Genomic DNA, 69,290 nt, shown 5'->3' with positions numbered 1-69,290 from the left:
GACGGAGAAGTTGCTGTTCTACAGCTGGGAAAGCCAGGCCTTAAGAGAACGCCGGAGGATGTGGACTTGGTCACAGCCGATTGTTCAAAGAAGACAGTCGGTCATGGGACAGAAGGTAAGAAGCATTCCCACCCAACCCACACAGGAATTGGTGTGGGTGCCAGCCATGTGCCGCTAGGGCAGCCTCCGCCGCACCCAGCTGCTCCAGCACACGCCCCTGGGAGGCTGCCAGGCTCTGAGTCAGCGGCCTGGGGCAGCGGGAGGGGAGGAGGCCTCACGTGGCTGGGTCTGAGCCGCCTCGTGGGGCCTTCTGGCTGTCAGCCCTGCAGGAAGCGCGGCTGTTTGAAAGGACGAATCACACATGGCCACCTCCTCCTGGAGCCCAGCCAACATGACTTCCATGGGGCCTGGGGCTCCCCGAGGGTGGGATGGAGCTCCCAGGGTTGGGTTGTAGAAGGTAAGCAGGGCAGGGGTTGGAGGAGGCTTATGGTCTTCTGGAATTTGGAGCAGGGGCTGAGCCAGCCCCTGGGGCCATTGTGTGGGGACGGGGAGGAAGGGGGACACACAAGGGGGGAGGGGCAGGCTGAAATCTACTGACATGCACATCTCCCTTAGCACATGGGTAACACCAGGAAAGTTACTTGAGCTCAGTGTGCCTTAATTTCCTCATCTGTAAAATGGGGATTGTAGAGGCCCTCCTTCAAAGGATAGCGGATTGGATCAAATGAATTAGTGTATGTAAAGCACTCAGAACAGAACCTATCTACAGTGAGTGCAATACAAGAGTTGGCCATGGCTGTTACTACTTAGGGCCAGTGTGAGGATGAAAGAACGGACAGGTAAAAAGGATAAGCCTGAAAATCATATTTAAAAAATATTTTATTTATTTCTGAGAGAGAGACAGCATGAGCAGGGGAGGGTCAGAGAGAGGGAGACACAGCATCCAAAGCAGGCTCCAGGCTCCCAGCTAGCCATCAGCACAGAGTCGACGCGGGGCTCGAACCCACAAACTGAGATCATGACCTGGGCTGAAGTCGGACGCTCAACGGACTGAGCCACCCAGGCGTCCCTGAAAATCATTTTAAAGGGGGGTCCAGACAGGGTTTTGTCCGTTTTCTGCACATTGGCTAGCCCCTAGGTGATGTGTTGTAGGAGAAGAGCCCAGCTGCTGTAGGTAGGCTGGTGGCCTACTGCACCAGTCCAGGTAGCAATTAGGAAGCTGTGGAACGGGATGTGGTGGAGACAGAGGAGGAAACCATCTGTGTGGCTGGTGGAAAGCAGCCTGCGCAGGACAATGCCGTGTCTGAGATGACCCAGGGGGATGGAAGGATGAGGCTTGCCTGAATTTAGTCCCGTTTATTCTACAGCAGCCTTGTCCACTTAATCTCAGCCTGCCTGGATTCTCAAAAAAGCAGATCCCTTCTCCCTCTTAGTTTGCTGCTCTACTCTGTGAGAAATGGCTAGACATCCTTATCAGGGAGCCATTCAAAAAATCCACTGCCTGGAGCTGGCAGATTCCACCCAATTGCCCTCCCCACATCCAGAAGTAGGTGGTGGCTCAACTAGTCTGGCTTGAGGACTCAGGGTCTGTAAAGGTCATCAGTAAGGGTTTCCAGCTGTCAAAAACCAATGGGGCTGTCCCCAGGGAGTGAGTTCCCTGTCGCTGGAGGTGTGTAAGCAGGACCTGGGCGTTGGTTTCTTTTTTTTTTTTTTTTTTTATTATTTTTTTTAANTGTGAATCCCGAGATCATGACCTGAGCTGTAGTCAGACTCTCAACCGACTAAGCCACCCAGGTGCCCCCTGGGCGTTGGTTTCTAATATCTGGGAGAAGCAGCAGGGCTTCCCAAGCCAGGCTGCCCACCTGTGATTCAGGACACTGCTATGGCTTGGGTAGGTCCCGAACGGAATCTGCTTTCCAAGTTGAATCAGTTGAATCACTGTGCACACATCATAGTGGCAGGCACCAGGCTGCCTGCCATCATGGGGTAGGCCTCACCCTGACGTGGGCAGGGAGTGGTGGAGGATGGGAGTGTGGGGAAGCGGCCCAATGCAAGAGGGTGCAGGCAACCCTTGACCCTAATTCAGAGGACCACTGAGAAGAGCAGGGCTAGAGAGTAGAGTGATGGGCACCTCTGCACACAGCCAGAGGGAGGAGAGGGGAAATGACAGGAAGCTGTGATCCTGAGCCACTTCTAGACAGGCGGGCCAGGCCCTAAATCCAGCCACCTTCTTTGTTCAAGCTCCTCTAATTTTTTTTTGTAGTGCTTTATTTTACTTTTCTTCCTTCTCGCCTCAGTTTCTCTCTCTCTCTCTCTCTCTCTCTCTCACACACACACACACACACACACACACACACACACACATACACATCTATCCATACACCACAAACCTACATCTGCACCTATTGTATGCCTGGCCCAGCCGCAATCTGTAGGGTACCCACTATGAAAGCCTCACACACGTGAACATGCAATGTACGTTGCCTCCATCACACTCAGACTGTTCCATTTTGTCTAGAGGACTGGTTTTATAACTCTGGGAAGCACTGGAAAGTTCAACCTGTCGGTCCCTCTGCCTCTGCCTCTGCCTCCCATCAGACCAGAAGACCCCACTTGCTTTCCGGTGCTAACCAATGCCTCTCTGACACCTTCTCCTATGCTGCCTCTGTATTAAGGGTTGTCAACATATATTGATTTACCAAGTGCCTACTGTATGCCAGACCCCTTCACATGCTGCCTCACTTGGGCATGACTTAGACTGTATGTAACAGCAACCCCACACGGCTGTTTAACGAAATAAATGTGTGTGCTCCTCACTCAGCAAGAAGGCTCTACAGCATGTTGGGGGACCCAGGCTCCTTCCTGCCTCACTGTCCTCAGCTCCTGGCTTTAGACCTGGAGATCATAGGTTGGCTGAAGGCTGCAAAAAAGTCGGGAATGGCACTTGAGTTTGCTCTGCTACTTATCAGGACACCACCTCCGTCCGGGTCCTCCATAGCCCTCCACAGTATTGGCTCAGGCTAGATTTTCACTGCTGTCTCCTTCACATACCTCACACGACCAGCCCCTCGTGGCCTGGGACTTGGAGTGGACTCACTGCCTAAGGAATGGACAGAGGGGTGCCTGGGTGGCTCAGTTGGTTGAGTGTCTGACTCTTGATTTCAGCTCAGGTCATGATCCCAGGGGTGTGGGATTGAGCCCTGCATTGGCCTCCATGCTGAGTGTGGGGCCTGCTTAGGATTCTCTTTCTCCCTCTGCCCCTCTCCCCAACTTATACTCTCTTTCTAAAAAGTAAAAAATAAAAATACTTTTTAAAAAAAGGAATGGACAGAGGCTGGAATACCGTATTCCAGATGCCAGGTGGCCCCAAGCAACCACAGCCCTTGGCCAGCTCCCTGCTGTAATCAGCTGGCAGACACGGGTCCTGGCTGAGCGCGATAGGGACCAGCAACCAGGAACTGAGCCAACATGACTCCAGTCTTGTGACTGAGTTCTCACAAGGTCTCGGGGCCTGCCCCTCCATCTACAAATGTATTTTATGTTGTAACTGTGTTCAAAATGCCCATATGCCCTAGTCAGACCCTGGCCATTTCCTGTAGCCTTCCTTCGGTGCCACCCTGCCCTGGTCCTACAGCGAGTGCATGCCTTGCCCTTCGAGAGTCCTGGCTCCAGGGCCCCCACCTCAGCTGCCCCGCTCTTCATTTCTTCAGTCACCAGAGAGTGTGTTCTTGTTGGCTCCAGGCCTGCTTTGTGCATGGCCCTGGGGAGAGAGCATGTGTGCCATGGCCTGGGCATACCCCATGGAGACATCACCACCACAGGCTGACGTCAACAATGGGTGCATAGAGAGAAGCCGAATGCTAATGGGCGGTCCAGGCAAGAAGGCTTCCCCTAAGTTTTGGTCTGAGCACATTTTGAAGGGGAAAAAAAGGGGGAAAGAAAGGGCATTCTAGGCTGAGGGAAGAGCCAGCGTGGAGGCTCTGAGGCCCAGAACACTGGGAGGCTTGAGGGGTTCACTTGCCAAAAGGCAAAAGTACATACGTGAGTGGGGATGCCCAGGGTAGGCAGTGAGGCTAAGCCAAGACCTTGCAAGGACCCCAAACACCTTTGGGCCACGCCTCTAATTGGGGCCTAATTGAGGCTGATGGCTGGCAATGCCCCTTTCAGGCTGAAAGAATAAGTCTCTTCATTACACCTTTGACAGTTTTCCTCAAAGAGGGGTCAACCTGTTAAGAGGTGGAAGTGCAAAAGGAAACTGATCAGCCTACTAAACCCTTCACTGGGGTCCAACGAAGTGACTCACCCAGGTACACACAGCTAGTGACAGGGTGGGGTGGGGGTGGCGGACGGGCATAAATTTGAATCGTTCTACTCGAAACTGAACCCTAGTCTTAACTCACCTCAGGAACCCACAACCCTAAACCCTCACCGACGAACTGCCTAAATATGCATCTTTGTCCTGAAGCCACAATTTCCAAAAGTAAAGCCCAGGAACCTGCATTTTAACAAGCACCCCGGCGACTCCCACGCGTACTGGCCAGTTTGAGAACCAGCCCTGCACCGTTAGGCCCCGTGAGCTTCAGAAGGCTCGCAAGGGCCGCGGGAGTCCGAACCCCTCCCGCCGGCAACTACACGGCTGCCGTTTTTTCCGGAAGGTTCACACGCCGGGCCGCTGCGCCCCCTTGCGGTCGCTGGGGACTGTGGCCTGGAGCTCGGCTGATCCAGAGGCTCCAAGTGGCAACCCCCACACCCTGTCTGGGACTAACGGACATGGGCCTCGCTGGGAGCTCGAAGCAAGGGGTCTTTGGTAGGAGGGCAAAAGCAGCCCTCGCCGGGGTTCCGGGCGTCAGAACACTGTCCCTCCCCGCTCCGGCCGTCCGGGCTCCGCCCACCTTGAGCGCGTCATCTCGTGCGCGCTCTCGCGGCCGGCGTGCGCAGGCGCCCAGGGACCTTGCAGCCGCCATTGGTCTCTCGCTACCGGTTCGAGCGGCCGGTTAGCAGAGGTCCGCAGGCGGGGAAGGAAGGGTGAGTACGACACCTGGAGGACAGCGGCCCCGGGGCTCAGGGACAGCACACTCAGGGCGGGGTGCCCTGCTTAGGTCTGTCTGACTGGAGCAAGGAACTACAACCCCCCAAATGCACTGGGCCACGGGGTTGCGCGAGGCAGTGACGTGAGGGTTTTTGTCGCTACCATTTGTCTGTGGGTAGGGGGGACGTGGTGGCGGAGGCTGATGACGCACTTTTTGCCGCTGGAGGGTGACCGGAGGTCAGTGCCAGGTCAGCTGGTTCTCGCCCTCAGAGCGCCTTCGCGAACCTTCCTGCTTGGCCCCTTTAAACGATCTTTTTGCCCTTAATTAGAGATAACAGATACTTGCTTACTGTGTACCCGCTACCTTTCCATCCCTGGCCGGCCACTGAGCCAGCCAGACACCCTTGTTATTAGCATCATTATTATTTAGTAGTCTTTATTTTATATATATATATATATATTAACTTTTTAAATGTTTTTATTTTTATTTCTGAGAGAGAAAGACAGCGTGAGCAAGGGAGGGTCAGAGAGAGAGAGAGGGAGACACAGAATCTGAAACAGGCTCCAGGCTCTGAGCTGTCAGCACAGAGCCTGATGCGGGGCTGGAACCCACCAACCGTGAGATCATGACCCGAGCTGAAGTCGGTCGCTTAACCGACTGAGCCACCCAGGCGCCCCTAGTAGTCTTCTTTTTAAGTAATCTGAAACTTACAGAAAATTTCAAGAGTTTCTTATAAAGAACTACTTCATACCCTTGATAATTAAGTTAGCTGCAGACACGATGCTATTTTAGTTCTGTGTTTAGGGGAGGGTCAGTGTTTATTATCTGAAAAGGAGAACATTCTCCCACATTCAAAATTAGGTAACATTGGTCAAGACTATTACCTAAAATGTTTCCAGTTGTCCTAATAGTGCTGTATGTTGAAACTACTCTTTTATTGGCTGCTCCCCCCTCCATCCCTGCTCTGCATTCAGCTGACTCTCTTTAGTCTTCTTCAGTGTGGAGCAGCTCCCCAGGTTCCCTTGACTCTCATGCCTGACACTGAAGATTCCTGGCCATTTGTTTTGTAGAGCTGGGTTTGGGGTTGTCTAAGATTTCTTCACTCGATCTTAGCAAAAAGGCCAAGCAGCGATTGAGATTTCTTCACCATTTGACTCTGTTGCGGGCAGAAGTGCTGCTGACCGGACACCTTTATTCAGAGGTGGGAAGCGTCTCTTGAGTGGCTGAGGAGCACTAGTGACATGCTGCCCTGTGGCTGCCCTGTAACTTTAACACTCATCTCACCGAGGTCTCTGGCTTCCCCATAGTGCCCACCCTGGAGCCATGGTCCACGCCTTCCTCATCCACACCTTGCGGGCTCCACAGGCCCAGGACACAGGCCTTTGCCGAGTGCTGTACTCCTGCATCTTTGGTGCCGAGAATTCACCTGATGACCCACGGCCACATGGTGCTGAGAGGGACAGGCTCCTCCGAAAGGAGCAGATTTTGGCTGTGGCCAGGTAACACACGGGCCTTCATTGAACACATGTCTGATTATGATGGCTTTTCTGCAGGGCACAGAGAATCATACTAAGAAGCGGAGAGAATGTTTTAGAGTAGTGTTTCCACGAGCTGTCCTCAGTTGTTCACAAGTGTTATGTGAAAAAGGGTTAAAGAAATAATAGTGTGGTCATCATCGTTAATTGTTACAGTTACCATTTATTGAGCCTGTACATATGTGCTAAGAGTTTTATGTTCTGAGCATTTCATGTATATGAATTCGTTAATCCTTGTAACTGTCTATTGAGATAGGTACAGCTATTATTCCTACCTTACAGATGAATAAACTGAGGTACAGAGACTTTAAGGAACTTAATCTGCCCAAGGTTATGTAGCTAGAACATGGCAGAGCTGGGATCTGGGTGTAGGCAGATCCCGGAACAGCTTTGCAGTGCAGGACTTCTCAGGGCCGTTAGTATGCCTGTAGGCTTTATGAATCCCTGAGGAGGAGAGATAATGTGGTACATGGGAATTCTGAACCCAGAGCCTCCTGAAAACCACTGAAAGAGCAGTGTGTGGGAAATACTGTTCCAGATGTAGCGGCTGGCCTTAGACCTTCCCATCCCAGACCCAGACAGAGCCAGCAAATGCCAGAATCTCTTGACCTCTCTGCCTTTTGTGTTCGGGGATTAACATTCTCGGGCACCCCTTTGTTAGTCTCTTGCCATCCCCTTGTTCCTCTGGGCCTCCACCCGCCTCCTGTGGCACAGAAAATCAAATGCCTTTAAAACCAGCTTGCGCATGGCCCAAATTAGAAGATGATTCAGGAGGGATCAGAGAGTGATTTCAAAAGCCTCAGGGGTCAAGTGGAAGGTCTTTCTTTTTCATTTGAAGAGGGTTGCAGGATGGTGGTGGAGAGGTTGGACAGGCCAGCTGAACATGGCTTTTACTGCATTTCTCATGTTGTGTTTCTTTATGTTAAGGAAGCCTCTGTGAAGCTGATGAGGGCATCTTTTCCCCCTGGTGCCCTTTCCTGGCCCAAGGAGCTGTGTTCAAAACCTGCCTTCTCTTGAACACATGGAGTGAGATGGTTCAGGGCCTGGAGGCAGGAGCCTGGATTCCTGTCATGGCTCATGCTTCCTGCTCTGTGGTCCTGGGCAGGTCACTTAGTTTCTCTGGGCCTAAGTTTCTATATCTGAGATAGGAAGTTAATAGCAGCTCTCAGTTTTAGGGGTGGGCATGCAGATGACAGAAGGCAGTGACCCACCCACTCTTCCCAGGCAGGTGGAATCCATGTGCCAGCTGCAGCAGCAGGCATCTGGCCGGACCTCCGTGGACCTACAGCTTCAGTCCTCAGATGAGCCAGTGCCCCTTCAGGAGGCCCCGCTTGGGGCCTTCCGCCTGGCAGCCGGGGACCCTTTCCAGGAGCCTCGGACAGTGGTGTGGCTGGGTGTGCTCTCATTAGGCTTCGCCCTGGTGCTGGACACCCACGAGAACCTGCTGCTGGCTGAGGGCACTCTCCGGCTGCTGGCACGCCTCCTCCTGGACCACCTCCGGTTGCTTACCCCCAATACCAACCTCTTGCTTAGGGCCGATCGCATCGAGGGCATCCTCGCCCGCTTCCTGCCCCATGGTCAGCTGCTCTTCCTCAATGACCAGTTTGTCCAGGGTCTGGAGAAGGAACTCAGTGCTGCCTGGCCCCGCTGACCCCTCACTGGGATGGGGCTTCCTGGGAGGCAGGGAAGGAGGACGGGGAAGGATGGACACACAGCCAGGTGAAGCTTGGCATCGGCCTCCTTCTCAGCTGGCTCCCAGCTCTCCTGTGCTGCCGCATTCAGGACAAGTGGATGGGACAAACTGGCAGAAAAGAGGGCGGGCAGAGGGTGGTGAGGAGGAATCCCAGAACATCCTGTGCCTGGAGCTGCCTTGTGACGTGTTTCAGACTGCTCTAGAGGGCCAGCCCCCCCGTCCTTGACCCCAGTTTCTCCCATCCCCCGCAGCCAGCCCCCAAAACAGTCCACCAGTTGCTAGTGTTGGAGCATGAGGAGTGGAACTCCGCCCATTTTCTCCTTCCAAACCCACAGTCCTCGCAGTGCAGAAGGAACCTGAGACTCCCAGGGTGGAGGAGCTGGTTGCTGTATTTGTACCCACTTAGGCAGCATTCAACAAGGATTTTGTCAGTGAGGGCCTGCTCGAGGTCCAGCCCCACCACAGTTCACAAATGTGTCGTTCATTCAGCAGGGGGATTCTGTAGCACTCTTTATTCTGTAGCACTCTTTGGGGCCAGCCCTTGCCCACCAGGCAGCCTCAAGATAATCATAGGTTTCCCTTGTCTGCAGGGAGAGAAGGTACCATTAGGTGGGTGCAAGAAGTTTAGCCAGGATGAAGTTGTCTTTCTTGTTTTGAATTAAAAGCATTAATTGTGTGATTTCATTCTCTGTTTCATATTTGCATAATGCATATTTGCTCCTATGAGTATGTGCCACTTTGGCCCTGAGCTGGGTATCTAAGCTTTCATGATCAAAGATGCCCCTGAGAAGCATCTTGGGAGGTCTCCGCCTCTTGTGCCACATATCAACCCCTGTCTCCTAATGTGCCCCCTTTGGATGGTAGTACTTGTTTCTTTCACCAAAATGTAGTGGGTTGGTGTGGATCTCTGAGAAGCAGAGCTTAAGACAAGGATTAGTTACAAGCAGTTTACATGGGAGGTGATTCTAGGAAGTACTGGAAGGGGAGGCAGCCCATTCAAATACATTATCAAGGATGGGTAGGGAGCTTAGTGCCTCTGGGGGCCTGTAACAGCAATCACTTCTGAGTGACCTTGCTTGAGGGGTGAGGGACTGAGGATGTTTGTCTGCCATTCTCTTAAGTCAGTGGTTGTGAGTTGGTCCTAAGGCAAATTCCCTGGCTCTTTCTGCCCCCAGAAAAAAGTCAGTGTGGTGCTGGGCCTGGCTGCATGATGGTCAAACCCAAAAGGATACAGGTGGGGCAACAAACTCCTGTTTTGGGTCTTTAATCAGCAGCTGGTGATTAAAATGGTGGTTTAAAATGATTCAATTGGGGGTCTCTTAAGCCTCCAACACTTGGTTTCAGTTCAGATCATGATCTCTTGGTTTGTGAGCCCCAAGTCGGCCTGCTTGGGATTCTCTCTCCCACTCTCTGCCCCTCCCCTATTTGTGTGTATGCATGCGTTCTCTTTCTCTCTTTCTTTCTCATAAGTAAATGTTAAAAAAAAACAACAATTCAACTGGAAAAAAAACCCATTTCTTTATTCTTAACTGCCAATATCACACTGTGTTGATTACTGTTACTTTATATAGTCATAGGTCTTCAATGCAGATGGTGTCAGTTCTCCAACTTTGTTCTTCTTCAATAATGAGTTGGCTAGGGGCACTGGGGGGCCCAGTCAATTAAGCTTCCTGACTTTGGCTCAAGTCACGATCTCATGGTTCGTGGATTCGAGCCCCACATCTGGATCTCTGCTGTCAGCGCTGAGCCCACTTTGGACCCTCAGTCTGTCTCTCTCTCTCTCTCTCTCTCTCTCTCTTTCTCTTTCTTTCTCTGCCCCTCCTATGCACGCGTGCTCTCTGTCTCTCTCAAAAATAAAAAATAAAAGTATTTAAAATTTTTTACAGGGCGCCTGGGTGGCTCAGTCGGTTAAGCGTCCGACTTTTGCTCAGGTCATGATCTCGTGGTTTGTGGGTTCGAGCCCCGGGTCGGGCTCTGTGCTGACAGCCAGGTCAGAGCCTGGAGCCTGCTTCAGATTCTGTGTCTCCCTCTCTCTCTGACCCTCCCCTGCTCACGCTGTCTCTCCCTCTCTCTCCTAGAAATAAATAAAACATTAAAAAATGTTTTTAAAGCTTCTCTTTTCTTGCCATTGACTATGATGTTGGCTGTAGATTTTTGTAGATCATTCTGTATTAAATTGAGGAAGTTTCCCTCTATTCCTAGTTTGCTGGGAGTTTTTTTGTTTTTTATCATGAAGGGATGTTAGATTTTGTCAAATGCTTTTTCTGCATGTTTTTATGACCGTATGACTTTTCTTTTTTAGTCTGATGGATTGATTACATTAACTGATTTTCAAATGTTGAACCAGCCTTGCACACCTGGAATAAATTCCACTTGGTCATGGTGTATAATTCTTTTTATACATTGTTGGATTCTATTTGTTAGCATTTTACTTCTATGTTCATGAGCAATAATGGCCTGTAGTTTTCTTATAATATCTTTGTCTGCCATTCTGTTTCCCCTACTATCCCAAAGGATAATAGCTTTCTATATTTTCTACATACCTACCTCTCTTTATACAAATACAAGCAAATATGAACTTGGGTTCTTATTCTACTTCCTGCCTGCACTGTTTTCTTACACAATAGGTCAGCCTGATACAAGGTTCTTCAGGTGCTTGTTTCACTGAACAAACAGTGTTGCCTGGTGATCTTTTCATAGCAGTACATAGGATTCCTATTCTTTTTTAAAGTGTATTTATTTACTTTGAGAGAAATAGAAAGAGGGGGAGGGGCAAGGAGAGAGGGAGAGAGAATCCCAAGCAGGCTCTGCACTGACAGCTCTGATGTAGGGCTTGATCTCACAGTGAGACTATGACCTGAGCCGAAATCAACAGTTAGACGTTTAACTGACTGAGCCATCCAGGTGCCCCTTATTCTTTTTTATTCTTATCCATTATATGAGTATATTATAGTTCATTTAGCAGATCTAAGAATTACTGTGAAATATTTCATGTTTATAAAACAGTAATAAGAATCATATAATCTAAGTAGCCATCATTACACTTAGAAAAGCATTAACTCGTTAATTTCTGCCATTTTTATTAAGTCCTATTTTCTTTTTTTTTTTTTTAATTCATTTATAGGAGAGAGAGAGAGAGACAGCGTGAGCAGGGGAGGGTCAGAGAGAGAGGGAGGCACAGACTGAAACAGGCTCCAGGCTCTGAGCTGGCAGTCAGCACAGAGCCCGACGCGGGGCTCGAACCCACGAACTGTGAGATCATGATCTAAGTGAAAGTCGGACGCTTAACCGACTAAGCCACCCAGGCGCCCCTTAAGGTTTTTATTTTTAAATAATGTCTCCACCCAACGTGGGGCTGGAGCTCACAATCCTGAGATCAAGAGTCGCACACTCCACCAACTCAGCCAGCCAGGTGCCCGAGTTATATCTTTAAAAGCCATTGTATTTCATTGGTTTTGTTCTCTGTAGGGATTCCAATGGAGCACTAGTGGGCTCTCCTTTTCCTGTTATCCATGGCTATCTTTTTTCCCCTAATCCTTTTTTAAAAATTACTGTTGTTGAAGTATAATTGACATACAATGTTATATTAGTTTCCCTGTACAACAGAGTGATTCAACAGTTCGATACATTATGCATTGCTCCCCACAAGTGTAGATACCATCTGTCACCATGTGACATTATTACAATATTATTGACTATATGCCCTATCGGTATTTTTCATCTCCATGATTTATGTATTTTATAACTGGAAGTTTGTACCTCTTAATTCCCTTTATCTGTTTCACCCATCCCTTCTCCACCTAATCCTCTTAACACCGCAGATCCCTGAAAGCATCAGAAAAGGAAATGACTTCCTCAAGATGTATCTCTTATTTTCCAGTAGGAACTATAGTGCAGAGCCTCCACTGGACCCAGTTTAGCTTAACCTAGGAGAGAGCCTGCAGGTTATGAAGTTCTTGAGGCTCAGCTGTGTGACTCAGACCTCTGCCTTCGGGATGGTTCCAGGTCCTCCACTCTGTGGAGTTGGTGCATCCTTTAGTATTGCAATGGCAGCTGCTCCAGCCCTCATCCCACCTGCAGTGGGACACTGAGCACTGCCCCAGCATGTCATATGTGTCTCTGAGGCATCACTTCTTGTCTTCTCGGCTTCTGGGGTGTCAGGCTTCATTGGGTCTCAAGACATGTGGCCCCTGTCTTCCCTTGCATACCGTGTCTGCCCAGACTCCGAATGCATGCTCTTTCCCTTGATGCCCCCCCAAATCAGGCATTTGTGTGGTAGCAAACTTTTACTGAAGGTTAGGGGATAGAGAAGAGTTATCCTAAAGAACAGAGCAACAAACTTAAGATTGATTTTTAGGCATTCCTGTTCTCGGAGTCTCTAGACCGCTTCCCCTAGAGAGATATTCTCACTCCCAGTTCCTCTGGGAGCCTCAGCCTCCGCTCAACTTTCAGGCTGCTCCCTTCTTTTTATTAAAATTTGTATTTCTTCTTTTTATTCTAAAGTATACGTAACATAAAATTGACCATTTTAACCATTTTAAGTGTACAATTTAGTGGCATTAAGTCCATGCACAATATTGTTTGTTTCCAGCATGTTTTCTTCTTGTGAAACAGAAACTGTACCCATTAAGCAGTACCTCCCCATGCTTCCTTCTGTGCTCTCTGTTCCTCGCAGCCTTATTTCATTCCTGTTCATCCACCTGTCCTGGTCATACTGAGCACTGTAAGGCCTCATTGCCCACCCAGCTTGGTTCCAGGCCTACCTGTTGATAGCATACCTGTGCCCACTTAAAAAAGAGAAAGAAAAAGACTGTTCTGGGGCTCCATCTGCAGCAACTCAAAGCACATTTTCTTTCTTTTTTTAATTTAAGTTTATTTATTTATTTTGAGGGAGAGTGAGAGAGCACAAGCAGAGAAGGGGCAGAGAGAAGGAGACCAAATCCCAAGCAGACTCCACACCATTGGTGCAGAGCCCAATGTGGGGCTCGAACTCACAAACCCATGAGATCATGACCTGAGCCGAGATGAAGAGTCAGATGCTTAGCCAACTGTGCCACCCAGGCGCTTCTCAAACCACATTTTCAGTGTTCTGTTTTGAACTCAGAAACTCATAGAACATGGCTTCCTTCCCCACTAAAGTCTGTAATCTGAAGGGGATCATAGAAAGATGTATCCTTCCAGATATGAATTATATATTCCCCTTAAGAAGCAGACATAGCTGTTTTAATTTATCAGTTTTTTCTGGCCCCCTCCATCCATCACATGTTTATTTTTGTGTTATTTAGTTTAATGTTTCTTTTTCCCATCAGATTATGACCTCCAGGAGGATTTACATTATGTCTCTTGTTTTCTAGCTAAACATAGCACCTGGCACATAGCAGGCATCCAAAATTATGTTAAACAAATGAATGAATGCATGAACGAATAGGTTGTTTATAAGAGAACCTTGGGGCCAGGGAGTCTGCAACATCACCGTGTAACAACTTTTTCTTTCTCCTGGGAAAGCAGACAGAAACAACAGACTGCCTCTGTTATCTCTCAAGGATGGTAGGCCCAGGACCACATGTCCCTCTCCCAGATGATAAGCTACTTGTGACAGCAAAGGAAGCAATATGCAAGTTTCCTGTTTCAAGCCCCCTGCGTTCAGAACTTCTGCTGGCTTGCCTTCTACACTGCTGTTAATGTAAAGGAATGATCTTTCTCTCCGGTGATTGGGTGTTAGCATAGGCTTGTGATTTCTGCCACCAGGAACACTGAGTAAAAAAGTGGTTAGAACTCCTCCTTTCTCTGAAAAAATCTCCTGGGTTTATGAAGCCTAGCAGTGGTCAGAGCAACACCTTCTACATCCACCCCGATTATGCAGGTCATGGCAGCTTGAGGGTCCAGAAATCTTTGGCCCAGCAAAGACTCTGCCTGGAGCTGGAGATGGCAGCACAGCGTTTACTCTCTGGGCATTGCTTGGTGTGGACACTTGATCCAAAGTAAAAGACATTAAAACCCTTTGACGGGTTTCTGGCTCATGTGTTCCTGTGGTATCCACGTGATGAAAACGAAGTCATTTCTGGCCAAGAGAGGAAAACTTACCGATCTTGCTCATCACCTTTGTCATCAGCCACCTACCTACAGGATTTTGACATACCTTGAAGAGCCTTTCTGTGAGTTATTTACTAATTAAAAATGGGGAAATAGTAAATTATAGTGGAGAGACCTGGAGGGTGCCCCCTTTATCAAATGACCAAAGTGAACATCCCCCATGATGGCATCATGCTGTCCTCCCTGATTGCAGGAAGGGCACAACACTTGTGAGCGTTAGGCATGCTTAACCTGAATCTGATCAGGAGGAAACTTTTTTTTTTTTTAAATGTTTTATTTATTTCTAGGAGAGAGAGAGAGAGACAGCGTGAGCAGGGGAGGGTCAGAGAGAGAAGGAGTCACCGACTGAAACAGGCACCAGGCTCTAAGCTGGCAGTCAGCACAGAGCCCGAAGTGGGGCTTGAACCCACGAACCGAGAGATCATGACCTAAGCGAAAGTTGGACGCTTAACCGACTAAGCCACCCAGGCGCCCCTGATCAGGAGGAAACTTGAGCCAAACCCAAAGGGAGGGTAATTGTGGCTTGTGTTCTTCAAAACCATCAAGGCAGTGAAAGGCTGAGGAACTGGGTTAGATGAAAGGAGACCATGACACCCCAAGGAAGTGATGGCCACAGGCTGGACCCTGAGTCGGGAGAAACGCTGTTACTGTCAGGGCACCATTGGGACAACTCTGGGACCTGGAAGCCACAGGCCTGCAAGGGATCCATGGGTAGAGTTCCGGATGATGCAGACTTGGGTGGGAAAAATAATTACATCTTTTTCACTAATCACTAACTGAAATTAATATCACCCTCCCTCTTTTTTTTGGAAAATGTATACAGTTATATCAGGTACGAATGGCATACAATGAGCTGCCATAAGGGTAAATAAATACAATTTTTTTTTGTTTAATAACGGAGATAGCTGCTTCTCCCCTCACCTTAGAATGTCATCTTAAAAAATGTCGGAGGCCCGACTCTTTGGTCAGGAATTTGATAAACTGAGCTGGATTTTACGATGCAGGCCTTCTGGCCCTACAGCTCTGTTCATGGAGCTCTAAAAGCAATTCAGGAGTCTCTTACGAGGGGGACAGGAAACTTTTCCAAAGTTTATTCATTTGTCTCCCAAGGGAGGAGAGGCATTTAAGTGTATAAAATTTAAGTACAAAATACATGAACTGCTCCCCAGACTTTGTAGTGTGTCCTGGTGTACCTGTGCGTGTGTGAGCTGACTGCATTTTTGGTAATGGTATTTTCTGTCTCCTCTGTGTGGGGGTCCAGGGATCTGTCTGCTGACAGGATTCTTTATTTCCCAGCCATCACACGTATTTTTACATGTACAATTTGATGAGATTTGACATATGTTTATACCTAAACCATCATCACAGTCCAGGTAATGAACATATCCATCATCCCCCAATTACAAAGTTGCCTTTTGTAGTTTCCTTGGTTTTTATTTTTTTTTTATTTTTTTTTATTTTTTAATGTTTTATTTATTTCTAGGCGAGAGAGAGAGAGAGACAGCGTGAGCAGGGAAGGGTCAGAGAGAGAGGGAGTCACAGACTCTGAAATAAGCTCCAGGCTCTGAGCTGGCAGTCAGCACAGAGCCCGACGCGGGGCTCGAACCCACGAACCGCGAGATCATGACCGAAGCGAAAGTCGGACGCTTAACCGACTAAGCCACCCAGGCGCCCCTGTAGTTTCCTTGGTTTTTAAATGTTGGCCACCAGAGACAATGGCATTAGCAGAATCTAAGCCTTGGTCACTAAAAGGAATTATGGGTATTTTCATATCACAATAAAGATACCTCAGATTATCATTTATGCATAAAACTACTTAAACATTTGTTTAATAGTTTAATGATTGTATTTCAGTGTAATTGGGATTTTTTTTTTTTTTTTTTTAAATCCTGTGTATCTTTAATGCCTTTAAAAACACTACTCTGTCCTCTGGACTTTACCAGACAATACAAGGGGTCATTGGCCTGAACCAGGTTAAGCACTCATACTCTAAAGAAGCAGAATAGCCCCACACATGAGCCCCTTGTGTTTTGGCCTCTAGAGCCTTCTCTACAGGCCAGTCCGCATCTGGCTACCCCAAAAGGAAGCCAAACAGTGGATGTGCATTGAACTTCCCCAGTGCTTTTTATTGCCTCATTCTTAATGCAAACAAAGTTCGCCAGACAGGGGAAAGACTGCAACGCAAAAGAGAAATTAAATAAGCTAACAGCAAAAACTGGCTTCAGAGGAAAATCATGCAGGGAATATTAGAAAAAAATTTTTTAAGAATAAAGTTTATTCATTTATTATTGCTGAGAGAGAAAAAACACGCAAGCAAGCGACACACACAACTGGGGAAGGGGTAAAGAGGGAGAGAGACACAGAATCTGAAGCAGGTTCCAGGCTCTAAGCTGTCAGCACAGAGCGCAACACGAGGCTCGAACTCACGAACCTTGAGATCATGACCTGAGCTGAAGTTGGATGCTTATCTGACTGAGCCACCCTGGCGCCCTGAAAAAAAAAAATGGTTTTTAAGGCTCTCTAATTACTACTCTCAGTAATTAGATTCAGGAAGATATTACATCCATAAGGCAAGGATGGAACATCAGAGAATAAGAATGAATTCTCAGAAAATAAAGACATTATTGCTTAATTAAAAACTAATTTGAAGATCTGGAAAATAAAGGAACCCAGGAAGCAAGGCAAAATAAAGGAACAGAAAAGGTGAGAGAGAGAATCTTAACTGCTTTACACAGAAAATAAACAGGGTACTTAGGATTTGCTGACTAGTTCCAGGAGTTAGGGGTATGGTGTGTGCTGTGGCCTAGTGTAGCAGACTGCCCTGACTTCTCATTCCACCCTTTATTCACACCCATGCACTGTGGCTTTACATCACCTTCTGGAAGAGTTGGCCTCTATTTCCACTCCCCTTTAACCTGGGCCACACTTAGTGACTTACTTTGCCCAGCAGAATGTGGCAGAAGTGAAATACCATATTGGAGCCCAGGCCTAAAGAGCATTTTGAGCTCTCTCTCAGGGACCTGCCCAGCCATGATGAAAACAAGCCTAGGCCAGCCTGCTGGAGAATGACAGACCACAGAGAACAGAGATGATCCATCCCAGCTGAGCCCATCTTAGGCCGCTCAGTTCCCAACAGAATTGGCAACTGGTATGAGGGGAGCCCAAAGAAGATGAGAGCTGCCTAGCTAAGCCCAGTCCCAAATCAACAACCTGCAGAATGGTGAACTAAATAAATAAATGGTTGCTATTTTGGTCAGTTACATTTTGGGATACCTTTTTTAAAAAGATTTTATTTTTCATCTTTATTTCAATCTCTACACCCAACATAGAACTAGAACTCACAACCCATGCTCCACAGACCGAGCCAGCCAGGCACCCCTGAGATAGCTTTTTCACTCAGTAAAAGCCAACTGATACAACTGGCTCCCTCTGCCTCCTTACATAGGGTGCTTTCCTGTATTTCACAGAGGCTGAAAGGTGAAGAAAAGCTACACCTTCCAGATTCCTTTGCAGCTAGAGTTAAGAATATAAAATGAGATCTGACAATTAGATGCCCCATCAGAGATTTGGGGAATAAAGGTTATCTTTCTACCCACAGCAAGGACACAAATATGTGAAGGTCTAAAGACAGACTTGGCATTCCTGCATCCACTTGACATTGAGACAGAGCTGTGTGGAGCTGGGGACCGACCTTCTCACTTACAACTATGGTTATAGTAACGTGGTCTTGAGCTCAGTTACTCCTTTGGGGACCTCCTGCTGCCTGCAGTCCTCCACCCCACCCCCCACCCCCAACAGCCACCAATTTTGAAACAAACTAATTCTCTGTATTACATTCCTTCCTGTGGGGGGGAAAACAAACTGGCCTTATTAAGTGTTGGTAAAGAAGAGCGCTGGATTGACTCACCTGAAACCATCAATAGATGGCTGGTCAGGTTTAAAGTGATGAACCACTTTGGAGAATGGCTTGGCAACTTCTAGTTAAGCTAGATATATATACCCTGTTGCCCATCAATTTTTAAATGACTACATAGTTCCACAAAAAGATTTCTTCATGAATGTTCATAGTGGCTTTATTGCTACTAGCCCAAACAAACCCAGAGAAGCCCAAATATTCCATAGAAAATGGATTGAATAAACATATTGTGGTATATTCATATAATAGAATACTACTCAGCACCAGAAAGAACAAATGCAACAACTAATACATGCAGCAAGATAGATTGATGTCAAAAACGTGTAGGGATGCCTGGGTCAGTGGAGCATACAACCATACAACTCTTGATCTCAGGGTTATGAGTTGGAGCACGTTGTTGGGGGTAGAGATTACTAAAAAAAAAAAAAAAAGATGGGTGAAAGATGCCAGACACAAAACAGCATGTATCCTTTGATTTCATTTATATTAAATTCAAGAACAGGTAGAATAACTATGGTGATGGACTCAGAATAATGGATTGGGGTTAAGATTGATAAAAGAGTATAAGGGAACTTTCTGGAGAAGTTGGAAATATTGTAGGTTTTGATCCAGATGCTGATATTTACTTAGATAAAAATTAATCAAGTGGAACACTTAAGATTGATACATTTCACAGAAGGTAAATTATGCTTTAAGAAACAAAACCCTTGGGGGCGCCTGGGTGGCTTAGTCGGTTAAGCGTCCGACTTTCGCTTAGGTCATGATCTCGCGGTTCGTGGGTTCGGGTCCCGCGTCGGGCTCTGTGCTGACTGCCAGCTCAGAGCCTGGAGCCTGTTTCAGCCTGTGACTCCCTGTCTCTCTGACCCTCCTCTGCTCACGCTGTCTCTCTCTCTCTCCTAGAAATAAATAAATTAAAAAAAAAACATTAAAAAAATAGAAACAAAACCCTTGGGGCACCTGGGTGGCTCAGTTGGTTAAGCATCCAATTTCGGCTCAGGTCATGATCTCACCGTTTGTGGGTTTGAGCCCTGTGTAGGGCTCTGTGCTAACAGCTCGGAGCCTGGAGCCCTGCTTTGAATTCTGCGTCTCCTTCTCTCTCTCTGCCCCTTCCCTGCTCTCTCTCTCAAAAATAAACAAATATTAAAAAAAAAAAAGCCACCCTTACATGCAAAAAATAATTACAGTAGTATCTGTTTTCTGCACTGAGTTCCAGATCCTAGAGGAGGAACCCTAGGACAAGAGACTGCAAAGGGGCTGAAAGCAAGCAGGGCACCAGCTGTGTGGCAGGAAGCTGGAGCCATGGAGGGGTGTGGTCAGGGGGAAAGCTCCTGTATTGTGAGAGGCCCGTGAATTTTAGGAACTCTGGGAACTTGGAAGCCACATCCTCCCCATGCACTCATTTGCTTGTTTTTCCACAATTCTCAGGTCAAAGACTGTTGCCAAGCAACTTATGTCAGTGGTTCTCAGAAGAAAGGGTGGGACAGCAGCCCCTGAGTGGCAGGTGACCAGCAACACAATGCCCTGAGGCTGGTGAGGAGACCATGCTGACCACAGGGGCTAAGCCCTGGAGAAGCTCCCTGCAGGAGGGACTGACTTTCAAGTGGAGCAAGCCCTCTTCTGAGACCAGTTAGAGGTAAGGAGCTCATGCCAGTTCCTGTTATGTCCAGAGAGCTCATGTGGCTGGTCAAGGCTGCTTCTGGAAGCCAGAGGACTCAGAGGCCCATTATTGTAGGAAAGAAAATACTAGAAGAAAAGACACCGGAGTGTCGCTAGCAATTTTTCCTGAGTGGTAGCCTTCCGAGTACAGATTTTGCTTTTCTCCCTCAGGCATTTTTGGTTTTCTCCATATCAACTATACAAGCATATAAGTTCCCCCTAGCTTTTACTGAAAATATATTAATTTTTTGGCAATGAAATTGGCAGTGTGAAAAATAAAATAGTTTAAATAATAACAGTTTGAAAACTTATCGGAAATAAGGTTGTAAAGGCAGAGTTTATATTTTGTTTTTCAGTCTTGGAGAGTTCCCTGAAGGGACTCAGACATGAGAACATTTCCGTTTTGGGGCCCTCTGTCACTAATCTTTGGGTCTGACTCTACTCTCTGGGGGAAACACGAGCTGGTGGTTGCTGAATTATCACATGTCAGCCACAGCCCTCCTTGGAGCACTGGCCTGGGGACTTGGGCCACCTGTCAGGTTATGAGCTTTAAAGGGGAGGAATGCTCCAGAGGCCCTCACTGGATGGGGGTGGCACCTGGGATATAGATCACTCTCTTGCCCTTCCACTAATAAATGGACAGTGATCAGTAAACTACACGGAGAGAGAGAGAGAGAGAGAGAGAGAGAGAGAAACCTAGAAACAGACTTTTAACTACAGAGACAAACTGATGGTTACCAGAGGGGAGGGGGGGAAGGGTGATACAGGTGATGGGGATTAAGAGCACACTTATTTTGGTGAACACTGAGTAATGTAGATAAGTGTTGAATCACTATATCGTACACCTGAAACTAATATAACACTGTATGTTATATTTCATTTACAAATTTTTCATTTTGAAATAATTTCAGGCCTACAGAACAGTTGCAAAAATAATAAAATGTTTACATCTTACGTAATCATAGTATGATGATCAAAACCAGAAAATTAACACAGACTATTACTAACTAATCCAAGCCTCAGTTGTCCCACCAATGTCCTTTTTTCTTTTTTTAATGTTTATTTAATTTTGAGACAGAGCACAAGTGGGGTAGGGGGAGACATGGGATCTAAAGCAGGCACTAGGCTCTGAGCTCTTAATAGAGAGCCAGATTTGGAGCTCAAACTCATACACTGTGAGATGATCTGAGCCTAAGTCAGATGCTTAACCAATTGAACTACCCAGGTGCCCCCCCCTTTTTTTTGTTTTGGGGTCTGATTCAGGATCCCACATTGCTTTCAGTTGTTGTTATGTCTCTTTATTCTTGTTTAATCAGGAATAGGTCCTCAATCTTTCCTTATCTTTCTATCCATGGCCTTGGCAGTTTTGGAGAGTTGTTCTGTAGATCACTAGTGCTGTCTAGTACACTTTTTTTTTTTAAAATTTTAACTGTCCTATAGGATTTTCTGCAGTGATAGAAATGCACAATATCTGTGCTGTACAATATGACAGCTATTAGCCATACAAAAAGAGCATCTGAAATGTGGCTACTGGGGCTGAGGAACTGAGTTTTACATTTTATTTAATTTGTAGGAAATGGCTACTGTGCAAAATGACTACCGTATTGAACTGGACAGCTGTTGAATGTCCCTCATTTTGGGTTTATTTGACATTTCTTCATGATTGGCTTCAGATTATGAATTTTGGCAAGCATACCAAAGATGAGATGATGTGCCCTTCTTTGGGACCCAGATAAAAGGTGGCAGGAAACAACCGAGGCCAGGATTTTCATTGTGGTAACATATACATAACATAAAATTTACCATTTTCATCACTTTTAAGTGTACATTCATTGGCGTTAAGCACATTCACATTGTTGTGCATCCATCTCCAGAACTTTTTCATCTGCCCGAACTGAAACTCTGTACCCATTGAACACTGACTCTTCATTCTCCATTGCCCCAAGCTCCTAGAAACTACTACTCTACTTTCTGGCTACTACTATGAGTTTGACTATTCTAGATACCTCATGTAAGTGGAATCAGACAATATTTGTCATTTCGTGACTGCTTTATTTAACTTAGTGCAATGTTTTCAAAGTTCATCCATGTTATAGTATGTGTTAGAATTGCGTTCCTTTTTAAGGCTGAATACTATTCTATGTACATACCACATTTTGTTTATCCATCCATCAATAGACATTTGAGTTGCTTCTACCTTTTGGTTATGAATGTGGGTGTATGCATATGTGTTCAAGTCCCTGTGTTCATTTCTTTGGGTATGTACCCAGAAGTAGACTGGCTGGATCATATTGTAATTCTATTTTTGAATTTTTGGGGAGCTGCCATACTGTTTTCCATAGCAGCTGCACCATTTCACATTCCCACCAGTAATGGACAGGGTTCCAATGTCTCCATATCCTTGCCAACACTTGTCATTTTCTGTTTGTTTGTCTTATAATAGCCATCCTAAATATTTATATCTGCTAGAGACCAAAGGTTTATGTTTCTCCTTGTTTATATTTTGAAACCTAATCCCCAAAGTGATGGTATTTGTGGATGGTATCATTGGGAGGTGATTTGGGTCATAAGGGTGAAGCACTCATGAATAGAATTAGTACTCTTTTAAAAGAAACCCCAGAGAGCTCCCTTGCCCCTTCCAACATGTGAGGACACAGCAAGAAGACTGTCTGTGAAGCAGCAAGTGGGCCCTTATCAGACACCAAATCTGCTGGCACCTTGATTTTGTACTCCAGCCTCCAGAACTGACATAAATGTTTGCTGTCTGAGCCACCCAGTATATGGTATTTTTGTTCTAGCAGCCCAAATGGACTAAGATAATATCTTACTGTGTTTTTGAGGAAGCTGTTTTTTTTTTTTTTTTAATGTCTTGGGAGGTCCAGACAGGGGTAGAGACTGGGATGACAGCTGCATTTGGAAGCCAGTCACCACACTCCCGATGTTGTTCATGCAAGAATTAGATATGAGGTCATGGATTTGGAGTAGGTAGCAAGGAGAAGTAATTCTTGAACCGATCGACATTCACTCTGCCTTGGCTAAACAAGGCAGAGCTGGCTTTATTACAGTGAGTTGAGTTCAGGTGTGACATTAACATTTTTGTAAATGCTGAATGTTGGGAAATATCCCAAGTAAAGTAATAAAATCTCATCTGAAAAATGTTCAGACATTTTCCTGTGATCTAGTTTGGGAGCACTGGCTTTCGAGACCAGTATGTACTCGGGCATTTGCGTGTGACCTTGGTCAAACCTCTTAATCTCTCAGTTGTCATTCTTTCATTTTTAAGTTGCAGTATAAAGTGTAACAATCCTATACCAACAATGAAACGACGGAAAGAGAAATCAAGGAATCGATCCCATTTACAATTGCACCAAAACCCATAAAATACCCAGGAATAAACATAACCAAAGAGGTGAAAAATCTATACACTGAAAACTATAGAAAGCTGATGAAGGAAATTGAAGAAGACACACACACACACACAAAGGAGAAATATTCCCTGCTTCTGGATAGGAAGAACAGATATTGTTAAAATGTCAATACTACCCAAAGCAATCTACATATTTAATGCAATCCCTAACAAAATAACACCAGCATTCTTCACAGAGCTAGAACAAACAATGCTAATATTTGTATGGAATCAGAAAAGACCTTGAATAGCCAAAGCAATCTTGAAAAAGAAAACCAAAGTAGGAGGCATCACAATCCAGGCTTCAATCTGTATTACAAAGCTATAATCATCAAGGCAATATGGTACTGGCACAAAAACAGACACTCAGATCAATGGAACACAGTAGAGAACCGAGAAATGGACCCACAAACGTATGGCTAACTCCTCTTTGACAAAGCAGGGAAGAATATTCAGTGGAATAAAGACAGCCTCTTCAGCAAGTGGTGCTGGGAAAACTGGACAGCGACTTGCAGAAAAATGAACATGGATCACTTCCTTACACCATACACAAAAATCAACTAAAAATGGATGAAAGACCTAAATGTAAGACAGGAAGCCATCAAAATCCTCGAGGAGAAAGCAGGCAAGAACCTCTTTGACCCTGGCTGCGGCAACTTCTTACTCAACACGTCTCCAGAGGCAAGGGAAACAAAAGCAAAAATGAACTATTGGGACCTCAACAAAATAAAAAGCTTCTGCACAGCAAAGGAAACAATCAATCAGCAAAACTAAAAGGCAACTAACAGAATGGGAGAAGATATTTGCAAATGACATATCAGATAAAGGGTTGGTATCCGAAATCTATAAAGAACTTATCAAATTCAGCACCCAAAAAACAAATAATCCAGTGAAGAAATGGGCTAAAGACATGAACAGACACTTCTCCAAAGAAGACATCCAGGTGGCCAACTGACACATGAAACGATGCTCAACATCACTCATCATCAGGGAAATACAAATCAAAACCGCAGTGAGATACCACCTCACACCCGTCAGAGTGGCTAAAATCAATAAGTCAGGCAACAACAGATGCTGGCGAGGATGCGGACAAAGAGGATCTCTTTTGCACTGGTGGTGGGAATGCAAACTGGTGCAGCCACTCTGGAAAACAGTATGGAGATTCCTCAGAAAATTAAAAATAGAACTATCCTATGACCCAGCGATTGCACTACTAGGTATTTATCCAAGGGATACAGGTGTGCTGTTTCAAAGGGACACATGCACTGCCAATGTTTATAGTAGCAGTATCAACAATAGCCAAAGTATGGAAAGAGCCCAAATGTCCATCGACAGATGAATGGATAAAGAAGATGTAGTATATAGATATACAATGGAGTATTACTCAGCAATCAACAAGAATGAAATCTTACCATTTGCAACAACATGGATGCAACTAGAGGGTATCATGCTAAGCAGAATTAGTCAGATAAAGACAAATAGCATATGACTTCAGTCCTATGAGGACTTTAAGATACAAAGCAGATGAACATAAGGGAAGGGAAACAAAAATAATATAAAAACAGGGAGGGGGACAAAAACATAAGAGACTCTTAAATATGGAGATAAAACAGAGGGTTACTGGACGGGTTGTGGGAGGGGGGATGGGCTAAATGGGTAAGGGACATTAAGGAATCTACTCTTGAAATCATTGTTGCACCTATGCTAACTAACCTGGATGTAAATTTAAAAAATTAAAAAAACCATCACAAGAAAAAAAAAACACATTACCACACACTAAAAAAAGGTGTAACAATCCTGTGTACAGCTGATGCATTTTTATATATTCACAAGCCCTTGTACCTGCCACTCATATCAAGATACACAAGTTTCCATCCCCTACAAAGGTTCCCATGTACCCCACCACAGAAGTAACCAGTGAATGATTTCTATTTATGTAGATGAGATTTGCCTGTTTTTGAACCTTGCCTTACCTTGCAACTAGAGGAACAGACATCATGTACTCTTTGTGCTTGACTTAGTTAGCCATAGTGTCCATTTATCCTGGTGAGATTCACCCATGTTATGTGTATTAACTGATTGTTCTTTTTCACTGCTGTATAATATTCCACAATGTGAGAACATTGCAGTTTGTCTCCTCATTCTCCTGCTGATAGACCTTTGGGTTGTTTCCATAGCTTGCCTATTGTGAGCAAAACCACTAGGAACATTAGTTATTGTGCATGTTTTTAATTTTTTTATGTTTATTTTTGAGAGAGAGAGCATGAGCAGGGGCAGGGCAGAAAGAGAGGGGGACAGGGAATCTGAAGCAGGCTCCAGGCTCTGAGCTGTCAGCATAGAGCCAGTTGGGGGGGAGGGGCTCAAACCCACAAGCTATGAGATCATTATCATGACCTGAGCCAAAGTCGGATACTCAAGGGACCGAGCTGCCCAGGTGTCCCATATTGTGCATAGTTTTAGATGGATACACAGCCAGGAGTGGTGGCTGGGTGATAGAGTTGGCATGTTTCACTTCAGTAAGAACTGCCAAACATTTTCTGAAGTCTTTTAATCCCTCTTTAAAACAGGGAAAATAAATCTCTGCCCGGTTATTGTGAGAGTAGTGGCTCTAAGGTATACGACTTTAAGTAAGCCTGTACCTGGAACACAGTGGGGGCTCAATAATTGCTGGCCTCTGCTTGAAGCACTGTGGGGAGGTACCTGCCCCAGACCCTTGGGCAGAGAGGCCTTTCCCACACGGCACTCAAGAACCACACCCAGGAGGCTGGGCAAGCCGACAGTGGCGCCCCTGCCCAGCTTTCCTCTACCCAGCCCCCGTCCACCGTGATTCTGGTTCCTCGGGCCCAGCATTGGCGTCGCGCCCGTGTGAACTTTGGTGTCACTCGATATTTATTGAGCAATGTATGTCAGGCCCTGGGCACCCAGGTACAAACGACATAATGACTCTTACTCCTCAAATTACTGGGCAGGAGGAGCAGGAAGCATGGGGACCACTGACTCCGAGGTCGGCCATCCACTTGGATTCTAGCCAGACTCTGGATTTCTCCTAGCTGAAGACAAACACGGGAAGAAAACCACGTTGTCTTCTGTCCCCCTCCCCTGCCCCCGGCAGGAACACAGGTCGTTCCGAAGCGCCAGTCCAGCAAGTCCAGGCCTCCCAGGCCAAAGCCAAGTATCCACCCGCGAAGCCCCGCCCCGCCGTCTGGCCAATGGCCGCGCGGTCCCGCCCTTTCCCATCCTCCCCGCCCTGTGGGGAAGGGTTCCGGCCTGTCTGGGGAGGTCGGCCTGTCGCCGGGTCGTGGCTACCGGAGGTAAGCTAGCCGCCCCGGGCGCTCGGTCCCGTCGGCTCAGAGCGCGCGGACGCCTCCCCGGGAGGTGACCAGCGGCGGCAAAAGCCGAGTATGGACTCAGAGTCCGCCGGGGCGCACGGGGTCTGGGGCCCGCGGGGGTCCGGGGACAGGACTGGCAGCACGCGGCTGGGGGAGAGCTGGTCCTAAGGGCACGCGCGGTTCGCGGCAGCTAGAGCTCCACGAGCCTCAGCCAGCACCGGGGGTGTCTGCTGGGGCTGCAAGGGAGGTTGTNCAGCCGCTGGCAGGGCCAGGGTGACCCCGGGACGAGGCCTAGCCAGGAGATGCGCCAACTTCCCCGAGCCGCTGCCACCCCTTGGGGTCCGGGCCGCCGTCCTTCCCGAGGTCTTGACAATTCTCGGCGATGACACCTGCTCAGAACAGCCTCCCGCCTCCGCAGGCCTGGTCCCATCCAGGAATCCGAGCCAAAGCAGGGAGACCTCGCCCCTCCTGCCCGAAGATTATTTCTTTCCGGGACGCACTCAGAGCCTCCGAGGCTGTCGGGTAGGAAACTCTCCTCGCAGCGTTGGTCCGCCCTTCTCTGAGACCGCTAGGAGGTGCTAGGAAGACATTGAAGAAAAAAAGAAACACAACCTCCCCCCGCCCCCCACCGAACAACCACGTTCTCCTTCTGCGCTCTGTGGAGCCTCAATAACTTCTCGAAGGATAGTCAGCTACCTGAGAACCGTGACTGCTGTAGAGGGCAGGTTAGAATGCGCTCAGCCTTGTCAGAACGATGTCCATTTCGCCCAAAAGTACTAAATATAGCAGCCTCCCAGGGGCACCCTCACCTAGCGACCCCCCTCATCCAGGCAGTGGCCTTGGTCCCTCTAGGGCTGTGAGTCACAGTTGCCGCAGCTGTCCCCATGTTCTGCAAGGTGTATAGTGAGCGGCAAGGAGGCAACAAGTCCTGAGTTCAAATCCTGTCCCAGTCACTGGTCTGCCAGTGCAACCTGGCATCATTTCTCCTCTCCTAAATGAAAGAAACCCAGGATATGCCTGCCTAAGTGGACCGTCAATAAATGTGAACAAACATGGGTTTCCTTTCTTTTCGGTTGGAGCATGTTATATTTCCATAGTCCCCAAACTGTGTGACTAAGGGCTCAGATGCAGAACAACCGTGTTACCTGATTCTGTCCTGGTACCTCCCGGGATGCCATGGGAGGGAAGGAGAAAAGGGTCACTTAGTCACCATAGTGTTCTTTGCACATCTCCTGAAGGCTCAGAGGACTCCCACCCCACCTCCTTGATCCTCTTGACCTCTGTCATTAACACTTGCCCCACCAGGAATGTAGCACCTGGTGGGGCTGGCAAAGGGAGGCAGACATACGAGGCTATGAGGCCGGTAGACAGGACTTTTGCCCCCTTTCCAATGTGGTGAGGGACTGGCGGCCTCAGCTCTGCTCTGCAGCACTGTCTCCTAGAGTCCCACCCAGACAGACACCACATTTTTGCTCCAGGCTGACCCTCTCTCTTCTGATCCCTTCCTTCCCAGAAAACCCACTTGGGCACCTAATAACCTCTTAAGCTTTTTCTTTTTTTTAATTTTTAAAAAACTGTTTTATTTATTTCTGAGAGAGACAGCATGAGCAGGGGAGGGTCAGAGAGAGAGGGAGACACAGAATATGAAACAGACTCCAGGTTCTGAGCTGTCAGCACAGAGCCCGACGCGGGGCTCGAACCCACAAACCACGAGATCATGACCTGAGCCGAAGCAGGTCACTTAACCGACTGAGCCACTCAGGCACCCCCTCTTAAGCTTTTTCGAAATGGATCTTTGGAGTCCTTTCTGTGGCACAACTTGCCCACCTGATTCTCTGGCTTGATAAATGGCACCATCCATGTACCTAGTGCCTGAGGAATCATCCTTGATCCTACTTTCCTCTTCATGTCCCACATGTACAACACACTAGGAATCCAGCCACCTTTCCCCGCCTCCATGGCTGGCATTCTGGCCATACCTATCACGTGGCCCCCTGCTTTAACCTCCTGATTTGTCCTCCTTCCTGGTCCCTCCACAGTCTATCTCTTAACAACTACCAATGAGGTCTTTAACATAAATCAAATCCTCTCCCTTCCCTGCTCAGAAGCTTCTAATGGCTCCCCATTTCATTCCAAAGAAAAAACCCCAAAACTCAAGTCTTTTCCTGCAACACCCCACAGAAGCCAACCTCCTTGACCTTGATCTCAGCCCCTCCCTTTAGTTTTTTAAACCTGGACCACCCAGACCTGCTCTCTGTTCTTTCTTTATTTAAAAAAAATTTTTTAAAATGTTTTATTATTTCTGAGAGAGANAGAACAACCGTGTTACCTGATTCTGTCCTGGTACCTCCCGGGATGCCATGGGAGGGAAGGAGAAAAGGGTCACTTAGTCACCATAGTGTTCTTTGCACATCTCCTGAAGGCTCAGAGGACTCCCACCCCACCTCCTTGATCCTCTTGACCTCTGTCATTAACACTTGCCCCACCAGGAATGTAGCACCTGGTGGGGCTGGCAAAGGGAGGCAGACATACGAGGCTATGAGGCCGGTAGACAGGACTTTTGCCCCCTTTCCAATGTGGTGAGGGACTGGCGGCCTCAGCTCTGCTCTGCAGCACTGTCTCCTAGAGTCCCACCCAGACAGACACCACATTTTTGCTCCAGGCTGACCCTCTCTCTTCTGATCCCTTCCTTCCCAGAAAACCCACTTGGGCACCTAATAACCTCTTAAGCTTTTTCTTTTTTTTAATTTTTAAAAAACTGTTTTATTTATTTCTGAGAGAGACAGCATGAGCAGGGGAGGGTCAGAGAGAGAGGGAGACACAGAATATGAAACAGACTCCAGGTTCTGAGCTGTCAGCACAGAGCCCGACGCGGGGCTCGAACCCACAAACCACGAGATCATGACCTGAGCCGAAGCAGGTCACTTAACCGACTGAGCCACTCAGGCACCCCCTCTTAAGCTTTTTCGAAATGGATCTTTGGAGTCCTTTCTGTGGCACAACTTGCCCACCTGATTCTCTGGCTTGATAAATGGCACCATCCATGTACCTAGTGCCTGAGGAATCATCCTTGATCCTACTTTCCTCTTCATGTCCCACATGTACAACACACTAGGAATCCAGCCACCTTTCCCCGCCTCCATGGCTGGCATTCTGGCCATACCTATCACGTGGCCCCCTGCTTTAACCTCCTGATTTGTCCTCCTTCCTGGTCCCTCCACAGTCTATCTCTTAACAACTACCAATGAGGTCTTTAACATAAATCAAATCCTCTCCCTTCCCTGCTCAGAAGCTTCTAATGGCTCCCCATTTCATTCCAAAGAAAAAACCCCAAAACTCAAGTCTTTTCCTGCAACACCCCACAGAAGCCAACCTCCTTGACCTTGATCTCAGCCCCTCCCTTTAGTTTTTTAAACCTGGACCACCCAGACCTGCTCTCTGTTCTTTCTTTATTTAAAAAAAATTTTTTAAAATGTTTTATTATTTCTGAGAGAGAGAGAGAGAGACAGCATGAGCAAGGGAGGGTCAGAGAGAGAGACACGGGGATACAGAATCTGAAACAGCCTCCAGGCTCTGAGCTGGCAGTCAGCACAGAGCCCGACACGGGGCTCAAACCCACGAACCATGAGATCATGACTTGAGCCGAAGTCAGACGCTTAACCGACTGAGCCACCCAGGCGCCCCTGCTCTCTGTTCTTTAAATATGTCAAGCTTATTTCCACCCGAGGGCTTCTAATTTGCTGTGCCCTCTGACCAAAACACTGGTCTCACAGCCCAGAATGGCTCGTCTCAAATGTCATTAATTCAGAAAGACTTCTGACCAACTCTGCCTATGAAGCATGCCCTTCTCTGGGAGTTCTGTCTTCTTATCCTGTTTTATTTTCTTTATAACCTTGATTATTAATTGAAATTCTTATTTATATGTATATTTACTGATTTGTTATCTGTCCCACCTCAATAGAATATAAATTGGATGATGGCAGAGATCTTGTCCCTCTTATTCCCTACAGCTCTCCCTGAGGGGGGAAGCAGGTAAGAAATTTGCAGACAGCCCCATCTATAATTGCAAATTGTGGTAAGTGCTACTTAAGGCAATTGCTTGTAATTGAGGCGCTTGTAAATGTCAAGCTTACTAGGTTGAACTATTGTATTGTCAAAATAAGCTCTCTGAGCCGTTTTAGGGGTGAAGACAAGCCTGGAAAAGACTGGTAATTTGCCCCAGATCACACATAGTGATTGGAACTCAGTCTCCTACCCTAAGAACATGTATGTGGCAAACTTTAATGGTGGGCCTGCAATCATGTTCTGGAAAGAAACTGATCATGAAGCCTGAAGAGCTACAAACTAGCAAGCTCTTCATTTCTTGGTACTTCATTTTCTTCACCTTTAAAGTAGCATGATCCCATTATTATCATTTTGGGCTTTTTTTTTTTCCTAGTACACCCCAAAGCAGCAGCACTTCTTGCTTTCAGTGATGAGGGTCACATATCGACCTTAGGACAATAGCAGGGAGTCAGAACCCTCTGCAAATACCAACCAACCTACAGGGCAGAAATGGAGCCTAGATCTTCTGGATCTTATTTCTTTTGGTCATCAATTCATTTTTTATTTTTTGAGGGCCCCTGGACTTGGCCAATAATAAAATTGGATGATTAAAGAAAGAAGCAACACATTCCAAAGAGTTGAGAAAGAAAGAAGTAATTGCCTTTGGGCCGATCCCACTCCCAACTCTGTTGCTATATGTGGTGTGTTTTCTTCCAGCCTTTTATCCCCCTCTCAGTCCGTCCTTTTTTGGGCCAGAGCCCTCTGTCACTTCAGAACCTGGACAGCAATGACGTTTGCCGAGGACGAGACCTTCAAGTATATCCGCAAACATTACAGCAATTTTGGTCGTATTCATGTTCCGGAGATTCTGCCTTATCTGTCCTGCCTCACAATAAGTGACCAGGTGAGCTGGGGCATGACAGCCAGCCACTGACTCAGGGCAGGGCTGTGCGCTTCCCCCAAAGTCAGGGCCAACTCCTTCCTTCTCCATCATTGCCTGCATCCTGCTTCCTGACCTTGACGCTTCTCTAACTTTGCTGAATAAAGTGTAGGTCAGGATGGCCTTTCCAACATGGCTGGGCGCCCTCTCGTGTCCATTTGGTGAAGTGCTTAAAAAAATACGGTGCCAGCTGCCCGAGATTTCTGGACTTCAATCCCTTCTGCTTCCGTGGGAACCTTCCTTTTCTTCGGTCTGTCTTGTCATTACTCCTGCTCAGTTTTTGCTCCATTCTCCTTGTCATGGAGTCCTGTCCTAGCAGGGAGTCCAGGGCTCGGTTTTGAGAGTTCGTGGGAGCCAGACCACCCTAGTCTCTCAGAACTGGCTGTGGTCCCAAGTGAAGCGGGGCCAGCGGCCTCCAAGTTTCAGCTGCTTCCAGATGGCCCGGGCCCCCTGCTGCCTCCACGGGGCTGAGGTGGCAACGGTGAGGTGGCCATGGCGGTGGAGAGGCCTGTGGCTGATGGGGTTTGCTCCCCCGCCTTGCATCTGGGGGGCTTGTGGGACTGCGGAGTGACCAGTTCTGCAGTAAATGTTTTCTGTGAGTTTTCACTTCTGCTGTCTGGTTGCTTGTCTGCATGTGGGAATTCAGGCTGCACGTAGGATTTAAAACCTCTGCCACCCCGATTCCTCATCGGAACCTCCCAGTGCCCCGTCCTCCTGATTCTTAGTCAGCTCCCTCTCTTCTCCTTTGGCCTTCTTTCTTTCTTTCTTTTTTCTTTTTTTTTAAAATGTTTTATTTATTTCCAGGAGAAAGAGAGAGAGAGACAGCGTGAGCAGGGGAGGGTCAGAGAGAGAGGGAGACACAGACTCTGAAACAGGCTCCAGGCTCTGAGCTGGCAGTCAGCACAGAGCCCGACGCGGGGCTCGAACCCACGAACCGCGAGGTCATGACCTAAGCGAAAGTCGGACGCTTTACCGACTAAGCCACCCAGGCGCCCCTCCTTTTGCCTTCTTTCATCTCCTGTTCCCTATGCACCCTTTTCCTCCTCTGCTAATCCAAACCCTTTCTTTTTGCCTTGGGAGCTACATAAACAAACCCTAGGCTTTGGTGACAAACGAACTGGGTTGGGACTCCTGTCCTACAGCTGTAAGATCTTTGTTACCTTACTTCTGCCAGGTTCCTCCCCAGTAGAGTAGGGTAATGGCATTCACGCAGAGTCCTGAGCTCAGAGCCTGGCACACAGTAAGGGCCTACTTTCCGGAAGCTGCCTTGCCTTGTCCTGGGCTCTGACCTGGTTTCACATGGCTGCCTCGCACTTGTGGCTACTTGGTATCTCTCTCCAGCTGTCCCTTCCTGAGTGTGGAAGGGGCCAGGGCCACCTGGCTTGAGCAGGGCATCTGGCTGTGCCTTCCAGGACCGACTGCGGGCCCACTGCCAGCTCTGGGGGAACCAGGGCACCCTCTGGGAGCTCTTCGACAGTCTTCGGCGGCGGACTGGCTGGGTGGAATCCTTCATCAAGGCGCTGAGGATCTGTGAGCTGACTGCGCTTGCTAACGAAGTGGCCTCTGTCTACCAGAGCAACCTGCTCGGTGAGCTTCTTGCCCTGGCCCTCCTCACGGAACTCCTGTCTGTTCCCCTGGCCTCTACTCTGCCTGTTCCCTCACCCCTGCACCTCCTGCCTTCCACTGTCGCCTTCCTTCCCATCACTCCTGGGCAGTGGACAAACCTGGGTGTCCAGCTTAGCCTCTTGTTAGCCATGTCCCTTTGGTGAAGTACCTTAATTTCCCTAAGCCTCAGACTTCTCCTCTGTAAAATGGGGCTAATGGCCAGACATCTACATCACAGGGCTGAGGTGGATACCATGGGACAATGGATGGCGTGCTGAGTGCTTAGCTGGGGCTGGGTACCTCCCATGTGCTCAGCAAATGGGGCTTCCTCTAATTTTTGTGGCTGTGGCATTTGCCTCCCATCCCTTTCTCACTTCCTCCTGTCTCTTCTCCCTCAGTTCACCTTCCCTCTCTCCATTCCTCTCTTCTCTTCCCCTCCCTTCATGTCTCCTCTTTCTTCCTCCCTAATGGGTTCCTTCTTCCTTTCCCTCACCTCTTCCTCTCCCCCTAGCTTCCCCTGGAGCCTTCTAGGTCCCCCACTCCAGCTGCCCAGTTACTCCTCAGCTCCCTTTCAGTGCTCCCTGCCAGGCCAAGTGCCCAGAGGGGTCTGGTGAGGGCAGGTCTGAGGGGACAAGAAAGGAGAAAACTCAAGCCAGCCCTATTTATGTTTTGGACTAGAGATGACTGCTGAGACCCTGCTCTCAGATTTAAAGCCTTAGAACAGCCCCCCACCCCCACCCCCCGCCCTGTTTGCTTTTTTTCCTCCCTTCTTTCTTGAGGAAACAGTGTCAGATCAGGGGTTAGTTAGGGGTGAGAGGTCAGGTTGGGGGTTGGTTAGGGGTGATAGCCACCCACAAAGAGGAGAAGAAAGCCACTGGGTTCCAGAATGCTGGGGACAGAGAAGTGGTGACTGCTGACCCTGTCTGGGTTGTAAGAAGCCTGGGTTGTGAGGCACCCCGCATGCTCCCCAACCCCATTCCCCACCCCACTCCTTCTACCCCTTCTTGTCTTTGTCCTCCCTACTTCCTCTCTCCCTCCTGATACGGCCTCCCACTCAGTGAATCTTGTCTCTTCTAAGGAGTACATCCCACCTCAGGACAGCTTTTGGAGCTGTCGGGGGCCTATAGCCATGGGGGTCCAGGAGCACCCAGGCCTCTCCTGTCACTGGGAGCTCCCCTGACTCCTCCTTGGCCTCACTGTACCTTTGTCCTCCAGGGGTCCCAAAGAACCACCCCGCAGCCTCACTCGAGCCACAGTTAGCTCCTGCTCAGGTGCCGGGGCCCCCCATACCTGCCGTGGCCCCCAGCGCCCCCCACAACGGCTACAGAGAGGAGGAGCCAAGTTTCCCCATGCCTGTCCAGGAAACTCAGCCACCAGAGTCCCTGGGAGAGGTGCGTGCGTCCTCACATCTAGTCTGGGTCCCTGCTTTTGTGTTTCTGATTGGCCAGCCTCTAGAAGCTCTCTCCTGCTCCCACCACAAGTCATGCCTGACCTCTGCTCAGAACCTTAGGGCTCCCCAAATGGAGATATGCCCCAGACCAGCTCTCAGACTGCTGACTAGGGCCTCACCCTATGGCATCCCCCAACCCTCTTAGCAACCAGCTGTGAGCTCCCAGTTTGGAGGTCTTTGCAGTGGTCCGTGTAAGATGTTGAGCTGGATCGAAGGACCAGAGAATGACCAGTGGAGGAGTACTGGGGAAGCAGGAGGTGATGGGGTAGAGGGTAGATGGAGTAGTTATTGCCAGTAAAGTCAAGTTTGGGGGGGAAATGGCTGATTCTATTGAGATGTGATGAGCTGGCAGCAGGGTGTTCAGGAGACACCCGACCATGGACCTGAAGCCCAAGAAAGGGGCCTGTGCAGTGGCCTCAGAGAGGGGGACCTTTGATAGTACCAGGCAGATGCCTGGAGACTCCCCATGGGATGGTGTGTGTCCTCTGTGAGGTAGGTTCCTGTAGACAGAGGGTCTGGCAATGATCAAAGCCGGGGCGAGGGGCTTCCTTGGGTTCTGTGCTCCGTGGCGCTGGCCGAGGCCAGTAAGAGATGCCTGCTCCTGGGAGAAGCAGCTGCCTCATTTGCATTTTCCCTCGTGCAGAGTTCAAAGAAAGTCCCGCAGACACCCAGTTCTGGGGCTGTCCTGAGGAGGCCAGCTGGCCCCCCAGAGCCCTCCTCTGACATGGCAGCCCTCAGCCCTCTGACCTCCATTGGGCATCAGGAGGAGGACGCAGAACCGGGCAGGGCCCGCACGGCAGGTATGTGTGTGATCTGGAGCTTTAGGGCCTCTCTGACTTCCCAGAGAGGGTGAAGACTAGAGTTGCCCCCCTGGCTTCCTTGGACAGGAGGCGAGGGTGGGAATAAAGGGAGTTCACCCCAGGAGCAACCCAATTCCTTGAGGGTATATCAGTTTTTTTCTATGTAACAACCCATTCCAACATTTAGTAACTTCAAATATGACCATTTAGCCCGTGATTCAGTGGGTCAGCAACCTGGGCTGGCTCAGGGTAGACTTTTGGATGTTGGCTGGATCCCCTCTTGCGTACATACCGGCACGCATGCACACGCTGCCTGCTTACGCCTGTTGGCAGGGGCACCTTGGTTCTCTTCAGTGAGTCTTCATCTTTCAGCAATCAATTATGTTTCCTGGCAGCTGAGCAGAATTCTGAGAGAGCAGGCTCCTGGGGCAAAGGCCCGACACTGGCAGCGTTCCGTCCTGCCTCATTCTGTGGGCCCCGGCCAGTCCCGAGGCCAGCCCAGAGTCAAGGAGTAGAGAACAGACCCCATCTCTAGACGAGAGGACTGACGGTCACATTGCAGAGGAAGTGGGTACAGGCAGGGGAAGAGCATTAGGGCCACTTGTGGACTCTCCTGAGAGGACCCTGTGGGGTTCACCAGGACCTGGAAGACAGTGTGGAAGAGCCAGGCCACCTACTGGCAGGGGCCCTTAGAGCCCTTAGGTGCTGCCCTACCCCTAGTGGGGCTCTAGCTCCCAGTGAATCACTAAAACTTCTCAGTCCCCAGAGGAAGTATGATTTTCATCAGCTAAGGGCCTGGACCCCAAAACCAGATCTCAGTTCCCACCCCTGGGAATATAGGGCTGTTCACTCTGACTTCCCAGGCTGGCATCTCTCTGCTCCATTGTTTGCTAAACTGTATTCCATGTGACACTATCGTCTGACCAGCCTTTGGTGCCCCTGGGACAGCCACAAGGCACTTGAACAGTTAAAGGCTCTGAGAAGCCATCTTAGTGCCCTTCACTCCTTTTACCCCAAGCACTCATTTTTACTTTGCAGTGTCAGCTTGCCAATGGGCACCTTTCAGGAAATGCTGCTGTGGACCAGGGAGGCAGAGGGCACTTAGATTTCAATACGTGCATGGACACAGGTCCCATGAGGTTCTGTGGTGTCAGATTTTGGTGGGGGCGGGGTGATATATCAGAATTACGCGTGGCCTTTGTCGGCCGTAGGGCCTGGCACGTGTGTTCTCAGAGTTCCATGGACCATCTGGATATAAATGCCTTTATGGGCTGTCACCACCTGCTGAGCCACCATGCTGCCCCTGGTCCTGATCCAGGATGGCTCCTGCTGGCGGGAGAGGGGAAGGTAGCAGAGCATCCAACATCCCACCAAGCTAATGAGCAGACACAGGAGGAAAGGAGGGTGTCCCAGGCAGGAGAAGAAAGAGGAGAGGATAATTAATGATCTTCAACCTCCTGGATGCTGTTAAGGGGAGGGACCATTCATTCTTATGAGAGAACAGACTCGGCTTTAGGTCAAGGACTAAGGATAGAAAGGGCCGAGGATGTGCCTGCAGCTGTTGGACCTCGGGGCCTGGGAGCAATGCCCAAAGGGACTGTGGAGACTCCATGCGTAGGATGTTGGGAGGCCTGGACACAGTAGGGACTTGAGCTTGGGCACCGAGACCTTCTCAGCTCTCTGATCCCAGGGTGACTCTGATTTTAGGGTAATGGTCCTGTGGATTTGTGTTTCTCCTTTTATTTTGCCACCTGCAGGTGTGGCCTCCAGCCCCACGTCACCCTATGGGCCCGTGTCTCCGACGGTCTCCTTCCAGCCACTGAGCCGTTCCATTCCCAGGGCCAGCCGCTTGCCAGTATCAGCCCCACCCACTGGCACCTCCTTCTCTTCCCCTGGCTTGGCCTCTGCAGGGGGTGCTGGTGACCACGGGGAGGCTACCATCTGCACTGGGGCTGGGGTGTCCACCAGCTCATTGACCACCAGCACAGCACCCTCCAAAGTGCCTGCCAACTCAGCATTTGATAGAACGATGCCTTCCAAGCTGCCCACCAGCTCGAAACCCTCTGGTACAATGTCTACTAACGTGCTCACCAGTCTGCCACCATCCAAACTGCCTATCAACTCCACACGTGCTGGCACAGTGGCACCCAACGTGCCTACTGGCTTGGTGCCTGACCACAGGATGTCCACAAGCACAGCGCCCACCAAGGTGGCTGCCAACACAGTGTCCCCCGTCGAGAGCAGCATATCCGCAGAGGTGAGCCTTTGCCTCTCTACTAGTGATCCAGGTTTTCACCCTGAGCTCTATCCCTGGACCCTTTCCAGGCTCCATTCTGTCTCCAGCCTGGGCTATTCCAGGGCTTCTTTTTGAGGGTATAGGGGTAGCTGAGACCCAGCCTCTTCTGGACCCCACACCAAATCCTTTAGAGTAATCATGAGAGCTCTTGCATGTGGATTCCTAGGAGGGCTGGGTGTGGCGGCCACCCCCACTGGTCATGTGCATCAACCCATTCAGAGCTCGAAGCTGCACATTAAGCCGAGCAGCAGCATTTTGCAGATGAGGGAACTGTAAGCTGATGGCCTGTCTGCCTCGATGCCTTGCTCTTCACCCTGGGATATCCAGTCTGCTTCTCCATTATCAGGACTTTATGGATAGCAGTCTCAGCCTGAGGCAGCCACGCTGACCCAACAGCCCCCTACGGCTGCCGCCTCTGGGCCAGCATATCTAGCCCTGCTCCCGTTGTCTGCCTGGAAGAACCAAGTCCAAGGGACCCGTTAGGCACATGGCCAGGCCGCTAGCCCTGTGGCTGCTCCATAGCCCTCAGCCCCGGCAGAATGTCGAAGCAGGATGGGGCCACAGCTGCCGAGGGCTCCAGGAGCGTGGGGGCAGTGAGTGGGGAGGCAGGCCAGTGAGTAGGGAGAAGGGTACCTTGGAGAAAGTCACCACTAATACCGCTGCAGAGGCTGGACCCTCCTCTCTCACTGCCATCCTGCACCATCATTGGGTTGGGTCTCCGAGAGAGGGTGACCTCCTCCGCTTACTATGGGCTGGGCATTGGAGGGTTGGGATGCTAGTTCATTCCCTGGCTGGGAATGGGGCCACCCACTTGGGTGTCCGGCCATCCCCGGTCCCTTCCAGCCCCTCCTTTCTTTCTCAGGAGACTCCTCCAGTGGCTCCAGAGCCCACAGGCACCTCCACCGGAGACAGCTTACCCGGGCCAGACCACAGCTCTGCCACCTGGGGCTGCGAGTCGGAGCTGAGCAAGCCCGGCCGGCTGGTCTCCCACATAGACAGCGAGCCGTTCTCAGGCTGCTCTGCAGATCTGGCCCTCAGCTGCAGCAAGTCCTTGGGCACAGGGCCCGACAACGCCCCGGAGGAGAATGAGTACCAGTCAATGGATTCCATCAGGATCCAAGTGGCCCAGGATCCCAGCGTCGACCTGATGGAGGGTGGTCTCAGGCCTCCTGCTGCCCCGCAGCCCCCGGGCAGGGAGGAGGTTGTCCCAGTCGGTTCCATTGCTCCATTGCTTGGGGCAGCTGTGGCCGGGGTTCTCTTGGCCACGCTCTTTGCCGTGCTGTATAGGCGGCGCGTGTGAAGCCCCTCGGGCCTCCCTCTCCTGAGTCTGCTCCCTTCCCTGCGGGGCGTCTAGCCCAGGCGTGGACTGTGCTGTCTCCCTGTCTTGTCCCTTTCATGGGGCTCGTGGAGCCTGGGTCTGAGGAGTGCCAGGGGGCTGGGTGCAGCCCAGATTTCTGTCCCAGCCCATGCCCTCCCCATGTCTTCCAGACCTCACTCACCGTGCAATCTGGGCTGCGGCCTTTATTCTCTGGAGGAGGTGAGGTACCTCCATCCAGACTCTATCCCTGTTTGCTCAAGTCCACAGATCAGGTGGTGCTGCTAGATCATGCAGGGGGTCAGAAACACCCCCCATTCTGCCCTGTGCCTGGCAGCCAGCAGATGTGCATGGTGGGGGACCCCCCAGGACCTTGCTCCAGACCCTAAAAGCCTCAGGAACGTCAGCACAATCCACCTCCAGGGATCCGGCTGCTTGAGGTCCCCCAAGAAGTGGGGGACGTTCAGAGGTTCCCCTGGACCCCTGGGGAACCTAAGGCAGCTGCTAGGCCTGAGGACTGTCTCTGAAGCCCCTCTCCAGCCTTCTCACCCCCGTCTTCCCTTTCCCTCCCTCTGGTCTCCATGGTCTTTAGCTTGGTGGTGGTGGGGAAGGGGGTTTGGGGGGGAGAGGCCTGCCAGGGTGAGCTCAGGCCAAGGTTTGGATTTCAGCTCCACCCCTTCCTGTGCTGTGTGGCCTTAACAGGATGATCAGACTTCTCTGGTTTTGCTTCCCCACATGGCCAGTGAGTATCATGGCTCATTTCCACTGGGCTCTTCTGAGATTGAAGCACGCAAGTTGTTTGTCAAGTGCCTGCCTTCCGCCAGAGCAGGTGACTGCTGATAGCTTCCCGTACCTCTCCCCTGCTCAGCCCGGGAGACATGAGGGTGTAAGAAGCAGAATGCCTGGTGGGTAAGGGTGCAACTCTGTAGTGTGGGGTGGCCTGGGCCTGCACCCACTTGAAATTTCACTCTGTGCTCTGTCACTGTGCTCTCTATTAACTTCTCTGTGCCTCAGTTTCCTCAGCTGTCAAACGAGGATGAATAGTAAAATTTTATATGTAGATGAAAATAAATTTTCTAGTGTGATGAGGATTAAATGAGTTTATCTATATGAATCTTAGAATGGTTCCTGGCATTTATTAAGTGTTGGATGCATGTTGCTGTAAATGTGGAGGGGCTGGAGAGCTTGGCTACACCTTATGAGGCAGATTCAGACCCTGCTACCTTCTCTCACCCTCTTTATATTTGCTCCTTACTCATCCCGTGCATTGAGGAGTCGGGGAGTGGGGAGGGAGTCATGTCTACAGGCGAAGCTGTGCAGGGTGGGGGTTGGGGCCCCAGCATATCTTCATGGGTTCTTTTCAGGCAGTCCTCTCTGGATAAGAAGCAGGCATAGGAGCCCCAGAAGCCACTTCCAGTCCTGTGCTCTGCAAGAGACAGACAGCACCCTGGGGAGATGCTGGGGTAGTAGCTGTGTAATTCCCCCTCCCCAAACTGTCAGCTGGTAAGTTTTGTACCAGACTTTGGCTGGTATGGTCTTTTTTTGTAAAAAAAAAAAAAGGTCACTGCCCTAGGGGGCTTCAGTGACCTCTACCTTAAATGACCTGTCCCTTTCCCTCTGAATTTCTTTTCAACCCTCCCGCCCTGCACCCTAAAATCAGGAGAGGTCCCTACCCAAGCTGTCTGCACCACTCCCCATCACCCTTCCTCTCAACCAGCCCTCTGTGCCCTCCTTCATTATCAGATACCCAGGTCAGTAAGCAATTCATGGACAGGTACCAGTTTTAGTATTTTTTAAATTTTCATTCATTCATTCATTCATTCATTCATTCATTCATTCATTCATTCAAAGTAATCTCTACACCCAACATGAGGCTCCAACTCATAATCCCAAGATCAGGAGTCACATGCTCTACTGACTAAGCCAGCCAGACATCACCCCCGGTACTAGTTTTGATGTGTAACCGTCCCAGGGTAGTTTTGGAAAAGAGTATCTCAAGAAAGTAATGTGTAGTCCCAAAGGATGCTACTCAGCTGGTGGAATTTCAAGCACAATGACCAGCCACATGGGAGATACCTTTGCATAAGGTGTGTAGGAATCATTCAGGGACCTACCAGGCAATTTTCAGATTTTTAAAAAATTTTTTGAGAGATTGAGAGCACATGAGCCAGGGGAGAGGGGCAGAGGGAGGGAGAGAGAAAGAGAGAGAGAATCTTAAGCTGATAGCACAGAACCTGACATGAGGCTTGACCCCAGGGCCCTGGGAAAATGACCAGAGCCAAAATCAGAGTCAGATGCTGAACTGAGTGAGGGGTTTTTCAAATGATGCTGCTGAGAAGCCCTAATCTGGCCTACATGGAACAGCATCCCTATTTTGGCTGCTGTCAACTGAAGGCCTCTAAAATGCCAACTTGAAGCAGGGTTGGGAATTGGCCAATGTAATGAAGCCTGTGGCCAGGAGAGGGCTTGGGATAGTTGGTAAGATGTGTGAGATGTCAGGAATCTTGGGTTTGAAGTGTGACTTTCAGCTGCAGGAGGATGACACAGGTTACTCCCACCACCATGGCCTGGACCATGTGGAGGTCAGACCCCCGGGAAGGGACAGAGAACCTCTACCCTCAGTGTCAGGCCCAGCCACCCATACTGGGAGACTTGGGAAAGCACACTTCACCTCAGGGTGAAGGCCGGGGTGGGGCCAGAGGCCCAGTGCCATCCTGATCCATTGGGGTGGACTCACCAGCTGTCAAAATACATTTATCAATCCTTCTCTACCTTGTCTCGCTTGCTAAAACATTTCCCTCAAAACCCATGAGCCATTATGGCTTCTCTCTCCTTGGGAGACACAGACCTTGCTTGATAACGTACTGAAACCAGACCAGTGCCATACCCTCCCCTTATTTTCCTTGCTGGATACACTCAGATTTCATCGGATTTAGGGGGACTTTCTGGTCAGAGCTCAAGAAGATGCCCTTTACTCTGCCAGGCTTTAGATTATTCACAGCTTCTTTTAAGGAATGTTGTTTATGATGGAAAGCTTTCAAACACACAAAAATAGAATGTAAGAAATGTATATAAGAAGTATATATAAGAGAAAACAGAAGGAGAACCTGCCATGTGCTTATCACCCAGCTTTAATAATTATGGACTCACAGCCAATCTTGTTCATCCCAGCCCGATTCCCCCTTTTCTGTACAGGCTCCTTTTGTAACTCAAAGTGAGGGGTTCAGAAAGCCAAGGGGCACACACGGGTTGGGAGAATTTTGTGGGAAAGGCCCTCTATTTTCTCCCAAGGCAGCATTGGGCATTCCCATGTTGGTTTCTTGGCCATGGGTGGCATCCCATTTGAACCAGTTCAAGGAGTGAGCAGAACTGGGTCCCTATCTTAGTGAGGGGGGACGGACGGAGGTTCTTCCAGTGACCAGGTCCTTGGAGGCCTCTGCCTACTGCTCCTGTCCCAGGGAGTCAACAGTTGGGTGTGTCCAGTGGCAGCTTGCCCATTGCACCAGGGGCCTCCTCCAGGTTCTGACAGAGCCCTTCCAGCAGGCAGAAATTACCCAACTGGGCCGATTCAGATTGCACAGCATGTCTTCTGGCCTAATAAGAGTCTCCTAGGAATGGAGTCACGTAGACCCTGAGGTCATTAGCTTTCCAGGAAGCACCGTCACTAAGCTGATGGCCAAGCACCGCCTCCCACCTCCTCACAGGAAAACTAATTGTTGGCATTCCTAAGTCTAATCAGTGGTGGAAGTGATTATATGGATGAAGATCACACGCTCTCCCTGTGCTCACCTTCTGCTCTTTTCCTTGTAGCCTAGGGCCATGAAGTTCATGGTCACCCAGCCTTCCTCACTCCTGCAGCTGCTGTTAATAACAACAGCAGTAATAAAAAGGGTTACTGCTTACCCTGTACTTTGCTTTGTGCCAGGCACTGGGCTAAGCACTTCATATATGTTAACTCATTTAATCTCCAAACAACCCTATAAAGGGGTACCATTATGTCCCAATGTATAGCTAGTCTGCCTGACTGGGAAGGAGGAAGGACCAGAGGAGACAGTGCAAGGGAAAACTCTAACCTCCAAGCCCTAGAGCTGGATGTGGTCTAGGCTCAGGCCCCACAGCTTATTGGATGCCTGGAGCCTGGACCCCGTTTGAAGTGAGCTTTCACACCAACACATTCCTGCCCAGTGTGCCAAGATCTGCCCCATGTTGTAATAGTGTAATAATGTGCCATATTTATAATTAATAGTCTCAGGGATATTGTAACAATTGGACTATAATCATCGCGTGTGTGTTCAGGCTTAATGGCCTGGGGCTGTGTGAGGCAGGGCAGTGGGCGGGAGCCTCAAATGCCAGGCCTCCAGAGGCCAGTCTGGTGTAGCATACACTGTTTATTAAACGATTCTCCAGTGCCAGGTCTAAGGCCTGCTATGAGTTAAGACCCTTGCTTGCCCTCCAGTGGTTGGGAATGGCTCACAAAATGGGGTGGAGACAAACGGATGGGCTTTCGTATCATACTTTCATGTATTTATACAATATTTTGCACCTCCTGTGTGCAGAGTATTGGGAAAGACCTTGGAGACATAGAATAACAAAGCAAAATCCCACCCTAAGCGTCCCCTTCCACCACCTATTGTTTCCAATACAATAGTGAGTGGTCGAAAGGGGGGTGCCTGAAGCAAAGGTGGGGGTAGGGAGGAGGGATAAGTGTTGTTTTGATCAGTTATGTACTATTAATCGTTATAATAACTAGGGTTGCCTGGGTGGCTCAGGCAGTTAACTGTCCAGCTCTTGGTTTCAGCTCAGGTCATGATCTCACGGTTCGTGAGATAGAGCCCAGCGTGGGGCTCTGCACTGACAGTTCAGAGCCTGTTTGGGATTCTTTCTCTCCTCTCTCTCTTTCTCTCTGCCCTCTTGCACACATGTGTGTGAACTTGCATCCTCTCTCTTCCTCTCAAAAATAATAAATATTTTTTAAAAATTGCAATAACTAAACCCAGGAAAACAGTAACACTTAGAGCCTATAGGGAATAAGAAGAAAATGAAGTGTAAATATACAAAGACACTCAACAAGAAATGCTACAGTGAAAATGTCTGACAAGATCAAGTGCTCTGGCCCCTGGATGGCTCAGTCAGTTAAGCATCCGACTTTGGCTCAGGTCATGATCTCACAGTGAGTTGGAGCTATGCGCAGGGCTCTCTGCTGGCAGCACCGAGCCTGCTTCGGATCCTTTGTCCGTCTCTCTCTCTCCTTCTCAAAAATAAATAAACAGGGCACCTGGGTGGCTCAGTCGGTTAAGCATCTGACTTCGGCTCTGGTCATGATCTCACAGTTTGTGGGTTTGAGCCCCGGGCCGGGCTCTGTGCTGACAGCTAGCTCAGAGCCTGGAGCCTGCTTCCGATTCTGTGTCTCCTCTCTCTGACCTTCCCCTGCTCATGCTGTCTCTCTCTCTCTCAGAAATAAATAAAACATTAAAAAAATTTAAAATAAATAAATAAAAAACATTAAAAACAAGTGAAACAAGATCAAGTACTGATGAAAATCTAGAGCAACGGAAACTTTCACGGATGTTTGTGCATATATAAATTGGTAAAAGTATGTTGACAAACTGGCAGTACCGTACTGGCCATGATCATACGCATAACTTAGGATGTAGCAATTCCACTTCTGGGCATGAACACAACAGAAACAAGAGCTTACGTCTACCGGAATATGTGCAAGAATGTTTCTCTTTTCTTTTCTTTCTTTTCTCCTCCCTTCTTTTTTTCTTCCTCCTCCCTCTCCCCTCCTTTCTCTTTTATTTGTGCAAGAATGTTTCTAACTGCACTGTTCATAATAGCCCCAGACTGGTATGAGTCCAAACGTCTCTCTGAGGCAGATCCGATAGGTAAGCTGTGGTAAAGTGACAAAGTAGAATACCAGCATGTAGCAATCAGCACAAAGGAGCATATTGCTCTACACAGCAACATGGATAAATCTCACAGACCTGATGTTGAGCAAAAGAAGTCAGTACATACACAAAAAGTCATCGCTGTAGGATTCTAGTTCCATAAAAGTACAGAAGTTAGCAAAAATGATCCATGGCTTTGAAAGTCAGGCTGGTTACCTTTGGGAGGGACAGGAAGGGACATTCTGGGGGGCTGCTCTACCTCCCGATGTGGAGGTACAGTATGATTCCTGAATATGTTTGGTTTGTATCCAGATTCCCTGCCGGAGATATAGAAATAAACCAAGATCACCCACATGAGAACAAACAGAGGCTGTTCATTCAGAGCTTGCAAAAGAGTCAGCCACTATCAGTTCCGTTTGGCAAGAAGGGACTCAAAGGCAGGGAGGTGGAAAGTGTTATGGTGGAAAAGAAAGGGAGCTCCAGGTGTGTTATATTGGAGGTTGTTCGTCCTGGATGCTGGAGGCTGGGGGCACCTGGGTGATTGGCTGGGGAGCATATTGGCTTTCTCTGGTTGCTCCTGAGTTGGAAGACTAGGGACTGGGAAGAAACTGGCAGGCACTGAGTCCTGATTGTTCTGAACCCCCTGCTGCAGGAATTGTGGTTTGGCTTCCCAGGCTGGTTACTACAGACGTTTGGGGTAAGAATGCTGGTGTCGTATAGGGTCTGGCCATTGTCTGTTTGTATATTCAGTCTCTCAGGGAAGAGTATGGGCTCTGAGAGGGGCCTCCGCTGCTGGAATAGGAGGAGGGCGGGCACGCACACATTACCCCCAGTTCCTTAATCCTTCCTGGGTTAGCTGCTACTGGAAGCCTTCTTTGGTTACACCCCTCTCATTTTTTAGGCATAAGTTCCCATGGCTTGCCTCAAACCCTGCAGTGTAAATTCCCATTTACTTGCCTGTATTTATTTTATCTTTTCAAGTTTATTTTGAGAGAGAGTGATTAGGGGCAGAGAGAGAATCTCAAGTAGGCTCTGCATTGTCAGCAGAGAGCCCGACTCGGGGTTTGAACTCACGAACCGTGACATCATGACCTGAGCTGAAATAAGGGTCGGATGCTTAACCACTTAACTGACCCAGCCACCCAGGCTCCCCTACTTGCCTATGTTTTAAAAACCTATACTGAATATCTTTTTTCTATGTACTCAATGCTGTATCTATAAAACAAAACAGAACAAAAACACACCAAAAACAGGGGCTCCTGGGGGCTCAGTCGGTCAAGCCTCTGACTCTTGATCTCAGCTCAGGTCTTGATCTCATGATTGTGAGTTCAGGCTCCACATCAGGTTCCACACTGGGCATGAAGCTACTTAACAGCAACAACAATAACAGCTCCCACCAAACACCGCTGTTTATTGAAGTAAAACATACGTAGTGGAGAGTGTACTCAGCGAGGAGGCAGGGAGCTGCGGCAAGAAGGTGGAAGTGGGCAGAGAAAGCTGGTGAGGTGTGAACGGCGAGGCAGAGGAGGAGGCTCTGGCTTCTAGTTTTGGGTCCACAGCCAGCTCCTGTCATCCCTTATCATTCTGTACCCACAGACGTTGAGGCTGGACCAAGTGATGTCACCTCTTTCCTCCTCCAAGCCTCAGTCCCGTCCGCCCTTGACTGTCCTTGGCACGGATGGCTGTATGGGCCTCCTCCCCCTTCTGGTTTCTCGTCCCCCATCCCCAGGTGCCATTCCATGCCATCTGAATCACTGATTTTCTAGCAATCAGACACTGTCTTCTATTTAATCAATTCACTTGTATTTAACATAAGAAGAAAGAAAAATCCTCTCATTATCACATGCAGCTGGAAATCGGCTTCTTGTAGGAGGCCGATCCAAAGGAACGGGGAAAGAGAGAAGCTGGTAATTGTTGAGAGAATGACTTTTTTCCCTATTTGCTGTCACAACGTCCTTAGAATAGTGAGTCCATGGACACCCATCTGCAGTCATTCAGCTATCGTTACTGCTAGAACTTCAGATCCTTGGGCGTTTCCTCCATTCAGTCTGCAGTTATGGGGTCTACCATGGCCAGATGTCTGCTTGCAGCAAACCTACGGAAGTGAGCAGAAACAACTTTCAAGCTGGGGGGCTTGTCCAGGACCTCTCCACCTTTTCCCTCCTACCTTCATTCTCAGTTTTCCACTCAAGAGAGCTGCACCTCGGCTCTCTGGGTATGAGGCAGCTGGTTTCCTCCTGGACTGGCTCTATGGACTCCTTCCTACCTAGTCCAGCAGGGGTCAGTCTCCTTCATGAATTTTCACCTTCTTTATTATCTAGACTCTCTCTCTTTTTTTTTTAAATGTTTTTTATTTATTTCTAGGAGAGAGAGAGAGACAGCGTGAACAGGGGTGGGTCAGAGAGAGAGGGAGTCACAGATTGAAACAGGCTCCAGGCTCTGAGCTGGCAGTCAGCACAGAGCCCGATGCGGGGCTCGAACTCATGAACCGCGAGGTCATGACCTAAGCGAAAGTCAGACGCTTAACCGACTAAGCCACCCAGGCGCCCCTTATCTAGTCTCTTTAAAACATCTTTTAATTACAAAGGTAATACATGAAAATGTGCTCGCTGTAAAAAATTAAAACTCCCAACCACACAGAGTTATGTAGGCCGGAGCTTCTCAAACTTCCGTGTGGACATAACTCGTCTGGAGATCTTATGAAAGGCAAGTGTGACTCATGGAGTCACTGCGTTTCTAAGGAGATTATTTTGAATAGACAAGGGACAGTAATTGAAAATGTCTTTCACTCCCCTACAAGTTTGAGAAACGTCATTCTTTGCCTTTGTCTATATGCTGTGCCATTTGGTAATCCTAACTTAACCTCACCCTTGGCTTGGGAGAGAGGACTCTGAGGTCCTGTTCATAGCAGTAAGGGTGTGGGGGGGTTCTAGCATCTAGCTTCTTCTGTAATTCCTTGTATTATCCCACAAAGTAAAGCTGCCAAGCTTACTAGGTCTTTGCTGAATTGAATCTAGTTCATACAATAATCCAAACAATTTGGTCCTTGTTTCAGTTGGTTGAGGTTCCTTGGGTTGTGGATTTTCCCCCCAGCATGTGCAGGATGAGCCAAATCACTGATGAAATGGAGAATGGGGCAGAGCCAGAGCTAGAGCCCCACACAGTGCTACTCAAGACCGTTGGCCAACTGCCCTCATCAGTTGACCTCACTGCTACTCAATTAATCATGACTCTACTCTCCCTGCAGTCATCCAGCAACTAAGAGTATATACAAGGGGTGCCCGGGTAGTTCAGTGGATTAGGCGTCCAACTTCAGCTCAGGTCATGATCTCACAGTTCATGGTTTCAAGCCCCGTGTCAGGCTCTGTGCTGACAGCTCAGAGGCTGGAGCCTGTCTTCGGATTCTGTGTCTCCCTCTCTCTCTGACCCTCCCCTGCTCATACTCTTCTCTCTCTCTCTCTCAAAAATAAATAAAACATTAAAAAATAAATAAAACACAACCTTTTACAAAAATAAGAGTATATACAACACAATTCCTGTAGGGATGTCTCTGCTAATGAATGCTGCATATAAGACATGACGCCAAAATCGAGTCGCTTAAAACAACACATTTAGTATTTTGTGGTTTCTGTGGGTTAAGATTTCAGGTGCAGCCTCCATGGGTCATCTGGCTCAGGGTCTCGCAGGAAGCTGCCATTGAGGTGTTGGCTGGGGGCCGCAGACATCTTAGGGCTCAACCTGGAGAGGATTCACTTGCAAACTCACTCCTGTGGTTGTTGTAGGATTCAGTTCCTTGCTGAATTGTTGCTCTGTGGGCCTCACTTCCTTGCTGGCTGTTGGCCTGAGGCTGCCCCCCATTCCTTGCCGCACCAGCCTCTCCGTAAAGCAGATCCCAACATAGTAGTTTGCTTCATTAGAGCAAGCAGGAGAAAAGAGCTAGAGAGAGAGAACAAAACAGAAGTCATAGTCTTTTATAACTTACCATTGGAAATGCTATCTCATAACTTTTGTAAATTGCACTCAATTTACCAGGGGCAATTTACCAGGACATGGGTGAGGCTGGGAGCATTGCTGTAGAAGTTTTCTAATACAGAAGGGGAAGTTAGCTCTGACCTGCAGCAGGGCATATATATTAATTCTTTGACCCAACAATCCCATTTCTAGAAATCTAAGCCAAAGATACATTGGCAAAAATAAACAAAGATGTATGTACAGGGCTAATTATTGTGGCACATTTTGTAAATGGCAAAGATCTGGAAGTAACCCAGCTGTCCATTAGTAGGACACTGGCTGAATGAACCATGGTATCAGTGCTCTGCAGCTGTACATAAGAAATATCCATATACTGCTGTGGAGTGAATGAAATGTTTAGTTAAATGAAAAAAAAGTGAAGGGGTACCTGGCTGGCTTAGTCAATAGAACATCTGACTCTTGATCTGAGGACCATGAGTTCAAGCCCCATGTTGGGCATGGAGCCTACTTAAAAAAAAGAGTGGTGGGGCGCCTGGGTGGCTTAGTCGGTTAAGCATCCGACTTTCGCTTGGGTCATGATCTTGCGGTTCGTGGGTTCGAGCCCCGCGTCGGGCTCTGTGCTGACTGCCAGCTCAGAGCCTGGAGCCTGTTTCAGTCTGTGACTCCCTCTCTCCCTGACCCTCCCCTGCTCACGCTGTCTCTCTCTCTCTCCTAGAAATAAATAAAAAAAAATAAAAAAAATTTAAAAAAATAAAAATAAAAAAAAGAGTGGTGACACCTGGGTGGCTCAGGTGGTTAAGCAACTGACTTTTGGTTTTAGCTCAGGTCATGATCTCATGGTTCATATGGAGCCCCACACTGGGCTCTATGCTGACTGTGCAGAGTCTGCTTAGAATTCTCTCTCTCCTTCTCTGCCCCCCGCCAAAATAAATAAACATTAAGAAAAAAGTAGGGCACCTGGGTGGCTCATTTGGCTGAGCATCTGACTCTTGATTTTGGCTCAGGTCATGATCTCACAGTTGTGAGCTTTAGCCCCACATTGGGCGCTGTGCTACGTGTGGAGCCTGCTTAAGAGTCTCTCCCTCTGCCCCTCCCACCTCAAAAAACTTGAAAAAAATGTATAATCTTTTATTTAAGAAAAAAAACCCAAAGCTTTTAGTTAAAGAATTGAGGCTTGGCATCCCATGTGACTTTAAAATCTTGGGCCTGGTTTCCTCTGGCCTCTTCTCCACACTGCTTTTCCTATGCTGATTTTGCTTTGCATGTTTTCCCTGTAATAAATCTTAGCCATGAGTGTTACCAAAACCAAAAGAATTTGGACTGGAATCTCTTATCTATTTTCATGAAAGGGTAAACAAAAGCTAATTGAAAAAATGGTTACCTGGGGTGCCTGGGTGGCTCAGTTGGTTAAGTGTCCGGCTTTGGCTCAGGTCATGATCTTGTGATTCATGAGTTTGAGCCCCATATCAGGCTCTCTGCTGTTGGCATGAAGCCTGCTTTGAATCGTTTGTCTCCCCCTTGCTGGCCCTCCTCTGCTCATTCTCTCTCTCAAAATAAATAAATAAACATAAAAAAATTGGTCACTTACACAGAAAGGTCTGGAACAGAGAAGAGGGTTCAAGGATAGAAGCTAGACTTTTCTGGATGTGCCTTGTTTTGTAGATTAGATTTTGGAACCGTGTTACTATTTTACATAATTATATAACAAAGTTAAATTTAAAATTTTTTATATCTCTAAAAATTGAATCAAAATGGGGGAAAAAATAACTCAATTGTGTAAGGAATTGATGCCTGAATCACACAGAGAGGAATTATTTCAACTTTAAAGCACAACAACTTGATTTTTCATCCCTAGTGCAACATATCCCAAGGACAAAAAGAACTGCAATGAAATCTTAAATAGTATTTTAAGTAATCACGTTGTTGGTAATGTTGATATTTTTATCCCGAAATCATTATCTCTAATGATAAAGCAAATAAGTAGTGAATGTTGTTAAGAATTTAGATTTTCAGGGTAAGATAAAACCAAAGAAATTAAGAACTCTATAACCTTAAAAAGAAATGGAAAAATATTAGTATAAATTTATGATACAGTTTTCTCTTTAAAATACATTTTCTTGGGGTGCCTGGGTGGCTCAGCCAGTTAGCATCTGACTTCGGCTCAGATCATGATCTCATGGTTCGTGGGTTCGAGCCCCGCGTTGGTCTCTGTCTGACAGCTAGCTCAGAGCCTGGAGCCTGTTTCGGATTCCGTGTCTCCCTCTCTCTCTGACCCTCCCTTCTTCATGCTGTCTCTCTCTTTCTCTCAGAAATAAATAAAAACATGAAAAAACACATAAAAATATATTTTCTAGCTCTATCTGCTAAAAGGGCCTAGAAACAATGAACAACCCAGTAGTAATGTGCATGCCTAGTGTCCGAATTGTGGCCTCTAAACATCATTTTCCATGGATAGAAATAATTACTCCTTGAAGAAATGTCTGATTCAAGATCTGGGCAGGAAATTTACAGAGCTGAGGCTAGACTTCCCTGTCATACCAGAGAACAAAAAAGCTATTTAAGACTACTAGAGGGGCGCCTGGGTGGCTTAGTCGGTTAAGCGACCAACTTCAGCTCAGGTCATGATCTCACGGTTGGTGGGTTCCAGCCCCGCATCGGGCTCTGTGCTGACAGCTAGTGAAGAGCCTGAAATTAAGTCCTCCATTCAGAGCAACCTCGGGCTGCATGTAGCCCAGTTCCAGGAAAAGCTTCAGCTGAAGCCACCCTCAGGACCACCCAGATCAGCCAATCAAAAGAAATGTGTAACATTCCTGTGTCTGAGTCAGGGCTGGGAACCGCAGGTAGTTACTCTGTACAAACTAGCCAATCACTCACTGCTTGTCTAAACCCCAGGTAGGCCCTTTGAGCTCACCTTATAATTGGTCATTTTCAAAGAACTCTCAAAGGTCATGATTGGGTCCTGCCAAAAGTAACGGACGCCTCACGGATACTGAATGGTCAAAACTATAACCATGGGTGCTGTACAATTATGATTGGTGCTTATGTGATGATGCAAAACGTACAACATGTGCACTGTAACACCCCCGTCCCTTACCCCATAAAAACCCTGCTCGCTATTGTTCGAGGCTTCTCCTTGCTGCCGCTGCGCTGGTAGACGGGTGAGCCCCTGCTCGAGCTTGTAATAAAGACCCTTATGTGCTTGCATCGGTGACAGCTCCTTAGTCTCAGGGGACTCACAATTCGGGCACAACACTAGCTGAGAGCCTGGAGCCTGTTTTAGAGTCTGTGACTCCCTCTCTCTCTGACCATCCCCTGCTCACGCTGTCTCTCTCTCTCTCTCTCTCCTAGAAATAAATAAAACATTAAAAAAAAAAGAAATAAAACGTTAAAAAAAAAGACTACTAGGCTAGGGGCACCTGGGTGGCTCAGGCAGTTATGCATCCAACTCTCTCTCAAAATAAATAAATAAGCTTATGGAAAAAAAACGACTGCTAGAATCATGTTGAAATGACTACAGAATCAGTATGAAGACCTTCCATGGGCCAATTTGAACATCAAAAAGAATGACTCCAATGGATTGAAATTCATCAAATGTTTTTAAAATGCGTGAATTCATAACAATACTAAAAAGAAAAAAGATGCTAGAAAACCAATTCATTCTGAAAACTGGCCAATAAGGAGAAAGAATTAATCCTCCCTTAAAAAAAGACTGGGGAGAAGTGTGCTGGGCTGGGTCAGTCAGTATAGGATATGACTCTTGATCTGAGGGTCGTGAGCTTGAGCCCCATGTTGGGTATGGAGCCTACTTAAAATTTAAAAAAATTTTTTCAATTAAAAAATCAATCTTGCTTTTTCTATACAAGTTGTACTTCAGGATACCAAAGTGTTGAAGGTTCTTTATAAGAGAATTCCAGGTAATTAAGTGAAGAAGAGACAAAAGAATTAGAATATCACAATTTTGCAGCCTCTAATAAAATAATGGCTGTATCACCATTAGGCAATATCACCAGTAGTTGCTAAAACCGTAGGTAAAAAGCTGATGGAGAACTTTATAATGGATGGACCAATCTGATGAATGACCAATGTTAACATCTCAGAGATAATAATGCAAATCATTAGTTAATGTTAAGAAATAGGATTTTCCTGTTCTCCTGATCAAATGAGGAAGTAAAGAGTACCACCTATGATGAACTGTGTGTTTTTAAAATTTTTTAACATTTATTTATTTTTGAGAGACAGAGTATGAGCAGGGGAGGGACAGAGAGAGAAGGAGTCACAGAATTCAAAGCAGGCTCCAGGCTCTGAGCTGTCAGCACAGCACCTGATGTGGGGCTCAAACTCACGAACGGTGAGATTATGACCTGAGCTGAAGTTGGCCGCTTAACTGACTGAGCCACCCAGGCGCCCCATGAGTTGTTTTAAATAAAGCAAATCTGAATCTAATCAAGCTTTTAACACAAGGATGGAGTCCTCAAAATCTGGAATGAAGAAATTCTTCAGGACAAACAACCTGGCTTCTTCAATAAATACAGTGCAAGAAAAATAATGGAGAAAGAACTTACAGGTTAAAAAAGATTTAAGAGATGAAGCAGTGAAATGCAATATGTTGACCTTGTTTGGAAAATGAATTTGCCACAGCCATTATAAAAGCAAGATTGACAATCAGGGAAATTTAAATAATGTGATGTTTCATGATACTTGAGTTCTGTACATTTTTGTTTTCCGTAATCAAAATGTAAGCCACATTTTTCTTTTGTGTCCCGATAGCATGAGACTTCGCTAGGTGTGTTACTGAAACTACAGAGCCATGGCACCCACATCATTTTTTTGAGCTACCAGCTAGTAACTGCATCAACAAAGGAATAATAGCTGATATTTGTTAAACACTTGCTATGTGCCAGAAACAATTCTAACCCCTCCACATATCTTATTTAACTTTAACCCAAAGCCCACTACATTTTTTAATCTTTCTGTTAAAATAGACAATATATATTTTTTTCAGTGTATGCTGTGGGAATCACTCCACAGTATCTAAAGATGTTACAGATTCCTTTTGATGGCTTCACAGTTTTCCATTGTGTGGACCTGTCATCGGTTATTCAACTGAGGTTTAGCTAGGTTAAGCAGCTTGCCCCAAATTACTCAGCTGGTGCGGGTAGAGTTAGAACCGAGGTCTGGCTGGGCTGCCTGGGTGGCTCTGTCGTTAAGCATCTAACTGACTTTGGCTCAGGTCATGATTTCATGGTTCATGAGTTCGAGTCCCACATTGGATGAGCTGGAGCCCTGCTTCTCTCTCTCTCTCTCTCTCACTTTCTCTCTGCCCCTTGCTCTCTTATACTCTCTCTCTCTCAAAGCAAAACAAAACAGAAACAAGGTCTGGCTGGGGCGCCTGGGTGGCTTAGTCGGTTAAGCGTCCGACTTTCGCTTAGGTCACCATCTCACGGTTCGTGGGTTCGGGCCCTGCGTCGGGCTCTGTGCTGACAGCCAGCTCAGAGCCTGGAGCCTGGTTCCAATTCTGTGTCTCCCTCTCTCTCTGACCCTCCCCTGCTCATGCTGTCTCTCTCTCCTAGAAATAAATAAAAACACTGAAAAAAAATTAAAAGAAAAAAAAAGAAACAAGGTCTGGCTGACTCCAAAGCCTGTATTCTAAACTAGTGCTCCCCCAAACTTTAATACATATATGAATCACCTGGGGTTTTTGCTAAAATTGCAGACTTTAGGTGGGTCTGGAGTGGGGCCAGAGAGTCTGCATTTCCTACAAACTACTAATTGTGCCAAAGTAAGGCCAGCCTAGAAAACTTAAACTGGGAATTAAAAACTACTGATGCCTGGGTCCCCCCCCGCCCCAGAGAGGCCAACTTCATTTGCCTGGGATGTGGCCTGGCGTTCTTTACCTCCCAAAGTTCCCCAGGTGATTCTTGGGTATAGTCTGGACTGAGAACAACTATCTCAGAAGCCTGTTTGTTTTGAGGAATTCTTCCACCATTACTAATCTGCACCTTATCAAGCTGGCTCCTGGGCAGGAGTTGATTGGCATCAGGTGCTTTAAAGCAGCCTGGCGCCACACTGCAGCCTACTTCAATGACCTTATCTGGGGTTAGTTCTACTTTTACGTCTGATGGCCCACTGTGTGGCAACTACATATCTATTGGGCTAGGGGAGAGTACTGAAAAATGATAAAGTCATGGCTCCTTCTCTCAAGGTGTTTACAACCCAGCTGTTTTTACCTGTGGGTAAGCCCCAGAAACAGTAGAAAGAAGAGAGAGTGTTGAGGTTTATGGGCCGAAAGCACCATACCTACCTGTGCTTCTCTGAAAGACTGATAGGAGTCAGATAGTGATCAAAAAACTTCAGAAGTTTTTCAACTTTTGAAGCTGTTTGGAGAATATGGTTTTAGGTCTATAGCTAGGTGCTTTAAGCCTTGAATTTGACAGTCTTGTCTACCTGTTCATGGTGGTTCTGGGTACTTCAGGCGTCCCCTCGATCCCCACAGGGTAGGCTCTTCTGTGATTGCAGACAGCAGACCGGAGAGCCCACACCCCACAAGCCCCCGACACTCGCAGGGGAGGGAGTTAGGGCCCAGCCAAGCATGCCCACTTCCTTCTTTCAAATTTACCAATCAGATAATGCATTCATCTTCCTGTGGGGAGGGAAGTGTCCTTACCTTGAACCCAATAGGCGGCTGCTTTCTCTGGCCACACTTACGGCCAGCCCCAGTGCCGCATGATAGTTGTGCACATGAAAGGAGCTCAGGGGTGCTTTGGGTCTGTCAGGTTGATTCATTGGTTTCCCAGAACCCCAGCTGCTCCAACTTCTACAGTCTCCAAGGGAGTCAGGTCACTATGCATACCTTGTCATTCCGTACTGATAGGGTTGTTTTAAATTCCTTTGGGCTTACAGTTAAGGCTTCATTCATTTGGAGCCCTTTGATTTGAAGATATTTCAGGCAGGGAACAATATGATTTTTGTTTTATTCAGACGTATACTCGATCAAAAGTATTCAGTAAGAGCCCTGTGCTAGGCCCTCTGGGCACAGTGACAAACCAATGACACAGGGTCCCTGCATCATGCAATTGCAGTCCAGTGGAGAAATGGGTGTGAGAGGAGAAAATAAACAAGTATACAATAAAAAAAGGTTTTGGGGCACCTGGGTGGCTCAGTTGGTTAAGCGTCAGACTTTGGCTTGGGTCATGATCTTGCAGTTTGTGAGTTTGAGCCCTGCGTCGGGCTATGTGCCGACAGCTCAGAGCCTGGAGCCAGCTTCGGATTCTGTGTCTCCCTCTCTTTCTGCCCTCCCCCGCTCATGCTCTGTCTCTCTCTTTCAAAAAAAAAAAAATTAAAATAAATAAATAAAATAATAAAAAGGGATTGAGTTCCTTGAAGGGAACTATGGCAAAGAAGAAATGAGGGACATTTTCTTACAAAGTTCAGTAAACACTTACCATTTGACCCATTCCAATAGATGAGATCCTGTGTTCCCAGAGAGACATGTACACACATTTCAGAGCAGTTTTATTCGAGATAGCCAACAACTGTTAGTGACCCAAATGTCCACAAGCTGGCGAATGCATAAACGAAATAAGGTATTTCCATATAATGGAGAGCTATTCAGCAATAAAAAAAGAACAAACTCCTGAGACACCAACAGCCTGGATGAATCTCAAAAACATCATGCTGAAAGAAGCCAGATTCAAAAGAATATATACGAAATGATTCCATGTATATAAAACCCTGAAAAAGACAAATATAAGCTGTAGAGATAGAAATCGGGTCAGCGGCTGCTTGGGACCATGGCTGGCGAATGCTGGGGAAGGGGCACAGGGAACCTTCGGGATGATGGGGAAGTTCCGGATGTGGTGATGGTGCCCACATTTATCTACACTCCCCAAACTGTGTGCTTAAAATGGATGCATCTTATTATATATAGTAAATTGTGCATCGATAAAAGTTGATTAAAATGTAACTGGAGTAGAGACGAAGGAAATAAAAAATAGAAATGGGGACGAGCAGGAAGGAGAAGGCACATGTACTTAGAGAAGGTGGGTGGGGGGGACGCTTGGAGCGAGAGGACATTAAGCCGAGGCCTATGCGTGGAGAGGGCCAGAGGAGGGAAGCGTGAAGATGGGTGGTGGGCTGGGGCGGGGGAAGCTCTCCAGGCAGTAGGAATAGCAGATACAAAGGCCCTGAGGTAAGGAAGAGCCGAGGAAAACTGCTTTTCCTATGATAGTTAACTGGATTGAGAAGGCTGACCTGGGGATTTTTGGCCTACCTAAAAGTAACAAAGTACCTTTGAAGAATTTGAGTAGCACCCCCCCACACACAACCTGCAAACATTAATAACTAATAACTAGGCACCCTCTTCTATGCATTGGTCCAGGACCCATTATGACCTCTTGATGACACTTTATAAGCCATTCATTTAAGTCGATGTACGAGGGTATTGGTGCGTCATACAGTGTTTCCCTGAAATGCCTAACTTCACACTTTCTTTAATGTATATTGGTGTTCTCTTTCAGTGAATCTGACCAGCGCCAGGGATTCTGAAAGGACACCACAATACAGTTCTATGGTAACCTCCATCTGCCACAATAAGATAGATAATTCTTCCTGTCTGCATTTGTCTTTTCAGCTGCATGAAATCTAAGGATCCTTGAGAAATGGGCTCTCAGCCCTTAGGTTAGGAAAGTTATAGTTCAGGATGTTGGATCACAGGAGAGGACAGGATGAGTGGCCTTGATAATCAGGGCTTAGTTTCCATCATTATTGTTTTAAGACGCTGGTTCCAAGTAAGAGAAGACAATGTAAGCTTGATTAAGATAAAAAGGAGTGTTAAAAAATTGTTTTTAATGTTTATTTATTTTGGGGGTAGAGGGGCAGAAAGAGAGGAAGACACATGATCCAAAGCAGGCTCCAGGGTCCGAGCTGTCAGCACAGAGCCTGATGCAGGGCTGGAATCCACAGACTACGAGATCATGACTTGAGCAGAAGTCAGATGCTTAACCGACTGAGACACCCGGGTGCCCCTGAAATGTTTTTTAAAATTTAAATGTTTATTGGGGTGCCTGGGTGGCTCAGTTGGTTGGGCGTCCGACTTTGGCTCAGGTCATGAACTCACGGTTTGTGGGTTCGAGCCCCACGTTGGGCTCTGTGCTGACAGCTAGCTCAGAGCCTGGAGGCTGCTTCAGATTCTGTGTCTCCCTCTCTCTCTGACCCTCCCCTGCTCATCTGTCTCTCTCTCTCAGAAATAAATAAAAGCATTAAAAAAATTTAAATGTTTATTTATTTTGACAGAGATGTGTGAGTGGGGTAGAGGCAGAGAGAAGAGGAGAGAGAGAATCTCAAGTAGGCTTCGTACCATCAGCACAGAGCCCATTTCAGGGCTGGAACGCACCACAAGATCATGACCTGAGCCAAAATCAAGAGTCAAATGCTAGGGTGTCTGGGTGGCTCAGTCAGTTAAGTGTCTGACTTCAGCTCAGGTCATGATCTCATGGTTTGTGAGTTCAAGCCCCACATCGGGCTCTGTGCTGACAGCTTGGAGCCTGGAGTCTGCTTTGGATTCTGTGTTTCTCTCTCTCTCAAAAATAAATAAACGCTAAAAAGAGAAAAGAGTCGGATGCTTAACTGACTGAGCCACCCAGGGGCCCCAAGAAATCTATTTTAATGTTACAGGAAGGGACCCAGAGACAGGAAAGTAATCAGCCCAGGAAAGGATGGAAATGAGCAGGCCTGAAAGAAATAGGAAAGCACCCTCGTTTTCCTGTTTTGCTCAGTGCATCTGTCATTCTTGGGTGTCTCTGCAGACCAACTTTCTTGGTTCTTTTGCCTGCATGGGGGATGTGGGATCGCACTTTGAGTCCCCATCCCAAGCTTGTGGGGTTATGCAGTACGAACATAGCTGTTGGGGCCTGATCTACAGGTGGGTAGAGGGATTTCTGGGAGGAGTGGTTGTGAGGTGGCACGTACCAAACATTGTCTACTACAAAGATTTTAGTATTTTAAAGGATCCTGAAATTGATATTGCCACTGTAATCATTTGTTAACTTGTATGTGTGTGTGTGTGGGTGGGTGTGCGCGTGTGTGCCTGTGCGCGTGTGTGTATTACACTGTGAAAGGCACTGTGGGGAATATGAAGATGCAAACTCTTATTCGAATACCTCTCATAATCTAGTTGAGATTATAAAACATGCATACCAAGGATGTTAAGGAAGTGATGTATGTCATTTAGGGTGACATAAAAGATTGGAAGGTTCATGCCTAACTGTGGTCGTCAGTGAAGGCTTTAAGGAGGTAAAACCATGGGCCAAACCATGGAAGTTGGGTTGGATTTGGATAAGCAGAAATGTGGTGGGAAGGAATTTCATGTAGGGATGAAGGATGAGGCTTACAGCTGGATAAGAGTCAAGTCTGTCTGGAGAACTAGGAGATTCATTTTGCTAGAACAAGCTACATAATGAGTGTATTCTGTAATGAGGAAAAGTGGAAAGATGCTAAATGTGGGGCTCCTTGGATTTTTTTTAAAGTTTATTTTGAGAGAGAGAAAGAGTGAGTGGGGGAAGGGTAGTGAGAGAATCCCAAGCAGGCTCTGCACTGTCAGCAAAGAGCCCAACATGGAGCGCAAACCCACAAGCTGCAAGATCATGACATGAGCTGAAGTCAGACGCTTAACCAACTGAGCCACCCAGGAGCCCCAGATGTTCAGTGTTGTGGACTCTGTTCTATAGGCCAAGAAGCTATCAAACCCTTTTAAACAGGGAGGAGATTATACCAGAACAGTGGTTTAGTATGATTAACCTGGGAGCAGTGGGCCTGGAAAGTAAACCAGAGGCAGAACGAATGTTTAGGAGGCAATGGAACTAAGTTACTGANGCTGACAGCTCAGAGCCTGGAGCCTGCTAAGGACTGTGTCTCCGCCTCTCTCTGCCCCTCCTCTGCTCACGCTTTCTCTCTCTCTCTCTCTCAAAATAAAATTAAAAAAATAAAATAGAGATGGTGATTTTTATATATAGAAATGAATTTCCCAGTGTGTCTAAGGGAAAATTTCTGTGAAAAAAGGGTTCCAGGGGCGCCTGGGTGGCTTAGTCGGTTAAGCGTCCGACTTTCGCTTAGGTCATGATCTCGCGGTTTGTGGGTTCGAGCCCCGCGTCGGGCTCAGTGCTGACTGCCAGCTCAGAGCCTGGAGCCTGTTTCAGAGTCTGTGACTCCCTCTCTCTCTGACCCTCCCCTGCTCACGCTGTCTCTCTCTCTCTCTCCTAGACATAAATAAAACATTAAAAAAATTTAAAAAAAAAAAAGAAAAAAGGGTTCCATGGTCAACTACATTTGGAAGATAGCTACATACCTCAGCTACCTCTTGGAGGTTCATCATGCCCTTCAGAATACTAAAGCTTTAAGAAAATGACTTAAGTTTGCCTTATATTTCCCAAACTTACTTGAGCACAGTGGTAAGCTATTTGTTGCTATCTGGTAATAGTATCCAAATCAGGGATATTTAGTTAAAGATAAGTAGGCCTTGAGCTTGAAAGCAGAAAAAATTTTCAATCCTTTCAATATTTGGGAAAGTCTGAATTGTTCTAAATTCATTACATTTCTTCTTCGATTTTCTGTCTCTGTTCTCCTGAGACAAGTTGAGCTTTATTTCTGAAAGCAGGTAACATTCATATTGCCTGTGAACTCTGGTGAGACCAGAATGCCACATGCTAGCTATTCTCTGTGTGAATGTGCACATGCACATATAACACGCATCTCTATCCCTCTTCAGTAGTGGATTCTGGGCCAGGGGCCAAGCCTTGGAAGAATGTCTAGGGGCTTAACAACTTCATGTTCTTATAGTTTTTTGTCCTTTGGGAGAGATAATAGGCAAGGTTTTCCCAAATTCTCCATGCCATTATACTCTGGAAAAAAAGACCTGTGCCTGACAGGGGCCTGATCCTATGCTCTTCATTTCCCTGGCACCAATATAGCCCAGTGAAAGGAGAGAGAACTTGTTCTATAAACCTCTGTGGCTTGGCACTTTTGTGATCACGCATTTAAGTTCTTTTACTCTCCAGTTGCTCTACTTTAGCTGCACGAGACCTCACAGGCAACTCAGGGAGGGTCTGTCCCCTGGCTCTTAGAAAGTAGTAAAAGATGAGGATGTGAATCTACTCACATCCTCTGGGGTCCAGAGGGCAGACTGTGGGCCCTAAGATCGCCTCCAATGACTCTCTCCCTCCTGCTATTCATGTCCTTATGTAGGGCCACTTTGAAGAGGGCTGATCTGCATAATAATAGGGTATTGGCTATTACAATAGGCTGTTGCAGAAACAATGGAAGTATGACTTCCCAGGCTAGATCTTAAAAGATATTGCAACTTGTGCATGTTTTTCCTTGAATCATTAGCTTCGGGATCCCTGGTGTCATGTTGTGAGGACATTCAAGCAACCCTATGAAGAGGCCCATGTTGTGGGAGCCGAGGCCTCTTGCCAACAGCCAGGACCAGCTTGCCAGTCATGTGAATAAGCCATCTTGGAAGTGGGTCCTTCAGACCGTATGCCCTCAGCTGACTGCAACTTCATGAAAGACCCGGAGCCAGAGCCACCCAGCTAAATCACTCCCAAACCCTTGACCTACAAAAACTGAGATAGTATATATTCATTACTGTTCTCAGCCACCAAGTTTTGGGGTTATTTCTGACCTAGCAGTAGGCACCTAATATGGTCGATGTGTATTCTGTATGATGTTTTGTCACTGAAATGGCACTACATTTGCAAATCATTACTTTAGAATTTGATTAGTTCCTCTGAAGCACTGTGCTTATTATGATCTCTGTGCTTATTCCGATGTGTATTCCAGAAAACTGGTTTCTCCCTACGGGTAAATAACAGACAAATGGTAAAAAACTTAATGACGCTGTCCCTCTAAATGATGCTGTGTGTTATAATAACTGCAGAGAAAGGAAACCTTTTTTTTTTTTTAATTTTAATGTTTTTTATTTTTTGAGAGAGAGACAGAGTGCTAGCATGGGAGGAGCAGAGAAAGAAGGGGAGACACAGAATCCAAAGCAGGTTCCAGGCTCCGAGCTGTCAGCACAGAGCCTGAGGTGGTGCTCAGACCCACAAACGATGCTGAAGTTGGGCACTTACCCGACTTGAGCCAACCAGGTGCCCCAAAAAGGGAACCTCTTAATTGCTACTTTCATTGACTTTTGGGGGGAAAAATCTAAGCTTAATTATGGGCTTACTTTGCTCTAGGACAAATCTTCATTTTTTAAAATAAATGCTTTAAGTATAAGACACATAAAGTGCATAAGTGAACATCTGGATGAAATATTGCAAAGTGAACACACTCACGTAGCCATCACCTAGACCAAAGAACCTGAACAATACCAGCCTTACAGAAGTCTAATCTGTTGCCCTCTCCTGACCCCTCTCTTCCCCTTCCCCCGGCCCCCAAACACCATCATTCTGACTTCTCACATTTATTAACGTTGAACTTCATGTCAATCACATGGTATGCATTCTTTAGCGTCTGGTTTCTTTTGCTCAGTTTGTTTGCATTTTTACTTTTAGGATTATAAACATCTTGCCTAACTGCCATTAGTATACGTTTCATCTGTTATTTTGCATAAGCTTTAATGATAGGCACACACTAAGTTTACACCAGGGAATGAAGAAACATACATTTATTTAAAATGACAAAAAGCCTTCCAGTAATTTATGGGAATTTTACTGAATCTGTGCCTTTTGGTAACTGTAATGCAGAGACTGGCTGAACTTCTCAGGAATCGGGGCTCTATCATTTTTTAAGCTGTGTGCCTCTGCTTAAGTTGCCTCATCATCCAAGTGTTGCTGGGAGGATGAGATGACATGTAAGGGCACTATGTACACTGCCAAACAAAAAAACCAAAATACCACAACCCCCCCCCAAAAAAAACTACACCTATTTTGGTTGTTTTGATATTGGGGTTCATCTTGGCAGCCTTAGGTGATGATTCTTGATTCTTCAGGATGATCGATCAGAGCTCACAGACTTGGATGAAAGCTCCCTCAGGTCAAGAAGGACCAGTGTGGTGAGGTGTAGGCAGAAAGATAAGCAACACTAGGGACTGAGATTTTGAAGGCTAGGTACAGGTGTTCTTAGTTCTTGTAGGATCCATCTGGGGTGGCTTCTTGCAGGAGCAGGGATTTCCAGAGTTTTGGATATAGGGTTTTCAGGGTTATTCCTACAATGAGGGGAACTAGTTTGGAGTGAGCATGGTTAATTCTATTCAACAGACAAGGGAGAAGCTCATCTTTCTCGTTCAGCCGGCTACTAGCAGTTATTACGTGAAAAGTAAAGAAAATGAGGGCTATCACTCAAGGGACATTACAGTGTCCTGGGGGTGGGGTGGGGTGGGGTGGGGAGGCACTTATGAAACTCATAGTCCTGTTAAACTTCATGGAGTGAGAGAGTGCCTTGGGGTACAGAGCAAGGTGGGATCATTTGGAGAAGGGACGGTTGGAAGGGCCTTTGGTAGGTGTGAATGGTCAGTGTCTCAGGGCTGGAGGGGACTGTGATCTCGCCCTCCAANTCAAGGCAGTCACCAAATCCTTCCATGTCCCCCCAGTGGACCGCACAGAAAAGGAATCCAGAGTGTCCTTCAAAACGCCAACCCTACTCCTGGACTCCCACACCCCCTCCTTCAGCACTGGAGGGTGGCGTAGGATTTATAACCCACCTCTTTCTTCCAGTTGCCATGGAGACCAGCCCCAGACCTTTCTTTCCTTCTGGTACCGGGAACATTTCTCCAACGCAGGCGGAATGGAGGGGGCTTGGCCCAAATACGCCAGTGGCAGTGCTAAGGGAGAGGGTGGTGGTAAAAAAGAGCGTGGAGGGCCTGGCGGTCTCGACGGCGGCGGCGGCACCAGGCCGAGGGACAAAGGCTAAGGTCAGCCGCGGTTCAAACCCTTCTGTCTGCCAACAACTAGTGGCCAGACGCTTGGGGGACACACTGCTGGGCTGCAAGAGGGCGCGGGTAGAAGGAGAGGGATGCAGCAGCGGTGCGGGACTCTGAGGCCAGGTCCCCCCCCCAGGGTCTTCCCCCACCCTCCAGCCCTCAGCAAGTGCGGGCGGGTGCGCCGACCCCTCTACCCACACGTCCATTGGGCGGCGCCGCCATCGCTCTCCGCTCAGCAACACCGCCTTCTTCGCGGCCAAGCTCCGATCCCCTCCCCCGCCACTCTCCGCCCCTCCCCGTCCTGGGAGCCTTTCATTGGACGGGGGCGCGGTCGATCCGCCTCGAGTGAGGGAGACGATTGGACGCGANGCGGCTCCCCCAACCCCCTTCCGGCGCGGCCGCCGTTTTTCCCGCGCGCTCGCGTGGGGACAGTGCCCCCGCACGGTGGTCCCAGGTTGGTGCACGGGCTGACACCCGGCTGGAGGCCTCGGGTCCAAGTTTGGGGGGTTGGGGTCGGGCCCCCGCCCAGACCTCGCGCGCAGTGGTCCGCTCTTGCGGGTGGTGGAAGTGGAGGGTCTTTACCCCGGACCCTTTCTCCCTCTCCTTAGCTCTTTGGGCATTCTTTGCCCGAGAATCACATGATTTTATCGTCGAGAAGGCTTCTTTTGACTCATTTCCACCGCCTCCCCTCCCCCCGAGTCCTTTGAATCCCCCATGTCTGTTTTCCGTGGGTCCCCAAGAGCGATGTCCAAGACGTTAAATCCCGTTAATCTGTAGATTTCGCCCTTCCTGGAAAATGGTTAAGTGGCCCTTGAGTTGCTGCAGGCCTAAAACTGGATTCCGTGTTCTGTGCACTTAACCTTTGTCTGCTTTTCCTACTGTGAGAATTCGGGTCATCTCTCGTCCAGATGTCTTTATTTTCTTTGTACCTATTTGCTGATACTCACGATTCAGCCTGTAGCGTTCTGGGCATTAAGGCTTTTTCTTTTGAGGGAATCTCGCCTTGGCAGTTGCACATGCTCTTTGCGGAGGGAGAATCGGTTTCTCCATTTTCTTATCAGGCTGCTTTTTCCTGCGTTGTGACCTAGTCCAAATATTTTCAGCCCTTTAAAGGTGACATCCTCAGTCTAGTAGCTATTGCTATTGTTGAAAGTATCCACTGTCTTAATACTCTAATATAAGCTTTATCATTTAGTGACATTTTACATATGGTTAGGTTTTTTTTTTTTTTTGGTCTTGTTGCCAAATTCCTTTCAGGAAATCCGCTTGTTTTAAACGCAGGTTATGAGAGTGAGAGAAAGTGGCAGCATGAGTGTGAGGTCTTTATTGCATGGTCTTGTACCTCGGCCCAGCCACCTGGTTGCTTTACTTTCGTCTTAACATTATTTGGATGACTAAATGTTAAATGTAGCCCTGTTTTGCTGTGAAAAATTTGGGAGTCTGAATTATTTTGTCTTTTCCTGTCTTGAAAGAAATCTGGAAAACAGATTAACTGCTCTCAGTCTGTACCATTTTTAGAGCCAGTTACCTGGTTTGTGTTTTATTTGAGAAGCACCTGTTTTTTAGGTACTGCAAAACATTAGTTAATGGCTTTGTACTACATTATTAGAGATGGATGTAAATTCCAGAGATTCACAGCCATTTAGCCAGCTGTCTTTCAGCTGTTGGCAATAAGAATTCTAAGTAAGTATTGTAGTTTGGGTGTTTGTGGGGGGTCAGGCACTCTACTGAGAGCTTTAATAACTCATTAGTACTCATAACTTGTAGTATTCCATTTTACAGATGAGAAAACGGTGGTCTATTTGCCCCTTGTCAAAAGACTTGTGAGTGGGTGGCATAGAAATGTAAATTCAGGAAGTCCAGCTTCATACATCTTCTCAACCACTATGCTTTATTGAACTGTGCATATCCTGTTAGCAGTTACTTCTTTGCTCTAAGGCCAAGCACAATCAGCATCTTTTGTGTTCAAGGCTTACTTGAGGTGAAAATTACTAACTACTGTGGAAGTACTTCCAAATTTTCAACATAAAAATGACCATGGGAGTTAAAAATGCTAATTTCTTGGGTCCAACTCCCATCTTTTTGAAACAGAATCTGGAGAAGGTTCTAAGAAGCTGCGTTTTAACAAACTCCTTGTATCATTTATATAAAGGTGGCTCAGAGACACCTCTGGAAAACTCTGGTTTAGACTGTATTGGGGGTGGGTGGGGTATGTAAGGTGGTTTTGAGGTATCATTTTACTTTTTTATCTTTTTTATTTTTTTATTTTTTTTAAAATATTTTTATTTATTTCTAGGAGAGAGAGAGAGAGAGACAGCATGAGCAGGGGAGGGTCAGAGAGAGAGGGAGATACAGACTCTGAAATAGGTTCCAGGCTCCGAGCTGACAGTCAGCACAGAGCCTGACGAGGGGCTCGACCCCACGAACTGCGAGATCATGACCTAAGCGAAAGTCGGACGCATAACCGACTAAGCCACCCAGGCGCCCCTTACTTTTTTATTTTTAAAGAGAGTGCACGTGCAAGAAGGAGAGGGGAGAGAGAATCTCCAGCAGGCTCCATGTGGTGAGTGGTGATCATGACCCGAGCCGAAATCAAGAATTGGCCGCAAAGGGGCACCTGGGTGGTTCAGTCGGTTAAGTCCCTGACTTTAGCTCAGGTCATGATCTCAGAGCTGGTAAGTTTGTCGGGCTCGGTGCTAACAACTCAGAGCCTGGAGCCTGTTTTGGATTCTGTGTCTCCCTTTCTCTCTGCCCTTCCCCCACTTGCACTCACCCTCTCTCTGTCTTAAAAAAAAAAAAAGAATTGGGTGCTTAGACTGAGCCACGTAGGTGTCCCTGACATATTTTTTAAGGAACCAAGGCTAATCACATTGTTGGATTTATTTATTTGTTTTGGTTTTCATGTCTGATGTTTGTCACGGTTGCCTTTATTACTTTCTCTGATAAATCATGAATAGCCATCTCTCAGGTAATGAGATCTGTTAAAGAAATAAACAGGGTATTTCTTCCTTCTGTTTGTTTTTTCTATTACTATCCAGGGGTGCATCTGTTAGAGGGAGAGGCAGCCTGTTGATTTCTGAACCCTCCAAGAATGATTTCACCTTTGAGAGAATTAAATAAAGACTAAGTCTCTGTATTTATATTTGGCAAAGTTGGGTAGGGGGTGGTGCCATCGTTCTTTGGAGGCTAGAGAGCCTCGTTTAGATGTCTCCTTAAAGTACTTGTTTAAAAGTAGGAAACTAGTTGCCATTTGAAACTAGAAGGAGCTATTCAGTTTATCTTAGGAATTCTTGTAGGCCCTGGTTATAGTCAAGTTCTGTCACACATGTTCATTAGAACAGTGTGATTCTCGAACCTGTTCCCATCCCAGACTTACAAAGGCATTAGGGATGAGGCTAGGCATGTCTGTGTCTAAGAAGTTCTTCAGAAGTTTTAGGTTAGATGGAGTATGTCTCACAGGACAGAGAAGTACCAAGTAAAGATTGATTTAAAATGATGGAAACAAAGATGCTAATGATGTAGTGCTTACTTGTTTGTGTTAGACAGTGTCAGATATGTTAAAAACCTGTCTTGAAGTCTCACAGTTACCTGTGTGGTAGGTATTTTCTTATCCCCAGTTTCCAGATGAGGAAACTGTTAGTGAAATTTTTCCTTTGTTCAAGGGCATGTAGTGAGTTAATAATGGAACTGTGTTTTGATTCCAGGGGTCTGACTTTCAGACCAGTGTTCTTGACTTTCCCTATTTTTGAGTGGGGGGAAGGTACATGCAGTGTACCTTCCAGAACCCAGAACAGTGGTTCTCACATGGAATCACTTAGAAGCTTAAAAAAAGAAAATCAGGTCGGCAAACGGGTCTAAGAACATGCATCTGTTAATTTATAAAAATTTTTTTTAATGTTTTATTTATTTCTGAGAGAGAGAAAGTGTGAGCAGGGGAGGGTCAGAGAAATGTTTTATTCATTTCTGAGAGAGAGAGAGAGAGAGAAAGACGGCGTGAGCAGGGGAGGGTCAGAGAGAGAGGGAGACACAGAATCTGAAACAGGCTCCAGGCTCTGAGCCAGCTGTCAGCACAGAGCCCGACGTGGGCCTCAAACCCATGAACCATGAGATCATGACCTGAGCCAAAGTTGGACGCTTAACCACCTGAGCCACCCAGGCGCCCCATAATGTTTATTTCTATTTGAGACAGAGCGTGAGTGTGGGAGGAGCAAAGAGAGAGGGGAGCAGAGGATCTGAAGCAGTCCTCATGCACACTGACAGCAGAGAGCCCAATGCAAGGATTGTACTCACAAACTGTGAGATCATGACCTGAGCTGAAGTTGGTCACTTAACCAGCTAAGCCACCTAGGTGGCCCCCCACCTTTTTTAATGCATCTGTTGAGTTTTAAAAATTTTTACTGAGGCATAATTACCTACAGCAAAATGTACATTGTGACAAATGCATACAGGCACTTCACAAGAGAACATGCATTTTAATCAAGGGTCTCAGATGTGCAGTAGATGTGTTGGAGGTGTGGGAACCTGAGATGAGAGTACTCCGTGTGTGTGTGTGTGTGTTGGGGGGGAATGACCTGGATTCTTGAAGGTGATTTCAAAGCATGAGGTATGTTGTAGCACTCCAGAGAGATCTTTGGGACATGTTGATTTTCAACTCATATTAGTCGTGGAATATCATTTCCATTGATCTAGAAAATAAAGCTTTTAGGGGAGCCTGGCTGGCTCAGTTGGTAGAACATGTGACTCTTATCTTGGGGTTGTGAGTTTGAGACTCACTGGGGCTGGGTGTTGAGATTACTAAAAAGAAAACCAAAAAACAAAAATGAAAAACTTAAAAAAAACCAAACACTTTTGTTTGTAGCCTGATAATGCTAGCCTAGCAAATGGATTGCTTTTCCTTGGCTTTTGGGGAGCATCAGTGTTGGCAGGAAGGAATTGATGCTGGGGCCCTGGGAGACTGTCCCTTATTAGGTGCAGTGTTTCATTTTCAGTTAGGGAATTAGGGAAGGCTGCCCATTAGGAGCTCAGTAAAAAGGATTTCTGTTGCTTTGTAGACTATGTTTGAGATACAGAATGGGAGAGGATGCTTTTTAACCTTTTTAATCAACTTTAAGTCGAAATGAAGTCAAAGTAAACCTGTCCCTTTACTTTGGTTGTTTAATGAATGTGAAGCATTAAGCAGGGCCCAAAAATAATCCAAGTATGCAGCAGTGCAAAATGGTACAGTATGATATTTTAGGGGCTATATATATATGAATCGTGCATTTAGGTAATATGATTGTTCAAACAGTGTTAGCATCCCCACCCTCTTTTGTCTAGGGGATACCATAAACGAGAAGTGATGTATGCTATTAATCTTTTGGGACACCTGCGTGGCCTGGTCAGTTAATCATCTGACTTTTTTTTTT

At 47.4% G+C, this 69,290-nt stretch overlaps 3 protein-coding genes and 1 long non-coding RNA gene across 14 annotated transcripts; 2 read left to right on the top strand and 2 right to left on the bottom strand.

Moving 5' to 3' along the window:
* Positions 1 to 4,941: 4,941 nt before the first annotated feature.
* AP5S1 (adaptor related protein complex 5 subunit sigma 1) lies at positions 4,942 to 8,937 on the top strand. 4 transcript variants are annotated; one of them, XM_077766941.1, is made up of 3 exons: positions 4,942 to 5,025; positions 6,338 to 6,529; positions 7,790 to 8,937. In XM_077766941.1, exons 2-3 carry the CDS (start codon positions 6,354 to 6,356, stop codon positions 8,214 to 8,216), a joined length of 603 nt encoding a protein of 200 aa, XP_077623067.1. In that variant the 5' UTR covers positions 4,942 to 5,025; positions 6,338 to 6,353; the 3' UTR covers positions 8,217 to 8,937. The 4 variants fall into 4 exon arrangements, with proteins under 4 accessions (XP_077623067.1, XP_077623065.1, XP_077623068.1 ...); XM_077766939.1 differs by lacking the exon at positions 4,942 to 5,025 and adding an exon at positions 5,213 to 5,266; XM_077766942.1 differs by lacking the exon at positions 4,942 to 5,025 and adding an exon at positions 5,222 to 5,277.
* A 4,826-nt stretch (positions 8,938 to 13,763) lies between these two features.
* MAVS (mitochondrial antiviral signaling protein) lies at positions 13,764 to 40,204 on the top strand. Of its 5 annotated transcripts, none has more exons than XM_077766936.1 (8): positions 13,764 to 14,413; positions 19,693 to 19,900; positions 31,420 to 31,606; positions 33,055 to 33,229; positions 34,463 to 34,638; positions 35,341 to 35,497; positions 37,255 to 37,754; positions 38,656 to 40,204. In XM_077766936.1, exons 3-8 carry the CDS (start codon positions 31,490 to 31,492, stop codon positions 39,091 to 39,093), a joined length of 1,563 nt encoding a protein of 520 aa, XP_077623062.1. In that variant the 5' UTR covers positions 13,764 to 14,413; positions 19,693 to 19,900; positions 31,420 to 31,489; the 3' UTR covers positions 39,094 to 40,204. The 5 variants fall into 5 exon arrangements, with proteins under 5 accessions (XP_077623062.1, XP_077623060.1, XP_077623064.1 ...); XM_077766934.1 differs by lacking the exons at positions 13,764 to 14,413; positions 19,693 to 19,900 and adding exons at positions 26,480 to 26,640; positions 27,077 to 27,180; XM_077766937.1 differs by lacking the exons at positions 13,764 to 14,413; positions 19,693 to 19,900 and adding an exon at positions 26,589 to 26,640.
* An 8,380-nt stretch (positions 40,205 to 48,584) lies between these two features.
* LOC144233848 (uncharacterized) lies at positions 48,585 to 55,735 on the bottom strand. The gene is made up of 2 exons (XR_013335780.1): positions 55,633 to 55,735; positions 48,585 to 48,932 (listed from the first exon to the last, which is right to left on the bottom strand). It is a non-coding gene; the product is annotated as an uncharacterized LOC144233848 (long non-coding RNA).
* A 6,879-nt stretch (positions 55,736 to 62,614) lies between these two features.
* Positions 62,615 to 64,148, bottom strand: LOC144233887 (uncharacterized). 4 transcript variants are annotated; one of them, XR_013335791.1, is made up of 3 exons: positions 64,084 to 64,148; positions 63,667 to 63,786; positions 62,615 to 63,186 (listed from the first exon to the last, which is right to left on the bottom strand). XR_013335791.1 is itself a non-coding variant. In XM_077766931.1 (3 exons), exons 1-3 carry the CDS (start codon positions 64,105 to 64,107, stop codon positions 63,048 to 63,050), a joined length of 444 nt encoding a protein of 147 aa, XP_077623057.1. In that variant the 5' UTR covers positions 64,108 to 64,143; the 3' UTR covers positions 62,615 to 63,047. The 4 variants fall into 4 exon arrangements, 3 of the variants coding, with proteins under 3 accessions (XP_077623057.1, XP_077623058.1, XP_077623059.1); XM_077766931.1 differs by having other exon boundaries at positions 63,667 to 63,947; positions 64,084 to 64,143; XM_077766932.1 differs by having other exon boundaries at positions 62,615 to 63,171; positions 63,667 to 63,947; positions 64,084 to 64,143.
* Positions 64,149 to 69,290: the final 5,142 nt, after the last annotated feature.

The sequence above is a fragment of the Crocuta crocuta genome, unplaced genomic scaffold (genome assembly GCF_008692635.1).
Source record: "Crocuta crocuta isolate KB4526 unplaced genomic scaffold, BGI_CrCroc_1.0 scaffold15, whole genome shotgun sequence".
Lineage (NCBI taxonomy): Eukaryota > Metazoa > Chordata > Mammalia > Carnivora > Hyaenidae > Crocuta > Crocuta crocuta.
The sequence above is the reverse complement of the archived record's forward strand: the minus strand, read 5'-3'. Positions and strand labels throughout refer to the sequence as shown.

Bases quoted from the DNA above. Each gene is read 5' to 3' on its own strand.
- AP5S1 (XM_077766939.1), top strand. From the start codon at position 5,232: ATGACGCACTTTTTGCCGCTGGAGGGTGACCGGAG. The intron at 5,267-6,337 runs GTCAGTGCCAGG...GCTTCCCCATAG, and splicing joins CCGCTGGAGGGTGACCGGAG to TGCCCACCCTGGAGCCATGG. The intron at 6,530-7,789 runs GTAACACACGGG...CACTCTTCCCAG, and splicing joins CAGATTTTGGCTGTGGCCAG to GCAGGTGGAATCCATGTGCC.
- MAVS (XM_077766934.1), top strand. From the start codon at position 26,539: ATGGCCGCGCGGTCCCGCCCTTTCCCATCCTCCCCGCCCTGTGGGGAA. The intron at 27,181-31,419 runs GTAGGAAACTCT...GTTTTCTTCCAG, and splicing joins AGAGCCTCCGAGGCTGTCGG to CCTTTTATCCCCCTCTCAGT. The intron at 37,755-38,655 runs GTGAGCCTTTGC...TTTCTTTCTCAG, and splicing joins AGAGCAGCATATCCGCAGAG to GAGACTCCTCCAGTGGCTCC.
- LOC144233887 (XM_077766931.1), bottom strand. From the start codon at position 64,107: ATGGCGGCGCCGCCCAATGGACGT. The intron at 63,948-64,083 runs GTGGGTAGAGGG...GCCCTCTTGCAG, and splicing joins CGGCGCCGCCCAATGGACGT to CCCAGCAGTGTGTCCCCCAA. The intron at 63,187-63,666 runs GTGGGTTATAAA...ACTCCAAACTAG, and splicing joins ATGGCAACTGGAAGAAAGAG to TTCCCCTCATTGTAGGAATA.